At 39.1% G+C, this 72,089-nt stretch overlaps 4 protein-coding genes across 4 annotated transcripts; all 4 read left to right on the top strand.

Annotated features, from left to right (window-relative positions):
- Window positions 1-2,976: 2,976 nt before the first annotated feature.
- LOC122014078 lies at window positions 2,977-25,938 on the top strand. The gene is made up of 8 exons (XM_042570266.1): window positions 2,977-3,140; window positions 4,002-4,006; window positions 4,098-4,211; window positions 4,300-4,443; window positions 4,495-4,761; window positions 4,846-4,909; window positions 5,336-5,396; window positions 25,735-25,938. Exons 1-8 carry the CDS (start codon window positions 2,977-2,979, stop codon window positions 25,936-25,938), a joined length of 1,023 nt encoding a protein of 340 aa, XP_042426200.1.
- A 3,265-nt stretch (window positions 25,939-29,203) lies between these two features.
- Window positions 29,204-30,018, top strand: LOC122014080. Its single transcript, XM_042570267.1, has 2 exons — window positions 29,204-29,503; window positions 29,677-30,018. Exons 1-2 carry the CDS (start codon window positions 29,204-29,206, stop codon window positions 30,016-30,018), a joined length of 642 nt encoding a protein of 213 aa, XP_042426201.1.
- Window positions 30,019-36,048: 6,030 nt separating this feature from the next.
- LOC122014081 (transcription factor MYB41-like) lies at window positions 36,049-37,511 on the top strand. Its single transcript, XM_042570268.1, has 2 exons — window positions 36,049-36,396; window positions 36,495-37,511. Exons 1-2 carry the CDS (start codon window positions 36,049-36,051, stop codon window positions 37,509-37,511), a joined length of 1,365 nt encoding a protein of 454 aa, XP_042426202.1.
- An 8,118-nt stretch (window positions 37,512-45,629) lies between these two features.
- On the top strand, window positions 45,630-46,356 carry LOC122014082. Its single transcript, XM_042570270.1, has 2 exons — window positions 45,630-45,768; window positions 46,124-46,356. The coding sequence occupies exons 1-2, from the start codon at window positions 45,630-45,632 to the stop codon at window positions 46,354-46,356; spliced, it is 372 nt and encodes a 123-aa protein (XP_042426204.1).
- Window positions 46,357-72,089: the final 25,733 nt, after the last annotated feature.

Genomic DNA, 72,089 nt, shown 5'->3' on the forward strand with positions numbered 1-72,089 from the left:
TAAATTTATATATGAGCAGTGCATAATTTAACCGAAAATCAATCACACAGAACCAGAAAACTCGCTCTGATACCACTTGAAGGCGTTGGAATTCCGTTCTGTTTCAATTTCCCTGTACAAAAATTGTACAAGTACAGAACTTTTCCTAGTGACCCACATGTTCGATCAGACATGTGTTTGATCAATCAAGCAAGTTCTTGACGGATCAAAGCACACCTTGAACGAAGAACAAGATCGCTGGCCTCTTGTGTTGGTATTCAAAATCAATACAAAGAAAACTAAACTAATTACACAGCGGAATTAAAGAACTAGTTGTACCTTTCCTTTGTAGCTAAAGACCTCTTGATCTTCTGCTGTATTCCTCGCCTCTTCTTGGATGTCGTGTGGGCGATGATCTACCAAGACTACAAATACCCTTCCCTTCATTTCTTTCCAAAACCGTCGGCCACCAAGGAGTAGAGGAGAAGGTGCCGGCTACCAAGGAAAGAGGCGTCGTCCACCAAGGAGGAGGAGGTGTGTTGCAGGCCCTAGGAGGAGGAGGTGTGTCGCCGGCCCAAGGAGGAGGAGGCCGTTAGCCCTAGGAGGAGAGAAAAGAATTGTGAAAAAAAAAGGTTTTAGAGGGCACCACCTACTCCTTTTATAACTCTTGCTGCCGACCCTAGGTACGAAAGAGAAAAACCAAACCGAACTAAGTTGTGGATGGGTGGATGCGAGACTTTATATAGAGGCTACAACAGGGACCTAGAGGAGGAATTGGTTTAGGCCTCCTGATGGGCTTGGGCTTCCTATGTTCAGCCCGAACACCCAACTCAAGTCCATCAATAATAACTCATGCCACTAAAGGGTTATTATTGAACTACCACACCACTCTCATATTACAATATGGGCTCCTTCTTATCATGAGTGTGTTAATCTCCCTGTGTTTAAGATATCGTATGCCCGTTAATTAATTGAGTTACTGACAACCTAATTAATTAACATCTGATTCCAAGAGTAGTACCACTCAACTTTATTATCATGCTGAACTAAGTCCACCTACAGGGTTTACATGATAATCCTTATGAGCTCCTCAAGGGGACATCATCATCCTAAATAATTAGGACATAGATTCCTTCTATAATCAATAACACACCATATAAACAGTACTATTTCCAAACTCATCGGGCCTATTGATTTAACGAATAAATCTCACCCATTGATAAGTTAAAGAAATAAATACTAAGTATATATGTTTGTTATTATATAGGGATTAAGAGGGTGCACATCTATAATAACAGAGGTTCTATTCTTTTATGTAGTCAGTATACATCAAACAACCTCAAACGGCCATGCTCAATACACACATAGTGTACTAGTGTAATTTTATAGTCAAGACAGACTAATACCAAATTACACTACAACCGTTCCAATCACTACAACAAAAATTACAAACGACAACACCCCTACGACAACGGTTTTAAGAGAAAGCGTTGCGTATTTGCTCAAAGACAACGGTTTTTGCCAAAACCGTTGTCTTTGAACTCCCCATTAAATATAAAAGACAACGGTTTTAGCAAAACTGTTGTCATTAAGCGAGTTTTTTTTAAAATGACAACACTTTTTACAACGGTTTTATAAACCATTGTCTTTATCCGCGTTTTTAGCGGCTACGACAACAGTTTTGAAAAAAACCGTTGTAATTGAATTTGGTCATTTCCCCCCTTCGTTGTTTTTCTTTCCCTCGCTGTTTTCTTTTCGGCGTCGTGTTTTCGCGTTCCCAAACCTAAGCCATTTATCTTTCCCTCTCCTCATGCGACGTTGTACTCCTTCTCGTTTCTTGGTGAGCGACGGCGTTCTCCAATGGGCTGCCGAAGATCCAGACGCACGGGAGGGAGAAACCGGATAACGGGATATGCCACGATGACAGCGCGCCGCAGGTGAAGGCGAAGAACATCGACGAACTGCACTCCCTGCAGAAGAAGAGGTCGGCGCCGACCACCCCCATCAAGGACGACACGTAGTAGGGCAACACTGCCTTCGCCACCATCTCAGAGGAGGAGCGCCAGAAGCTCCAGCTCCAATCCATCAGGTCAATATTTAATCTCCAAATAAACATCTCTTTCTCAATAATAAAAAAAGGGGGAAACATCCAGATTCCTTGCCGAATACTGGTGGCACACAACGACGCAGATTTGCTTGTTTTATGTGCGATTCAATGGCCACCACATCCTCCGCCTTCACCTCTGTTGCCATCAATAGCCGATGTTGCTGTTGTACCACTTGCACACCCATCGGTTTCCTTTGTGTTTCCACTCTGCCGCTTCCGCCGACCCCTCATCAATTTCTGCTGTAGAGTCTCCTAGACCCGCATACTTGATCCAACAAAAGTGCCGCATCGCTGGATTCAAAGGTCGGTTCCCTAATCCCCTCTATTGTAAGCGGGTGATCGATGGATTATTCTTGTTGCAAAGATCAAAACTTTCTGTCTGTTTTTAATGAGATTTAAGACGCTTTTGGGGTTTTCGTCTTTCGTATTTCCTCTTTTTGGTGGCTAATAATTTCTTTTCCCCCCTTTTTGTGTGTGTGTTTATGTAGTTTTGCCTCTGTGTTGTTGTTGTAACCAGTCATGGGATTTGTCTTATTTACTAGCTTTACAATCTGTTTCCTAACTAAAGCTATTTGGGAATGCATCTCTATAGCACTGTGGGCTTTTGGTATTGAAATATAACAAATTTGCTTCGCAACTGTGGAATTTTGTTTTGAGATGAGTGAGCTTTCTAATTATGCAGCCTCAGACTTCTACCACAATCATGCTGCCTAAAAGTTCATGATCTCTTTCTTTAACTTTTACCAATGGACAAGAACTATTAGTGCTGTTAAATTTTTTAAACATAAAGCATTCTACCATCTAACTTTAATTTTAACTGAAATTTCTATATTAACATACTGGTGAAGCATACCAATCATAGTTTGGGTGATTATCAAATAAACTATAGAATGGAAAGTGGAACGAGTAAAAGTAAGGTGAAGCGTCATGTGGGTAAATATGAGCTTGGACGCACAATTGGGGAAGGGACATTTGCAAAAGTTAGGTTTGCAAAGAACATTGAAACCGGGGAACCTGTTGCTATCAATATCCTTGACAAAGAGAAGGTGCTGAAGTACAAGCTAGTAGAATAGGTATCTTCTAAATCATATTCACAATTTGAGATTCAAAATGTTGCATCTATATATATATATATATATATATATATATATAAAGTTAATACAGCTGAACTGTGCTCGGAGGTGAAATACCAAACAACCAAAATACTAGTAATAAAATCTGCTAATGTAAAGTGCTAAGTTTTTTACTTTAAGTGCTAAGGAAAATATTGGACAAGTGGTCGTGCTTGATTTTTTTTACTTTAAGATTTAGAGTGAAGATGTGTCTTTTTTTTCCACTCTCCGTCCATTTATCAGAATTTAAGGCAGCAGCAAAGCCTTAAATTCTGTTCTTATATTTACGTCTATGCATTTCTTCCTCAGTGCTACTTCTTTTATTAGAAAAAAGAAATCATAGCAGGAGAGACTCCTACCTTATACTGTTATTTTGTTCATCTTCTCCCCCTTCGTCATAGTATCTCTACGTTTTTAGCCAACGCACCCAAAGACCAACCTTTTTGTAAGCTACAAGCCACGTGATTAAGGAGGTAATTATATTGTGTTTACTTTCAACTCTACAATGGAGGCTACGTAGATGTAAAATGGAAGAACTCATGTGGATTTCTCTTTTTAATGTTTTCCTTCTTTTAGTAGTGTTACAAAGATGATTGATGCGGAAGAGATATCCCAATTGTGGAGTCCATTTCTCAATTATCTCATCAAATTAGAGAAGGAGCTGAAATGCTTCATATGGTAGTGTTATTAAGTCATTCTAAGGCTTCAATTCTCTAGCTTCAGTGATAAGAATAATTTTCTTTTCATTTGAGAGTTTATTTAGAATGAAATAATATGTCTTATTATCGTTTATTTTCTTGCAGCAATGGTTTGCTTAGAAAACCAAAATTATTACCTTGTAATCATATAGTTTGTAGGTATTTGTGTTCATTTATGTGTTATTCCAAATCTGATGATAGATAATACTAAATACAAAGTCATTGCTCTGAGCGTATTCAGCGACTGTATTATCACTCCTTTAACCAATGAACGTTCTGTTTGCCTTTCTTGTCAAAACCCTTTTCGATACGAAGGTATAAATTTGTTACAATTAACAACTTTTACACAGCTCTGAAATTATAAATCATTTCATGTGTTAGCCTTTCTTCTAAATATTTGCAGACACTAGGCATGCTTTTCACGTAGAAAGGATGGTGAGCCTTTTTCAAGAGATGGATGTTGCTATTGGCAGCATTATTCAACATAGACCATCACCTAAAAATGTGCTTATTATGCAAAATTCTCAACTTAGGATGAAACGTCTTAGTTTGTGATGTCTGTAGCTGCAACACACTCCAATAAATATTTCACTTGCAGGTGATAAACCACAAGGAGTACATAATGTACAAGATAAATCATGCCATTCACCCCTCTCCAAAAAAGTTTCACTTGTAGGAGATGAACCATCAGAAGTACATAATGGACAAGATAAACCAAGCCATTCGTGCCTCTCTAAAAAAGTTTCACTTGCAAGAGATGAACTGGCAGGAGTACATAATGCACAAGATAAACCAAGCCATTCACTCCTCTCTAAACTTGCAGGAGATAAACCAAGCCATTCACTCCTCTCTGAAACTGTGCCTGGTATGCAAAATTCTCAACTTAGAATGAAGCGTCCTAGCTTGTGATGTCTGTAGTTGCAACACACTAATAAATTTTCACTTGCAGGTGATAAACCAAGTCATTCATGCCTCACTATGCAAGCACATCTTCATCCATTTATCACTTGCAGGCAAAAGTTTCTAGGAATTGATATGTTCCATTCCTAGTTGTATCACCTAGAAGAATCATCAAGGAAGGAGTAGGAAGAAAGTTAATTTAGATACTAACCTCACTATGCAAGTTATCGGGACTGCAACAAATGGTGAATGCCTCTTCTTACTGTACACAATGCATTAGTAGCTGATTTTGTTTACATGCCTTGCAGTACCATTCGTGCTCTATTCGGCATGAAGATCTACGCATTCTATTGCTTGAAATAGCGGGTGAGCATCGATAACTCAGATTGCAGATTCAATAATTCAGTGATACTAATATGATTAAACTGTCTTTTGGTTAAGACCTTCATAAAGATGCATAGAAACTGTTCTCATAGAATATTTTAAGGGTTTTTTTTGATATATTGTTCTTGATGATGCTTGTTTTTCTTTCTTTGTAGGTTGTTGTATCGACATCCAGAGCATAGGAAATCAATACTTCCATTTGCTTCCATTTGCTCAGTTAGTTGTCTCTCTTCCATTTGCTTTGTTTCTTAATTGAAGAGATAATTGTTATAACAATACTTCTAACATATAACATTACTTGTTTCCTTATGTAATTCTAATAGTCGGGTTCTCTAATTGTTTGTTTCCTTGAACCTTCCATAGATTGCTATTTTTTCTCTACAACACAGAGAATTTGTATTAAAGTTCGCATATATATATATATTGAATGTTGATAGTGAACTTAATTGATTTTAATTTCCTTGTCTGTTTTCAACATTTGCCTAGACAAGTTCTTATCATTTTCTGCATCCTAAATCAATGTTTAGATGCATTTTCTGCAGGTTTAGTTAATTTCTTATTGCCACGAGTATCTTTTAAGAATATTTTTGACTGATTATTTAGAAACTCAATGGCAAGGTCAATGGCATTCATTGATCTAATAGACAGGCACATGCAGAGTAAACTTATTCTGCGAATTTAAATATATGTGCATAAGTTTTCCAATAGAAGTTACCAAGACAACTCTAAGTTGGTTAAATTGCTTGTATTTTATTAGTTTGCATTGCATTAGTTTGTATTGCATAAGTTACATTCTGAGACTATAAGTTGGTTACATTGCTTGTATTTTATGTAGATTTATATGAATAAATCTAATTCTGGAATTCTGGAAATGAGTGTTGTCCTGGAATTGTTTTAATTAGACCTATGCGAAATCATGGAATTGCTTGTATTGCATAAGTTTGTATTTCATAAGTTAAATTCTGAGACTATAAGTTGGTTATATTGCTTGTATTTTATGTAGATTTATATGAATAAATCTAAATCAGAATTCTAGAATTTTGGTATTGACCGTTGTCATTGAATTGCTTTATATTAGAGCTATGTGAAATCCTGGAATTGCTTGTATTGCATAAGTTTGTATTGCATAAGTTAAATTCTGAGACTATAAGTTGGTTATATTGCTTGTATTTTATGTAGATTTATATGAATAAATCTAAATAAGAATTCTGGAATTCTGGTATTACTCGTTGTCATGGAATTGTTTTATATTAGAGCTATGCGAAATCCTGGAATTGCTCGTATTGCATAAGTTTGTATTGCATAAGTTTTATTTCTTAGACCATAAGTTGGTTATATTGTTTATTTTTTATGTAGATTTATATGAATAAATCTAAATCTAGAATTGATAAGTTTTGTTTAATTTTTCTGTTGCAGGTACGTAACTCAGTCAATTCGTGTAGCTTGAGACTTTTGATGCAAGGAGTGAGCTTTGTTAGGTTGTAAATTGCCTTGCTAATGTGTAAAAGTCATATGGAGAACAGTACTAGAAAACATGTGATTTATGCATGGTTTGATACTACTCATCTTGTATATGTGTGGCTACAAGATAATTATATATGGATGTTTATTTTGGATTTAATTTAGTAAATATTTAGTTTTGTATTGGTAGTTTTCTTATAGTAAAATAAGATTGGTTGTTTGGTATTAATGAACATTAAAGACAATAGTTAAAAATGTTGTAAAAACTAGGTAAACCACAACGAATTGTTTTTGTAAAAAGTGATAAAAGACAACAGTTTTATCCGTTGTAAAATATATTAAAACTATTGTAAAAAAAAACAAAAAGTGTCAAATATTATCTACCACAACAGTTTATATCTGTTGTAAAAAATGTCTACCACAACGGTTTATTTCTATTATTGAAATTATCTACCACAACAGTTTTAAAACGTTGTCGTATCCTTCATAGCCAAATTTTGGGCATATAAACAACAACGGATAAAAACCGTTGTCAAATATCTACAAAGACAATGGATTCAAAACCGTTGTCGTAGGGCAATACATTCTACAACACCCTCAGTTACAACGATTTTTTGACTCTACGACAACGGATAATATCCGTTGTTGTTTGCAGTTTTTGTTGTAGTGAATGGTTTGTCCCAATCCATCTTGGTTGTGAGATACTATTTATAATTTATAAGGAACTAATAACATGATCTTCTGTGTGACACCACATACCATGTTATCTACAATATAAATTAAATGGACAACTGCATTGATATATATATATAAATATAAAATGCAAACATTTGACCAAAGTGATTCTCATTTCAAAATATTTCAAAACAAATGTTCATACAAAAGCTAGGCTTATAGTATACATCCCAACAGACTATGCCCGAGTTAGGAGAGTTTGAGCCCTGAAATGGACATTATCGATGGAGATACGATATGTACTTGACCCTTATACATAGGGGAGGTTGATATCATTAAGTTTTTTTTATCTCAACTCCGATTATATCCAAATCAGGGGAGTTTAGGAGAGAACAAAAATTTAACCAAAATTCTTTTTCATTGATAAAAGGGAAGATATAAATTTTAATATTGCGTAAAAGATAAAGGATACATGAACTGCTTAGGAATGATGTGACTTCAAGTGATTATCACTCCATGGTTGTCCAAGTTTCTTGTCATTCGTATCTTTCAAGTAATATGCCCTCAAGCTTAGCCTATGAATCACTGGAAAAGGGCCTCCCCATTACAAATCTAGTTTGTTGACGTCTCCGACGGGTTTGACCTTCTTCCAGACCAAATCTTTGACTTTAAAAGCATGAGAAATAACCCATTTGTTGTAGTTCCAGCATATTCTTTGTTGGTACATGACGAGTTGGTTAGCTACTTTTTCCTAGTCTCGATGATCAAGTCGAGGTCAAGGAGTTGCTGATCAGAGTTGTCTTGGCCATAGGTGTTTCTCTGAGTAGATTCTTCACCGATTTCTATCGGGACAAATATTTCTCTACCATAAATGAGGTGGAAGGGAGTAATCCCTTTCTTTCCCAAAAAGTGGTTCAGTATGACCAGAGAATTCTTGGCAACTCGTCTAGTTAGCTGCCTTTAACATGGTCCAATTTAATTTTGAGTCCCCTAACTATCTCCCGGTTAACTACCTCTATCTGCCCATTGCTCTACGAATAGGGCACCAGGTGAAAGCTTCTTAGATACTGAATTCTTCACACCATTTCTAGAGTTGTTGGCCCTTAAATTATTGATTGTTATCAGAGACGAGCTTGTGAGGTAGACCGTATTGACAGACAGTATTAATGTCATAGGAGTTTCTTGATGTTGTCTTCTTTTATCCAGGCAAGGCTTCCTCTTCCATCCATTTGGAGAAGTAGTATATGGCCACAAGAAAAAAATTCTTCTATTAGGACCCAATCGAGAAGGGACCTTCAATATCCATACACCACTAATTGAAGGAGTAGGAGAAGGTAGATGTCTTCAAAAACTCAATTGGGCAATGAGAGAGGTTCTAGTATTTTTGGCAATGAACACAGGAGGCAACAAATCAAGTTGTGTCCGCTTATATAGTTGGCCAAAAATATCCAGCCAATAGTACCTTTATGAATTTCTCACATGACGTAGTCTGCATCATCGATACTAAGACACTTGAAGAGGGAACGTGAGAAGACTCGTCGATATAATTGATCTCCCATGAGAGTGAATCATGGAGCTCATCTTTTGAGTATTCAGGCTTGCTCCAGATGGATGGGTAAAGTCCCTTGTTAGAGGAAAGCGGTGAAAAGTGTCCTCCAATCAACAAGCTTATCCAGGCTATGTACTTGATCGATTTGAGCATCCAATAGAATTTGAGACACCGAGTCTTCCAAATTCCAAGTCTCAAATGCGCTCGCTAGTTTGGCCAACTCGTTTACCTTTGGATTATCCACTCAAGGAAAGTTTTGTAGAGTGACCACTTGGAAGTTAGCTTCAACTTCTCAAAATTTTTACGTAGTTCCACAAATAATCATTCTTAATCTCAAAACTTCCTTCTAACTGTTGAGCCACCAATTGAGAGTCTGAATGGATAATTACTTGAGAAGTCCCAACCCACTTGGTTGCTTGAAGTCCTGCGAGCAAGGTTCCATACTCGACTTCATTATTGGATGCTTGAAAGTTGACCCGGACAGAGAGTTGGAGTTCATCTTCCTGAGAAGATATTAATAATATCCTGACACTGCTACTCAGCTGAGTGGATGAGCTGTCCACATAAATTTTCCATGTTCCTTAAGCTTCTTGGTCGAGAACTTCAATTAGGAAATTCGTCAATGCTTGAACTTTGATGGTGGTTCTTGGCTAATACTAAATATCTTCCCAAGAAGATATTAATAATATCCCAGCACTGCTGCTCAGATGAGAGGATGAGTCATCCACACAATTTTCCATGTTCCTTAAGCTTCCTAGTTGGGAACTTCAGTTAGGAAATCCGTTAATACTTGAGCTTCGATGGTAGTTCTCGGCTGATACTGAATATCATATTTGCTTAGTTCGGTGGTCCATTTGATTAGCTTCCCAGAGACTTCTAGATTTATTAACACTTAACTGAGAGTGTTGTCAGTGAGGACTATGATCAAGTGATATAGAAAATATGCCTTAGTTAACGAGCGACGAGGGACAATTTGAGAGCTAATTTCTCTATATTGGTGTACCTACTCTCGACATCCTTCAAGAGGTGGCTTAGAAAATAGATTGGTGTACCTTCTCTTGACGTCCTTCAAGAGGTGACTCAGCAAGACCGTGATGACTGCTCCCTTGGATGCTGACAGGTAGACCGATATCACCTTACCCTCCATCGGCTTTGAGAGGATAGGTAAATGGGGCATATATTCCTTCAATTCAGTGAAGTCCTTGTCACATTTTCATCCCACTCAAACCCAGAATCCTTCTTCAGCATCTTAAATTAAGAAGGATAGACTTCGGTCGGTGGAGTGGGAGATGAATCGAAAAAGCATCGTGATGCGGCCAACCAGTTGATGTGCTTCTCTAATATTACAGGGAGGAGACATATTATGGAGTGTCTAGATCTTGTCGGGATTCGCTTCAATTTCTCACTCAGCTATGATGTATTCGGGAAATTTCCACTCTTAACTCCAAATAGACACTTACTGGAATTGAACTTGAGCCCGTATTACCTTAAAATATGACACATTTCTTCAACATTTGAGATTGGATTCTCAGACTGAGCAGTTTTGATTAAGATATCATCAAACATAGACCTCAATGTTCCTTCGAATTTTATTCTTGGAAACTCAATCCATAAGCCATTGATAAGTTGCCCTTGCATTTTTTAAGCCAAATGATATGATAGTATAACAAAAGGTCCCATTAGAGGTGATGAAACTGACCTTTTCTTGATCTTCAGAAGTCAAGGAAATTTGATAATAGCCTTGATAGGCATCCAATATATATATAAATTCACAGTCAAAAGTGGAATCTACCAACTGATCAATGTAGGGGAGAGAATAACAATCCTTTGGGTAGGTCTTATTGAGGTCGGAAAAGTTGATACAGACACTCCATTTGCTACCTAGCTTAGCCACTAGTACCACATTGGCAATCTAAGTTGGGAATTGGACTTTGTAGATGTCCCCAACCTCCATTAGCTTGTTTATTTATACTTGGATCACTTGGTCTTGCTTAGGGAAAAAAAATTTATTTCTTTTGTCAGACCGACCGAACATCTGGTAGTGTATTCAGCTGATGGGCCATCACAATTGGGGATACGTTTGTGACTTCTTTAGATGACCTGGCAAAGATATCATGGTTGCACGAGAGACATGTGACCAAGTTTTGTTTAAGTTCTAATGGGAGATCTATAGCTACTCGAGTGGTTCCTTCTTGCAGGTCAAGATTGATTTGTATGTTTTCATGTTGGCCCTCTATCAATGGAGACATTGACATCTCTTGAGCAACTTGTATTGAGGTATCTTAAGCTCGATGGCCCTTATGTGAGTAGGTCCTGATTATATCAACATAGCATTTTCTAGCCACCAACTGGTCCTTTTTCACCTCTCCGACCCAGTCTCCCATAGGAAAATTGATTTTTTGGTGGAAAGTAGAGACTGCTAGTTAGAAAGTACTCAGTGTCGGTTTCCTTAGTATGACATTGTAGGTTAAAGTCGTATTTACAATAATGAAGGGTGTAGATCAAGTCTTTATTAGTAGTTCTTCCCTCAATGAAAGGGAGACATCAATCTAGCTAAGCGACTGCACTTCATATTGTAACGCCCGAAAATTCTCAAGACTATATTAGAAATATTGTATGATTTTTCTGGAATTTTTAGATATTTTTCCGGAATTTTTAGAATAGCGGAAGTAGCAAAAATAATTAGAACCGCAAAATAGCTTAGGCGGGAATCGAACCCGGGACCTCTCGGATCCGATAACTTTTAGTTAGCCTTAGTAACCAGATGAACCCAGCAGGGCCGTGCTGAAAGGAAAGGGAAACGATTTAATTTATATTAGAGTTGGGCCAAAGTACCCACTTAATATAAATAGGAAGTTTAAGTGGGGTTTGGTTTATTTTTGTTTGGTTCGGCAACTCCTCCTCCTCTCCAACCCTCACCGCCGACTCCCCTTCTCCTCTCCTTCTCTCGGCGCCAACCACAAGAACAACCTAGGGTTCCTTCCCTAAGGGCTCTAGGAGCACCTTCCGACGATGACTCCGACACGAGGACGTTCCCCTCTGCGAGAAGAACACGTAGACGCGAGAGGATCGTCGAGAAGATCGTCCCCACCGGAAAACTAGCGACTAGATTCGTAAGAAAACTAGCGCACGAGGTAAGAAACCCCTCACCTGCAGTATAAGTAGCTTTCGTTTGATTGCATGCCTTTAGTTTAGCTATATGCAGATTTTTCGGCACTCAGGGTGTGTTTAAACCCTCCTCGCATATTAGGGATCTAGTTGAGCACCTCTAGATGGGCCAGACACGTTGTTCTCCTTCAGTTGGAGGCTTTACACGTTGTCGGGTGCCTAGAGGTGGTCTCCCTATTAGAGGGGAGAGTTGGAGCACACCAAGTGTTCGACAAAATGATTAGTGTAGCTAAATACTACCTCAGATATTCTTAACAGCTCAGTTAAATGCATTAGTAGCATTTAAATCAGTATATCAGTCTAGTTTCAGCTAACATGGGACTACGGTCCAATGGGTGGGCTCTCACAGTCGCCTCTAGGTTTAGATAACCTAGCTCTAGGTTCAGATAACCTAGAAACAGCAAAATAAACAATTAGTAGTTATATTCAGTATTTTATTTTTAGTGGCACTGTACAGGATTAGATATCCATTGGGCTGGGCTCCCATAGTCGGTCCCTAGGTTTAGATAACCTAGTAAACCCTACTAAATGCGGGACTTGCAAACCCGGGTCTAGCTAGGGATGCGCGCACAGCAAGTACAGTTATCGGGCCCAAACAGCAGCATGATTACTATTTTCACTTATTATGATAATAGCTTTCAAACTTGTAATCTAGTTATGTGAATATAGTTTTAGCTCAGTTTTAGTTTTAGTTTCAGTTTCAGTTTAGTTCTCCTAGTTGATACCATGAGATAGCTCCATGCTTAGATCTTATTATGCATGTCATGTTTCAGTATTTATGCCATGTAACTTCAGTATGCCATGCTTTAACAAATTCAGTGCATGTTTTTAAATTGCATTCTTTAAAAACATGTTTGCATCGTTGCATGTTTTAGTGAGGTAGTTGGTTTCTTACTAAGCTTAAAGCTTACAGATACTATTTTCCCTTATACTGCAGATAAAGGTAAAGGGAAGATGGACTAGCAGAAGAAGCTGGAGGTCAATGCAGAGATGGTGTGTGTGGCAGGAACCTGGAATGAAGATCCTTAGGAAGTTTAGCAAATTAAGAGCTTAGTTTCTTCTCTTAAGACACTTTTATGCATTTCTAGTGGTTTAAATGCTATGAATTAATAAACCTTGCACTATGTCATGTTAGAATGCTAGTTAGTGGATATTAGAATGTTTTCCATGCATTGTATAATTGTTGTGTGAGGTTTTGGCACGAACTAGTGCTGAAATCAGAGTTTCAGTGTGAAATCAGAAACCCAGATCGATCTACGGATCGATCAGAAATGGGGTAGTGCCACTGGATCGGTCAACTGACCGATCCAGTCGCCAACAAAGAGTTAGCGCTTGTTATGGATCGGTCAGCCGACCGATCCAGATGCGAACAGAGAAGTACAAAGCTCACTGATCGGTCAGCCGACCGATCAGTGAGCCACTGGATCGGTCTACCGACCAATCAGTGTACTCCTGGATCGGTCGGTAGACCGATCTAGCCACATACAGAAGCGAGAAAGCTGTGGATCGGTCAGCCGACTGATCCAGAACTTTTCTCTGTGTCGGTATCAAGCTGGATCGATCACTGGATCGATCCGACAACCCAATCGATTCATGGATCGATTGAAATGCCTGATTACAGCTAGCAGGACATCCGAGAGTCATAGATTATCTTCCCTAGCATGTGTATAACTCCTAGGTACACCTAGAATATTAAGTTCAGATTTTACAGTAATTAGTTTAGTAAAATTTTAATCAATCCAGATTTCCGTAATACTAATTTAGCACAGCATAATGTAGCGATCAGCCTTACAGCCTAGTCAGTAGAAGGCGGGTCGTTACAGAGTGGTATCAGAGCAGTTTCCATACTTCCTACACACACATCAGCATTGTACCTGCAGCTTCCAAGTAAGAATACCTCTCACTTTGTATGTTTATTGCTTTTCTGTTATGGATAACTAAAGCATGCTTGTTATGATAGTAGTTAACATGATAACAATAGTTTCTCTATTATGCTTGTGTTAGTCATGTATGTCCTGCATGTCTTTAGAAATGGCACGAGGACGCCCAGCTAGAAGGGCATCAGCCACTGAGCCCCAGCATGAGGCAGGCAGTTCAGTGCCTCCCCCAGACCTTACAGCACTAGTGGCTCAGTTACAGCAGCAGCTAGCTGAACAGCAACAGGAAATAGCCACCTTAAAGGCTAGTCAGCATAACACTCCCACTGTCACCCCGGAGCCTAACTTCGCGACATCAGTGGTCTTAGAGGTTCAACCAGTCCAGCCTACGGCACCAGTAGCCCCAGCAGCAGGAACGCAGAGAGAAGCCTATCTGATCCAGTGGCAGAGAGTCAAGCCAGAGAATTTCTCAGGCAGCAATGAACCATGGGATGCTCAGGCATGGTTCAAAACACTGGAAAGTACGATGGAGCTTCTGGACTGGCCAGAACATGAGAAGGTGAAGTGCGCCTCCTTCTGTCTGATAGGAGATGCACGTATATGGTGGTAGAGAATCAGAGCGAAGCGCCCAGTGAATCAGATGACATGGGCTGACTTCGAGAAGGAATTTTTGAGGAGTTCTTTCACGTGCGGGTCACCAACCGTCACTATGACGAGTTCACTGAGTTTCGTCAGGGCAACCTATCAGTTGAGGAAGTCGTGAAGAAATTCAACAGGTTGACTCGTCTATGCCCTGAATTAGTCAGCACAGAAAGGGAACGAATCCGGTTGATGCTCAAGATGCTGAGGCCGGAAATAGCAATGAACGTGGCTGGTGGCGTTCATAGGCCACAAACCACAGAAGAGTTAGTGAGCAGTGCTCTAATCACTGAGCATTACCAGAATAGCATCAAGCAGCAGAAGCAAGTCCTCTCAGAAGCTAAAGGTCAAGGAGGCTCAGGCACTCAGAAGCAGCAGGGTCACATCTCCCACGACTCTAACTGGAAAGGGAACTCCAGCAACAAGCGCAAACCAGGGAGTTACCCAAAAGGAGGACCAGCCAGCAAGCATCCCAGTTATCCAAAGTGTGCTACTTGTGGGAAATTCCATCCTGGAGTTTGTCGTAAGGGCACACGAGGATGCTTTAAATGCGAACAGGAAGGGCATATGGCCAAGCAGCATCCAAACAAGACCAGTTTTCCTCAGCCACAGCCGATTCAGTATGGAGGCCAGCCAGCTCAGTTACATCAGATGCAGGTCGCTTTAGATGGTCCACATATCAGCCAGGGCAGATTAGAAGCCCCTCCAGCTACGACCAATGCGAGGATCTATTCACTGACCAGAGAGGACGTAGCAAATGCCTCGACAGTTGTTACAGGTCAGATTAGTATTTTACAGCAAAGTACAACTGTCTTATTCGATACTTGGGCAACTCATTCATACATATCCCGGGCATTTGCTGAGAAGTTAGCAGTACCTCCAGAGGTACTCAGTAACCAGTTCCTTACGACGTTACCCTCAGGAGAAATCATGGCGTCTACGCACTGGCTCAGAGTGGTGCCAGTCATTATAGCAAACAGAGAGCTCTTTTGTGATCTGATAGTGCTAAATATGACTGACTACGATGTCATCCTTGGAATGGACTTCTTGATCAGATACGGTGCCTCCATCGAGTGCCGTAAGCAGAAAGTTATATTCCAACCTGAAGCAGAAGCACAGTTTGAGTTCATCGGAGAACCAAAGAGAAAGCCCAAGAAATTTCTCTCAGCTATGAAGGCATAGAGATTAATAGATTCAGGATGTACGGGATTTTTAGCACATGTAGTCAATACCAGTCAGGACAGGGACCAACAGCTAGCAGAGGTCCGAGTCGTATGTGACTGCCCAGCAGTCTTCCCTAAAGAGTTACCAGGCTTAGCACCAGGCAGGGAGATGGAATTCGAGATAGAACTCGTTCCCGGTACAAATCCTATCTCCAAAGCGCCTTACCGCATGGCTCCAGCAGAACTGAAGGAACTTCATGAACAACTACAGGAGCTGCTTGACAAAGGCTTCATATGTCCTAGTCACTCACCATGGGGAGCGCCTGTATTGTTCGTGAAGAAGAAAGACGGGAGCATGCGCCTGTGTATAGACTACCGGGCACTGAACCAAGTTACAATCAAGAACAGGTATCCTCTTCCCATAATAGATGACCTGTTTGATCAGCTAAAGGGAGCAGCAGTGTTCTCTAAAATAGACCTCAGATCAGGTTATCATCAGGTGAAGGTTAAAGAAGGGGACATACCCAAGACAACATTCAGGACTAGATACGGACATTACGAGTTCGTAGTCATGCCCTTTGGCGTGACAAATGCTCCAGCTACTTTCATGGACCTCATAAACATGGTATTCAGAGAATACTTAGATAAGTTCGTTATCGTGTTCATCGATAACATTCTTATCTATTCAAGAACTCAGGAAGAACACGTAGAGCACCTGAAAACAGTATTGCAGACCCTTCAGCAGAATCAGCTGTACGCCAAGTTCACCAAATGTGAATTTTGGCTAGATCAGGTGTCCTTCCTGGGTCACATCATCTCAAAGGATGGTATCATGGTAGACCCCAGTAAGATAGAAGCTGTGAGCAACTGGAAAAGACCCAAGAACGCCAGTGAGATCAGAAGCTTTCTAGGATTAGCAGGCTATTACAGAAAATTCGTAGAGGGTTTCTCCAGGATAGCCTCCCCACTGACAGCTCTTACCAGAAAGAACAGAAAATTTTAGTGGATAGAGGATTGTGAGAACAGTTTCAGCGAGCTGAAAAGGAGATTGACCAGTGCACCTATTCTGACTCTACCAGAAAACGCAGATAGCTTTGACATATATAGTGATGCCTCGAAGTTGGGACTAGGAGCAGTGCTGATGCAAGATGGCAAGGTGATCGCCTATGCCTCCAGACAACTTAAGGATTATGAGAAGAACTATCCTACTCATGACCTTGAGCTTGCAGCAGTGGTGTTCGCTCTCAAGATTTGGAGACATTACTTGTATGGAGCTCAGTGCAGAGTGTATACAGATCATCAGAGTCTGAAGTACTTCTTCACTCAGAAGGATCTGAATATGCGGCAGCACAGATGGCTAGAGCTGGTCAAGGACTACGATATAGACATCCTCTACCACCCAGGAAAAGCAAATAGGGTAGCAGACGCCCTTAACAGAAAGTCCAGTGCTGCCCTATTATCTCTAGCAGCCATGTCACCGCCCCTACAGAAAGAGATCACAGATTTCGGTCTCGAACTCATAGTCGAACAGCTCTCTACTATGACATTAGAGTCTACCTTGCTTGGTGACATCCAGACAGCTCAGGAACAATTCAGAAAATCAAACAAGGATTAGCAGAATCAGAAAGTGGAGAGTTGAGTGTCCGCTAGCGGGTGTTGTATTTTGGCGACAGATTGTTCGCAGGAGGAACTCGAAGGAAGATTTTAGATGAGGCTCACAAGACTCCTATGCGATGCATCCTGGCTCCACCAAATGTACCAGGACATGAAGAAACATTTTGGTGGCACAGGATGAAGAGAGACATCGCTCGATATGTCAAGACCGCCTAACCTATCGAGGGTTAAGGCGAACATCGAGACCAGAGGAGTTTTGCCCATTCAGATCCCAGAATGGAAGTGGGAAGACATTTCTATGGATTTCATAGTGGGACTACCCCGAACTACGAACGGTTTTGACACCATCTGGGTAGTAGTTGACAGGTTAACTAAATCAGCCCACTTCTTAGCTATCAGGATATCCTACTCCATGGAACAGCTAGCTCAGTTATATCTCAAGGAGATCGTTAGACTACATGGAATCCCACGAACCATTATTTCAGACAGAGATAGTAGAATCACATCACACTTCTGGGAGTGTGTACAGTCAGCTTTGGGCACAAAGTTAAAGTTCAGCACAGCTTTCCATCCTCAGACAGATGGTCAAACGGAGCGAGTAAATCAGGTACTCGAAGATATGCTCCGAGCATGTGCCTTAGATTTCAAGGGAAGTTGGTGCAAATATCTGAGCCTAGCAGAATTTGCATACAACAACAGCTATCAGGCCACTATCGGCATGACACCTTACGAGGCTCTCTATGGGCGGAGGTGTAGATCTCCAGTCTGCTGGTATGAGAGTGGTGAGCAGAAAGAACTAGAACTTCAGACATATCTAGTGGCAGATACCACCGCAGCTATACAGCAGATCTGCCAGAGGATAGAGATAGCTCAGAGCCGCCAGAAAAGCGAACCACATGCACCCTTAGAGTTTTCTGGATTCAGTGTTCCTCGAGTAGCTCCCATGAAGGAGTAATGCGTTTTGGAAAGAAGGGAAGCTAAGTCCCGATATGTGGGACCATACCTTATTAGCAAAAGAGGGCAAGGTAGCATATGAGCTAGAGCTACCTGAGAAATGTCACCGTCCACAATGTATTTCATGTCTCTATGAAAAAGCATACCCCGGATGTCACCCGTGATTGAGCCCTAGTCAGCAGATCCGCAAGACCTCACTATGACAATGGCCTATTCGGATAATAGACCGAGTTAAGAAATTGCGGAACAAGGAAGTACCATTAGTCAAAGTTATTTGGCATACACCACAGAAGAGGCAACATGGGAGACAAAAGACAAGTACCCAGAATTATTCTAAGTTTGAGGACGAACTTTTTATAAGGTATGGGGGATTGTAACGCCCGAAAATTCTCAAGACTATATTAGAAATATTGTATGATTTTTCTGGAATTTTTAGATATTTTTTCGGAATTTTTAGAATAGCGGAAGTAGCAAAAATAATTAGAACCGCAAAATAGCTTAGGCGGGAATCGAACCCGGGACCTTTCGGATCCGATAACTTTTAGTTAGCCTTAGTAACCAGATGAACCCAGCAGGGCCGTGCTGAAAGGAAAGGGAAACGATTTAATTTATATTAGAGTTGGGCCAAAGTACCCACTTAATATAAATAGGAAGTTTAAGTAGGGTTTGGTTTATTTTTGTTTGGTTCGGCAACTCCTCCTCCTCTCCAACCCTCACCGCCGACTCCCCTTCTCCTCTCCTTCTCTCGGCGCCAACCACAAGAACAACCTAGGGTTCCTTCCCTAAGGGCTCTAGGAGCACCTTCCGACGACGACTCCGACACGAGGACGTTCCCCTCTGCGAGAAGAACACGTAGACGCGAGAGGATCGTCGAGAAGATCATCCCCACCGGAAAACTAGCGACTAGATTCATAAGAAAACTAGCGCATAAGGTAAGAAACCCCTCACCTGCAGTATAAGTAGCTTTCGTTTGATTGCATGCCTTTAGTTTAGCTATATGCAGATTTTTCGGCACTCAGGGTGTGTTTAAACCCTCCTCGCAGATTAGGGATCTAGTTGAGCACCTCTAGATGGGCCAGATACGTTGTTCTCCTTCAGTTGAAGGCTCTAGACGTTGTCGGGTGCCTAGAGGTGGTCTCCCTATTAGAGGGGAGAGTTGGAGCACACCAAGTGTTCGACAAAATGATTAGTGTAGCTAAATACTACCTCAGATATTCTTAACAGCTCAGTTAAATGCATTAGTAGCATTTAAATCAGTATATCAGTCTAGTTTCAGCTAACATGGGACTACGGTCCAATGGGTGGGCTCCCACAGTCGCCTCGTAACCTAGCTCTAGGTTCAGATAACCTAGAAACAGCAAAATAAACAATTAGTAGCTATATTCAGTATTTTATTTTTAGTGGCACTGTACAGGATTAGATATCCATTGGGCTGGGCTCCCATAGTCGGTCCCTAGGTTTAGATAACCTAGTAAACCCTACTAAATGCGGGACTTGCAAACCCGGGTCTAGCTAGGGATGCGCGCACAGCAAGTACAGTTGTCGGGCCCAAACAGCAGCATGATTACTATTTTCACTTATTATGATAATATCTTTCAAACTTGTAATCTAGTTATGTGTATATAGTTTTAGCTCAGTTTTAGTTTCAGTTTCAGTTTAGTTCTCCTAGTTGATACCATGAGATAGCTCCATGCTTAGATCTTATTATGCATGTCATGTTTCAGTATTTATGCCATGTAACTTCAGTATGTCATGCTTTAACAAATTCAGTGCATGTTTTTAAATTGCATTCTTTAAAAACATGTTTGCATCGTTGCATGTTTTAGTGAGGTAGTTGGTTTCTTACTAAGCTTAAAGCTTACAGATACTATTTTCCCTTATACTACAGATAAAGGTAAAGGGAAGATGGACTAGCAGAGGAAGCTGGAGGTCAATGCAGAGATGGTGTGTGTGGCAGGAACCTGGAATGAAGATCCTTAGGAAGTTTAGCAAATTAAGAACTTAGTTTCTTCTCTTAAGACACTTTTATGCATTTCTAGTGGTTTAAATGCTATGAATTAATAAACCTTGCACTATGTCATGTTAGAATGCTAGTTAGTGGATATTAGAATGTTTTCCATGCATTGTATAATTGTTGCGTGAGGTTTTGGCACGAACTAGTGCTGAAATCAGAGTTTCGGTGTGAAATCAGAAACCCAGATTGATCTACGGATCGATCAGAAATGGGGTAGTGCCACTGGATCGGTCAGCTGATCGATCCAGTCGCCAACAGAGAGTTAGCGCTTGTTATGGATCGGTCAGCCGACCAATCCAGATGCGAACAGAGAAGTACAAAGCTCACTGATCGGTCAGCCGACCGATCAGTGAGCCACTGGATCGGTCTACCGACCGATCAGTGTACTCCTGGATCGATCGGTAAACCGATCCAGCCACATACAGAAGCGAGAAAGCTGTGGATAGGTCAGCCGATCGATCCAGAACTTTTCTCTGTGCCGGTATCAAGCTGGATCGATCACTGGATAGATTCGACAGCCCAATCGATTCATGGATCGATTGAAATGCCTGATTACAGCTAGCAGGACATCCGAGAGTCATAGATTATCTTCCCTAGCATGTGTACAACTCCTAGGTACACCTAGAATATTAAGTTCAGATTTTACAGTAATTAGTTTAGTAAAATTTTAATCAATCCAGATTTCCGCAATAGTAATTTAGCACAGCATAATGTAGCGATCAGCCTTACAGCCTAGTCAGTAGAAGGCGGGTCGTTACACATATCCTGTGAATTCATACAAGGAGGTGTGTATGGGGTGAAGCCCTTCCTTATCAAGTTGCATTTGGTCAAAGGCTTTTTTTTTTTTTTTATAGATGATGTTAACTGAACTGTCCGTATCTATGAACACACTTTTTACAGTGTAATTGGCGATGAGAGCTTCGATCATCAGGACATCATTATGAGAAGCCTCTACTCCCTCAAATTTCTGGGCACAAAGCTTATTGAGGAGCCCCTTCCTTTTGTCCAACTAATATTGCTTCCATAACTCTCCAATCTTAGGCCATGGACCTTTCTAGTCTTAGTGGAATTTCTATCCGTTGGACCTCCTAAAATCATAAGGACAATTCCTCGAGGAGCAATCTTTCCTTTGCTTTTTTTCCTCTTTATACTTTTCTCGACCTGTCTCTCTATGATATCAGGATGAGCCTCGAGGATTCCTAGAGGGTGAGTGAGATTGTCGATCCAAATGGTGATTAGTAGCGGCATCACGATTGTGGTGGTGAGGGCATCAATAAGGCTCAGGAGACCTTTTACTCAGTTAATTCCGATTAGCTTTCCTTTGTTCATCCATTCATCGTAACTCCCTTGCATATTGTTGATACTCTCATGCAGAATGGATCTCCTAATAATGATAGGCATAATAACAATCCACTTTGGGAGACTCTCAACTTGACTCAAATGCAGAGGCCGGGGCAATTTCCACCATCTGCACTAATTTTTCCCCTCTTTGATTCGCAAGTTCATGATTCTATTAGAAAGAGGGGGAGCTTTGCAGTCTAGTTGAGTAGGGGCGGAAATCAGAGTCAGCGTTTCCTTTCTCTTTGTAGATTAGGTTTCCTCCACCTGAACATATTTATTGTCTGAACTTGCAAACTATCAAAATCGATTGGGGGCTTCATTAAGATATAAACAAATCTGCATATATCAGGCCTTGTGAAAAGGCACTGATTTGCATCTCCGAGGTAACCATGGGAGCATTCATGACCACCCAATTGAATCGCTGTAAATATTCTTCCAAGGGGGCTTCTCTTTTTCTAGAGGACAAATAGGTCGTGTGGAGTTTTATAATACCTCTGGCTGGAGAAAAAGTGTTACATGAACACGATCTTGAATTCTTTGAATGTCCGGATGGAGGAAGTGCGAAGATGACTAAACTATCTTTATGTTGAACTCGACAGAGTCGTCAGGAAGACTTAACATTTGATGTCATATGTATATTGATGTAACATAGAGACAATTTTAAATTTACATATGTGGTCTTCGTGGTTAGTTGTGACATGTATTCTCCAATCTGTAGCGCCCAGAAGTGTCATGATAATTCATCTTGAAGGATGTTTTTTGAAAATGGAGGACCTTGACTGACCTTCATGCCACTAGGAGCAAGAACCTTTCCCCTTAAAGGACCTCGATGTGGGGTCTCTCTAGAGGATGGCAAGGATGATGCCCTCATGGCTGATGTCCTGACTAGAGTGGGGATTGTGCCTTGGGGCATTTCGGTTGGTTGAGTCAAATTTTGACAAGGTACTTGTGGAGCTTCAGTCAATCAAGGCGACATCTCAAATGGTGGAGAGTTGGGTACTAGTGGTGCTGACTAGGTCTGTCCTTGTAACATCACCTACACCATGGTAGTAACTACCTTATTGAAATCATCTGTTGCCATGGCAACGATATTGGATCTTCTGGTGCCATTCATCTCAACGTCTCATTTCAAGTCTTAACTTAGTGTTCCCACATACGATGCCAATTTGATCCTGCATGAGACCGTTGATGAACGAGTCACCAGTCAACTGGCGTTGATTTTAACTTTGTCATTGATCACTAAGGAACAACAGGGACTAATGAAGGGATTGGCCAAAGTCTGAATGGAAGAAAATAAGGAAGAGAGGGTTAGAATGGCGACTGGGGGATTCCTCAGTACAGCTACTCCGATGCTCAAGTAACTCTCCGGTAGGGGCGATTGAAGAAGGAGAACTGTAATTTAGGGTTTTTGGAATTCTAAGTGTAGCATTCGAAAATTTCACTACTAAATCGCATGCTCTAGTATTATTGTTAGTAGTAGTATTACGAATTTTACTCCATTATCATATTATCTGAACTATTTAAATTGTTTAATCATGAATTATTTTAGAAGTTTAGTTTAGATGATACGAGGCCAAAAAGGAGAAGACGGGAAACACTGTGGTAAAGAGGACTTTTTATAAATTATTTCTTGAGCTTGCTTTCAAGGCATTAGGAAATTTTAGAGCATTTAAGGAAGTTTTATTTTAGCTTTATTTTTTTTAACCTTGTTTTTTTTTTTTAAGAAGAGGATAGATAGCAAGTTTTTTTTAATAGCCTTTTGATAATTACGTGATTGACCAGTTTTACATAAATTTAAATAATTATTTTTTTTCCATTAATGGGATATATATATATATATATAGAAAATCACACATATCAAAGGGGGACCTTAGGTTTTAGGTGGGGCGCCGCCTCTTCTCCTCCTCCTCGAGGCCTCAGATTTCTAGGGATTTCCAGGAGTGTTTGGTGTTCCGCCATCTCCTTTGCAGCCCAATCGGCTTGGTAGTAAGTTTTCGATCAAGGCAAGTACATGATCCCTTTTATGCACCTCCTGGTCACAATATTGCTTGGTTATAAGATTTGGTGTGCTTTTTCATGTTTTCGATTAACTATGATGGTAGATGTGAAGATTATGATGGAGAACCATGTCAAGAATGCCTAGGAATCGAGAGGGTGCAAGGTTCAATGGGAGGGAGGGGGTTGTAGCCGTGGGAGGTTAGAGCCAAGGCTAAAGGTTTTGAGCGAGGGCTAGTGCTGGGATCTAAAGCCATGGCTCAGGGGGGGGGGGGGGTCTAGAGTTGGAGAGCCTGATGCAAGTATGGTGAGTTAATTGAAGAGGCCTCACAATGCACAGGGAAAAAAAACGAGGATGCACATGTAAAAAAAAAAACCCCTTTTCTCTTTGGAACTGCTTATGCCTATCTAAAGAAATACATAACCTTAATTGTTTCCATTCCACTAGAGACTACTTACATCTCTGTTTGAGTTTGTCTTCCTTTAGAAGTCACAATAATGCATAGGGTGTTGGTGAACGTGTAATGCAACTTTATCATGCTCTAGCCTATAAATTAAATTGATCTTGGAGCAAGTTTTCTTATGGCAACCTAGCTATTGGACTTTTCGCACATTCACACTGTAGTTGACAGTTTATATGTGGAGGTATATACCCAATGCAACTTCTACTGATGCTATGTTCAAAATAGTTTAAGTCTTATCTACTACGTAGTTTTCACTTTATTTCCATTAATGGGTCATGGCTTTGGTTAAAAGTGGCTCCCCCATCTGGACATTAGCCTATTAATACCTTAGGTCATATAATCCCTATTTACCAGCCTTCGAATGAATAATATTGTGATGATTATAAGCTTGCTTTGCGATGATTTGCAGTTTATGTCAAACTTCTATTTATTATGTGAAAGAAATGATGCAGAAATTAATATTTGATTTGAAGCGAGGAATATTGGTATGAATAATGTGACTTGATTGTGGTTGTTCTATGATGGATATGGGGTCGAGAGACGTCTCGTTTGGCCATATCAAATTGACAGGTAGTGGACTTCGGATAAGTACCGAGGTGCCCTGCACTTGACGGGTATGGATTCCAGAAAAGTACTGGGATGCCATACCAACCTAGTACTATGGTTTGATAGAGTTTGATCAAGCGACTTTGAGATTTAGGAGCCACAGTCAGGAAACTGAATTCATAGGAAAATACCCGAGTAAATCTTATATTATGCTTTTAAATTAAAATGAATAACTATCTTAACATGAGTAATCTTAATTGCATGTGACCTAAAAGTTCGTATTTGCTATTTCCTTAGATTCTGTATTTGCTGAGTCTTTAGACTCACTACGTTTGAATTGGTGCAAATGACGTTGAGTTAGAGATCAGGGGGCATGCCCCTTGAGTGGATGGCAGCACATCTTCGCACATAATCCCAGCGATCTTCACGTTTTCCCCAAAGTTGGTTTTTTTTTATTTTAGTCATGTTGGAAAGTTTGGATGAAAATAAACTCAGATTGAGTCGAGATAGAAAATATTATAAGGAGCTAATGTTTTCTTTTAGATTGTTGGTTATCTTATTTGTCGAATTCAAATAATAGAGAGTTACTGGTTGTTCTATGACATTCCCTTTTCCTTGACGTTAGAGTTGTGGTGCGAAAAAGTTAGCCAGCACATTTCTGTCTGGCCAATATTCACATTAATAGTGGTGTGAACAGTAATATATATATATATATATATATATATATATATATATATATATATATATATATATATATATATTTATATAATTGTGAGTTGGGTTGTTACAATCTTGGAAATAAAAAGTTGGGTGTTTTACAGTTGGTATTAGAGCAAAGGTCTTGGTTTAGGTTGTGCCTATAACTGGTTGCAGGAAGCTCAAGGAGTCATTCCCCAAAGTCTGTGAGTTTTAGCATTTTATACTTTTGTCTGATGGTTGAGTTATACTAAATGATTTCCTGAGGTTGAGCATTTTATGACGTTGATTATGTCGACTGCTTTATTATTTGATACTTGTTAATGATACGAGGATATTTACACATTCATTTTATCTGAGTATGCTATGACTAAGTAGTGGTTGTGGTGTATCCCCAGATGTCTCCTAGACGCCAGATTACCCCGCCCCCATCGCCGCCGTTGAATGCCAACGAGCAAGTGTTAGCTGGCCTAGCTCATTTACTACGTCAGAATGTCAGCACCTCTCAGGTGGCGAGGACTGAGATGTCGTACGAGAAATTTCGTAAGATGGGACCCTCGAAGTTCACGGGTTCCACTGATCCATTCATTGCTGATGGATGAGTTTGATCCTTGGAGACGATTTTCAGTTACATAGGATTGGAGGATGTAGTCAGAGTTAGTTGTGCCATCTTCCAGCTGAAGGATGATGCTACCCTTTAGTGGGAAGGGGCTGAAAAGACTGTGAATATGGAGACTCTGACTTGGGAAGAGTTTAAAAGATTTTCTACGACAAATACTTTTCACCTGATGTCCAAGCGCGCTGAAGAGGGAGTTTGGGAACCTCAGATAAGGGGATATGTCTGTGGTAGAGTACATCAAGAAGTTTGATAGGGGTTGCCACTTTACGACCCTCATTGCTGATAACCCCGCGGAGAAACTGCAACATTTCTTGGATGGCTTGAGTCCTTGTATTCACAGAGATGTGGTGATGTCGGATCCTACAGATTATGCCATAACACAAAGGAAGGCTTTCAGGTCGGAGCAGACCCAGAGGGATTTACAAGTAGAGGCACAGAGGAAGAGGTCATTTTATTCACAGCCTCATCAGCAGTCGCAGGTGAAGAGACAGTTTACTGGACCTCAGAGGTCGCAAGGGACAGCAATGCCGGCAGTGAAACCTTCCGGTTCAGGGAAGCCACAGGGTCAACAGGCTTCGAAGCCTGCAATGTAGCTGGAGAAACCTACTTGTCAGACTTGTGGACGCCAGCATGCGGGGAGGTGTTTGCTAGGAGCCGGAGTCTGCTACAAGTGTAAGCAGTCGGGCCACCTATCCTTTGATTTCCCGCAGCTGAGGAGGCCTGCAACAAGGAGAGTTTATGTGATGCAGACCGAGGAGGCTGACCCAGACACTACCTTGATTACAGTTAACTTTACGGGCTTTATTTTAGGCTTTCGAATATTCAAGATAGTAATCTATGCTACTTTATCACTCGAACCTTAGCTCTTTTTACACTTTATGCAAATATCGACCTATGTGTATGTGTAATACTTGAGTGCAAGCAGAATATTGGTTGTAGGAGTAGCCACAAAAGCTCTATTCAATTCAAGGGCTACTCATTCTTTTATTTCGCATGCGTTTGTGCATCGTAAGGGGATTACTCCGGAGGGGCAGACAGAAAGTCTACTAGTGATGATTCCTTCTGGAGAGGAGCTGAGTACAACTAGCATCGTCCGGAATCTTAAGATGGTGCTACAAGGCCATACTATGTATGTTGATTTGATAGTACTTCCGATACCAGAGTTTGACATCATTTTAGGGATGGATTGGTTGTCGGAGAATCAGGCAGTAATCGACTTTCAGTGTAGGGCAGTCCAACTACGTCCTTCGGGAGGAGAACCTTTCACTTTCGTGGCAGCGAAGAATTTGAGGAAGCCTCGGTTTATATCATTCTTACAGGCAAGGAAGCTCATTGACGGTGGCTACCTGTCATTCCTAGCCAGCATTATAGTGACTACGACACAGGATGGTCCTTCTATTCCTGATGTGGAAGTTGTTAGGGATTATGCAGGCATCTTTCCTGATGACGTTACAGGGATTCCACCAGATCGAAAGGTGGAGTTTTCTATTGAGTTGCTGCCAGACATAGTGCCAATCTCTAAGGCACCATATCGTCTTGCTCCTACTGAGATGAAAGAGCTGAAGGAGCAGATTCAGGAGTTGCTAGACAAGGGGTTTATTCGCCCTAGTGTTTCTCCCTAGGGCGCACCTGTCTTATTTGTGAAGAAGAAGGCTAGTAGCATGAGGTTGTGCATCGACTACAGGGGGCTGAATTCGGTGACCATCAAGAACAAGTATCCATTGCTCAGAGTGGAGGATCTCTTTGATCAGTTGTAAGGAGCTTCGATATTCTCAAAGATAGATCTTCATTCTAGTTACCATCAATTGAAGGTGAGGGAATCAGATGTGCATAAGATGGCAGGACTCGATATAGCCACTATAAGTTCTTAGTGATGCCATTCGGGCTAACCAATGCTTCAACGGTCTTCATGGATCTCATGAACCGTGTATTTTAGTCGTATCTTGATCAGTTTGTCATCATCTTTATTGATGACATACTCATTTATTCTCGAAGAAGAGAAGAGCATGGTCAGCACTTAAGGACGATACTGGGGGTTCTGAGAGAGCGTAGGCTCTACGCGAAGTTCAGCAAGTGTGAGTTCTGGCTAGAAAGGGTTACTTTACTTGGGTACATCATTTCTAGTAAGGGAGTGGAGGTTGATCCATCCAAGGTGGAGGCAGTCAGAGAGTGGGCAGTGCCAAAGAATGCATCAGAGATTTGCAGTTTTCTGGGATTAGCGGGTTACTATCGGAAGTTCATCAAGGGTTTTTCCTCTGTTGCAGTGCCCTTGACTGCGCTGACAAAGAAGAATGCCAAGTATGTATGGAGCCAAGAGTGCCAACACAGTTTTGATACTTTGAAGCAAGCCCTCATATCAGCGCTCGTCTTAGCTATGCCATCAAGGCAAGGTGACTATGAGGTCTACACGGATGCGTCTAAGCTAGGCCTAGGCGCAGTATTGATGCAAGGTGACAAGGTTATCGCTTATGTCTCTAGATATTTGAAGGTTTATGAGAAGAACTACTCTACTCATGATCTCGAGCTAGCAGCGGTTGTGTTTGCACTCAAGATTTGGAGGCACTATTTGTATGGGGAAAAGTGCAAGATCTTCACCGACCACAAGAGCCTAAAATACTTTTTCACACAGAAAGAGCTGAACATGAGACAACGTAGATGGCTGGAACTGGTGAAGGATTATGACTGCGAGATTAGCTACCGTCCGGGGAAAGCTAATGTAGTGGCCGATGCCCTGAGTAGGAAGACTGCAGTGATCGCACATCTATCGATTTCAGGGCCTTTGCAGCAGGAGATTCAGAGTCTTGGGTTAGAGGTCTATACAGCTGGTCGAGCCCCGAGACTGAATTCCCTGGCTATGTAGTCTACACTATTGGACCGCATCTGCATAAGTCAGATGAGTGATGAGCAATTACAGAAGTGGAGACTGAGAGATGAGGAAAAGGGAAGTGGGTTATACATCGTGAGTGATGGGATTGTGAAGTATAAAGGCCGATTTTGGGTCCCTACAGGAGATGCACTGAGAGAGTTGATCATGACAGAGGGTCATACATCACCATATTCCATTCACCCAGGACGCACAAAGATGTACAAGGATCTTCAGCAATTGTATTGGTGGTCGGGCATGAAGCACGATATCCATCGTTGTGTCTGAATGTTTGACATGCCAGCAAGTCAAGGCCGAGCATCAGCGATCAGCTGGGTTTCTAAGACCACTCCCTATTCCCGAGTGGAAGTGGGAGAATATTTCGATGGATTTCATCATAGGATTGCCGAGGACAATTAGAGGCTCGAATTCTATTTGGGTAATTGTGGATCATCTCACCAAATCAGCACACTTCTTGCCAGTTAAGACTGCACTTCCCATGACACAGTATGCAGAGTTATATATTTGGGAGATTGTCAGGTTGCATGGGATTCCATTGTCAATCGTATCTGATCGAGATACTCGCTTTACATCCACCTTCTGCAGGAGTCTTCACGCTTCATTGGGGACGAAGCTACAGTTCAGCACCGCGTTTCATCCCCAGACTGATGGTCAGACAAAGAGAGTGAACCAAATACTAGAAGATCTACTGTGAGCTTGTGCTATCGATTCTAGGGCAGTTGGGAAGCCAAACTACCCCTAGTAGAGTTCACCTATAATAATAGTTTCCAAGCCTCCATCGGGATGACACCATATGAAGCGCTCTATGGGAGGAAGTGTAGGTCACCTATTCACTAGGATGAGGTAGGTGAGAGGGCGGAGTTGGGTCTAGAAATTGTTCAGCAGACGGAGGATATAGTGAGGAGGATCAAAGATAGAATGAGGACTGCTCAGAGTCGACAAAAGAGTTATGCAGATTTGAGGAGGGACTTAGAGTTTGCTGTCGGGGACCATGTTTTTGTGAAAGTAGCTCCTATGAAGGGCGTGATGAGATTTGGAAAAAAGGGGAAGCTAGCGCCTAGATACATAGGATCTTTCGAGATCCTTAACCAAGTTGGGACTTTGGCTTATCTTATAGCTCTACCTCCAAGCCTAGCAGTAGTACACAATGTCTTCCACATCTCAATGCTCTGGAAATAAGTGTCGAACCCCTCCCACGTGTTGCACTATGAACCTCTACAGCTCTCATCGCATTTGACTTTTGAGGAGAGGGCTACACAGATTTTGGGTAGACAGGATCAGAAGCTACAGAACCGAACAATCCCAATGATAAAAGTCAAGTGGCTAAATCATTCAGAAGAGGAAGCCACTTGGGAAGTGGAGGCAGATATCAGAGAGCGCTACCCCGAGATTTTCAGTAAGTCTACGAATTTCGAGGATGAAATTTTTTTTTTAGGGGGAGAGTATTGTAGCATTCAAAAATTTCGCTACTAAATCACATGCTCTAGTATTATTGTTAGTAGTAGTATTACGAATTTTACTCCATTATCATATTATTTGAACTATTTAAATTGTTTAATGATGAATTCTTTTAGAAGTTTAGTTTAGATGATATGAGGCCAAAAAGGAGAAGATGGGAAACACTGTGGTAAAGAGGACTTTTTATAAATTATTTCTTAAGCTTGCTTTCAAGGCATTAAGAAATTTTAGAGCATTTAAGGAAGTTTTATTTTAGTTTTATTTTTTTTAACCTTGTTTTTTTTTAAAGAAGATGATAGATAGCTAGTTTTTTTTAATAGCATTTTGATAATTACGTGATTGGCCACTTTTACATAAATTTAATAATTATTTTTTTCCCATATATATATATATATAGGAAATAGGTGGACCATAGGTTTAAGGTGGGGTGCCATGTATAATTACGTGATTGACCACTTTTATATAGGAAATCACACATATCAAAGGAGGACCATAGGTTTAAGGTGGGGTGCCCCTCTTCTCCTCCTCCTCAAGGCCTCAGATTTCTAGGGATTTCTAGGAGTGTTTGGTGGTTTGCCATCTCCTTTGCAACCCACATCGGCTTGGTAGTAAGTTTCCGATCAAGGCAAGTACATGATCCCTTTTATGCACCTCTTGTTCACAGTATTGCATGGTTGTAAGATTTGGTGTGCTTTTTCATGTTTTCGATTAACTATGATGGTAGATGTGAAGATTATGATGGAGAATCATGTCAAGAATACCTAGGAATCGAGAGGGTGCAAGGTTCGATGGGAGGAAGGGGGTTGTAGCCGTGGGAGGTTAAAGCCAAGGCTAGAGGTTTTGAGCGAGGGCTAGTGCTGGGATCTAAAGCCATGGCTCAGGGGGGGTCTAGAGTTGGAGAGCCTGATGCAAGTATGGTGAGTTAATTGAAGAGGCCTCACAACGCACAGGGAAAAAAAAACAAGGATGCACATGTAAAAAAAAAAATCTTTTTCTCTTTGGAACTGCTTATGCCTATCTTAAGAAATACATTACCTTAATTGTTGCCATTCCACTAGAGACTACTTACATCTTTGTTTGAGTTTGTCTTCCTTTAGAAGTCAATAATGCATAGGGTGTTGGTGAATGTGTAATGCAACTTTATCATGCTCTAGCCTATAAATTAAATTGATCTTGGAGCAAGTTTTCTTATGGTAGCCTAGCTATTGGACTTTTCACACATCCACACTGTAGTGGGCAGTTTATATGTCGAGGTATATACCAAATACAACTTCTACTGATGCCATGTTCAAAATAGTTTAAGTCTTATCTACTACAAAGTTTTCAATTTATTTCCATTAACGGGTCATGACTTTGGTTAAAAGTGCCCCCTCCTCCCCCTAATCTGAACATTAGCCTCTTAATACCTTAGGTCATTTAATCCCTATTTATCAGCCTTCGAATGAATAATATTGTGATGATTATAAGCTTGCTTTGCGATGATTTACAGTTTATGCCAAACTTCTATTTATTATGTGAAAGGAATGATGCAAAAATTAATATTAGATTTGAAGAAAGGAATATTGGTATGAATAATGCTTGACGGGTATGGATTCCAGAAAAGTACTGGGATGCCATACAAACCTAGTACTATGGTTTGATAGAGCTTGATCAAGCGACTTTGAGATTTAGGAGCCACAGTCAGGAAACTGAATTCATAAGAAAATACCCAAGTAAATCTTATATTATGCTTTTAAATTAAAATAAATAATTATCTTAGCATGAGTATTCTTAATTGCATGTGACCTAAAAGTTCGTATTTTCTATTTCCTTAGATTCTGTATTTCTTGAGTCTTTAGACTCACTACGTTTGAATTGGTGCAGATGACGCTGAGTTAGAGGTCAGGGGGCAGGACCCTTGAGTGGATGGCAGCACAGCTTGGCACATAATCCCAGCGATCTTCACGTTTTCTACAAAGTTGATTTTTTTTTACTCATGTTGGAAAGTTGGGATGAAAATATCCTCGGATTAAGTCGAGATAGAAAATATTATAAGGAGCAGATGTTTTCTTTTAGATTGTTGGTTATCTTATTTGTTGAATTCAAATAATAGAGAGTTATTGGTTGTTCTATGACATTCCCTTTTCCTTGACGTTAGAGTTGTGGTGCGAAAAAGTTAGTCTACACATTCCTGTTTGGTCAATATTCACATTAATAGTGATGTGAACAGTAATATATATATATATATATAATTGTGAGTTGTGTTGTTACAATCTTAGGAAAAAAAATTGGGTGTTTTACAGTTGGTATCAGAGCAAAGGTCTTGGTTTAGATTGTGCCTACAGTTGGTTACCTGAGGTTGTCAAGGAGGCATGCCCCAAAGTCTATGAGTTTTAGCATTTTATACTTTTGTCTGATGGTTGAGTTATACTAAATGATTTCCTGAGGTTGAGCATTTTATGACGTTGATTATGTCGACTGCTTTATTATTTGATACTTGTTAATGATATGAGGATATGTATACATTCATTTTATCTGAGTATGCTATGACTAAGTAGTGGGTGTGGTGTATCCCCAGATGCCTCCTAGACGCCAGATTACCCCGCCCCCATCGCCGCCGTTGAACGCCAGCGAGCAAGTGTTAGCTGGCCTAGCTCATTTACTACATCAGAATGTCAGCACCTCTTAGGTGGCGAGGACTGAGATGTCGTACAAGAAATTTCGTAAGATGGGACCCCCGGAGTTCACGGGTTCCACTGATCCATTCGTTGCTAAGGGATGGGTTAGATCCTTGGAGACGATTTTTCGTTACATGGGGTTGGAAGATGCATCCAGAGTTAGTTGCACCATCTTCCAGCTGATGGATGATGCTGCCCTTTGGCGGGAAGGGGCTGAAAAGACTGTGAATATGGAGACTCTGACTTGAGAGGAGTTTAAAAAGATTTTCTACGACAAATACTTTACACCCGATGTCCAAGCACGGCTGAAGAGGGAGTTTAGGAACCTCCGATAAGGGGATATGTCTGTGGCAAAGTACATCAAGAAGTTTGATAGGGGCTGCCACTTTACACCCCTCATTGCCGATAACCCTGCGGAGAAACTACAACATTTCCTGGATGGCTTGAGTCCCGCTATTCGCAGAGATGTGGTGATGTCGGATCCTGCAGATTATGCCATAGCACTAAGGAAGGCTTTCAGGTCAGAGCAGACCCAGAGGGATTTACAGGCAGAGGCGCAGAGGAAGAGGTCATTTTATTCACAATCTCAATGGCAGACGCAGGTGAAGAGACAGTTTACTGGACCTCAGAGGTCGCAAGGGACAGCAAAGCCAACAGTGAAACCTTCCGGTTCAGGGAAGCCACAGGGTCAGCAAGCTTCGAAGCCTGCGATGCAGCTGGAGAAACCTACTTGTCAGACTTGTGGACGCCAGCATGCGGGGAAGTGTTTGCTAGGAGCCGGAGTCTGCTACAAGTGTAAGCAGTCGGGCCACCTATCCTTTGATTGCCCACAGTTGAGGAGGCCTGCGACAGGGAGAGTTTATGTGATGCAGATCGAGGAGGCTGACCTAGACACTATCGCTGAAAAGGCTTGTGAAAAGGCACTGACTTGCATCTTCGAGGTAACCAAGGGAGCATTCATGACCACCCAATTGAACCGCTATAAATATTCTTCCAAGGGGGCTTCTCTTTTTCTTGAGGACAAACAGGTCGTGTGGAGTTTTACGATACCTCTGGCTGGAGAAAAAGTGTTACATGAACACGGTCTTGAATTCTTTGAATGTCGGATGGAGGAAGTGGGAAGACGAATGAACTATCTTTACGTTGAACCCGACATAGTCGTCAGGAAGACTTAACATTTGATATCATCTGTATCTTGATGTAACATTGAGACATTTTTAAATTTACATATGTGGTCTTCGGGGTTAGTTGTGACATGTATTCTCCAATCTATAACGCCCATAAGTGTCATGATAATTCATCTTGAAGGATGTTTTTTTGAAAATGGATGGCCTTGAATGACCTTCATGCCACTAGAAGCAAGAACCTTTCCCCTTAAAGAGCCTCGATGTGGGGTCTCTCTAGAGGATGCCAAGGATGATGCCCTCATGGCTGATGTCCTGACTAGAGTGGGGATTGTAGCTTGGGGCATTTCAGTTGGTTGAGTCGAATTTTGACAAGGTACTTGTGGCGCTTCAGTCGATCAAGGTGACATCTCAAATGGTGGAGAGTTGGGTACTAGTGGTGCCGATTGGGTCTGTCCTTGCAACATCGCCTACACTGTGGTAGTAACTAGCTTATTGAAATCATCTGTTGCCATGGCAACGATGTTGGATCTTCTGATGTCATTCATCTCAACGTCTCATTTCAAGTCTTAACTCAGTGTTCCCACATACGATCCCAATTTGATCCTGCATGAGACCGTCGATGAACGAGCAACCGGTCAATTGGCGTTGATTTTAACTTTGTCATTGATCACTAAGGAACAACAGGGACTAGCGAAGGGATTGGCCAAAGTCTGAACGGAAGAAAATAAGGATGAGAGGGTTAGAATGACGATCGGGGGATTCCTCAGTACAACTACTCCGATGCTCAAGTAACTCTCCGGTAGGGGAGAACGAAGAAGGAGAACTGTAATTTAGGGTTTCTAGAAGTCTAAGTGTGCATATGTGTACCTGCGCCTGTGGGAGCAGACAAACTTTTATAGGATTGTAGTTGTGCCCTTATATTCTCCACATGTTCTGATATTTCCTCTTACGTTACCCATGTTTCTTGGAATAAATGGTTGTGTTTTCACACATTCTCTAAAGGAAATGAATATGTTGTCCATATCTTCCGCGGGTAATGATTCCACGCCTCGCTTGTAGAGTCAGGAACGGTACACAAATGAAGATTGCATGAAGCCAGGGATGATCCGAAGTCGGGAATGTCATTGAGTTTGGGACGATCCAAGGTCAGGAATGGAATAGAGTCGAGGAACCATTTTTTGTTGACTTAGAGTCGATGACGGCGTGAGACTAGGAGTGACGTCGAGTTGGGAGCGACACAAAGCTAATTGTGATGTCGAGTGAGGGATGACACGGAGCTGATTGTGGTGCCGAGTCAAGGATGGCCTAGAGCTGGGCGCTTCATGGAATCAGGAGCAACTCTATGTTGATTTTGACTATCATCTCAGACATCCTCTAATTACCTTCCGTATCATCCGTTAATGAGCAATTTTTTTTTAAAAAATAAAGGTAAATCAATAAACAGTGAGACTAAAAAAAACTAAGCGTTAATATTAAAATGAATATGAATACGTATTAATAAATGAGAGATATTAATATAATAAATATATGACACGTGGATCTATACTTTTAAAAAGATAAAATATATTAAGGATCAAAGTAATTAATACAATAGCTAACATTCATAAATTGAACTCAACCTCTAAAACATTCATCTACCTAGTATAAAAATACATAATTTGATTGTCCCGTTTTGAAATAATTCTATCCTAATTTATTTAGTCATCCGAGCCGTTCAATGTTTATTTATAAACAAATTAAACCTAGCCATATAATTTTATGTTTTATTTTCTCCCCTGGACAATTCCAGTAACAATGCATACACATGAACACGCAAGATATTATATTATTTATCCGAAATATTTTGTCGAATATTTCTCAACAACTTTTTCTGTTAGTCTTCTATAAATACAAACTCTGTGCACTCTTTTACCTACTCTTCTGCCTTCCTATACGAATTCCGTATTAAGTGTAATATTCCGCCCTCGATGGATCCCGAGGGAAGAGTACACAGTGCGCAAGGACTGCGCACGTCACCGGCAGAAGGAGGCACGGAAGGAGCGCGGCCGCAGAAAACTAGGAAGAGAAGATCGTGGACGGCGGAGGAAGACGCTGTGCTGGCGGCGCACGTCCAGGCTCACGGCGTGGGGAAATGGGATGCGGTGCCGCAGAGCACCGGGCTGGCACGCACCGGCCAGAGCTGCCGGTTTCGGTGGCTTAACAGACTCCGCCCCGGCCTCAAGGACGACGGCATCGCCTTCTCACGCGACGAGGAGATCCACCTCTGCCGCCTCCATGCGGCGCTCGGCAACAAGTGGTCTCGCATCGCCGCCGAAGTATGTCGATCGAACGATCCTCAATAGTTATCTCCGATCGGCACTATCTGTTTTTTCTTTTCCCTCTTTTAGTTATTGATTTTGTTGTTATGGCGCAGATGGAGGGCAGATCGGAGAACGAAGTCATGCACTACTGGTTTTGCTACGTCAGTCGACGCCAACGGGCCGGCCTCAACGTGTACCCTCCGGAGGTGCAACAAGCCGCCGACGGACAACCTTCCCTCCACCAACCACAACCCAAAAGGCACAAGAATCAGACTTCTTCGTTGCCGCCGCCATATCTGCATCCCGTCGGCTATCCCAATTATCCCGTCGTCCCCACTCATCTGCCGCAACCACTCGGTGCCGTTTATCCTGTGACGATGGCCATCGCTCCTCCTCCTACTACTCCTCTTCCTCCTCTCCCGGTCATGGCTGAGGCATCGCCCACCACCCAATTCTGGGAGCAGGTCCTGTCATTGTCGAATCAGAATGTTGTACAGGGGATGCAGCCACATCCGCTGGCGCTACCATTGGGAAACACAACGGAATTTAACGACAACGACCAGGGCTTAGCGTCGCTCCTGCCACATTCCAATCAGAATGTTGAACAGGAGATGCAACCACAGCCGCCGGCGCTACCATCGGAAAACGCGACTGAAATTAACGAGGAAGACCAACTCTTGCCGTCGCTCCTACCGCAGTCAAATCAGAATGTCGAACAGGGGAGTCAGCCCCAGCCGCCGGCGCTACCAATAGAAACCGCAACTGAATTTAAAAAGGAAGGCCAACCCCTGACGTCGCTCCCGCCAATGTCCAATCAGAATGTTGAACTGGGGAGGCAGTCACAGCCGCCGGCGCTACCAACTGAAAACACAACTGAATTTAACGAGGAAGGCCAACCCTCGACGTCGCTCCCGCCATTTCCCGATCAGAATGTTGAACAGGAGAGGCAGCCACAGTCGCTGGCGCTTCCGTTAGAAAACGCGACGGAATTAAACGAGGAAGGCCAGCCCTTGTCGTCGCTCTCACCACTGTGGGATCAGAATGTCGAACAGGGAATGCAGCCACAGTTGCCGGCACTATCGTTTGGATACGCACCCAAATTTTTCGACGAATTTTGGGGCTTTTACTGAAGAATTGAAGCCACCTGGCCGCCGCCAATGTTTTAAATAGATTTTTTCCATGTTGATACAATTGATAGATTCTTTTCAAATCTGACTGTGTTTCAAATCTGAATAATCGAGAACATGAGTTGCTGCTATTCAAGTCAACTTTTTATCTTCCTATTTTCATTTAATATATATATTTATCTTAATTTCATATCTTTTATTAATCACTTATTTGATATACTTAAATAAATTCTGTTTATAATATGAGACGAAATATTTAATTTCTTCATTAAATTTGTTAACAGTGCTATCATAATTTAACTAAACTAAGTAAAATATTATCGATAATTAAAAACAGAATAATTAAATATTTTAATTAGGAATATAAATAAATCAAGTTGTTCATGATCTATTCGAAACTCAATTTAATAAAAATTCATTTGAGCTCGGTAGCTCGTGAATATGTTTATTAGTAAATTCATGAATTAATTTTTAAATAAAAAATAATAATTTTGATATTAAATTTATAAATTTTATATTTATTAATGAAAAATATAGATAAATATATTAAATTTATTTATTAAAATAAAATTATAAATTTTAATACGAATATTATAATTTTTTTTAAATATATAATTTAATTTTTAATGAATATTTAAATTTATATTTATTAAACCGTTTAGACTCAATAAAAATTCGAATAAACTCATGACATATGAATATATTCCTTAAATAAAACTTGATCTCGACTGATTATAAAAAAATTAAAATTAAATATTTAAGAATTTGATTAGCTCACTCAATTACACCCATAATCTTAATTAATTTAAGAGAAATATTAAATATTGATAGCTAATATTTTGCCGAAATATCTTATATTTCTGAAATATTTTGCCGAATATTTCTCAACAACCTTTTCTGTTAGTCTTCAATAAATAAATAGAAACTCTGTGCGCTCTTTTACCTACTTTTCTGCCTTCCTATACGAAATATTCCGCTCTCGATGGAGGCGGCGGGAGGAGCATACGGTGCACAAGAACCGGGCACCTCGCCGGCGGAAGGAGGCGGGGAAGGAGTGCGGCCGCAGAAAACTAGGAAGAGAAGGTCGTGGACGGCGGAGGAAGACGCTGTGCTGGCGGCGCACGTCCGGGCTCACGGCGTGGGGAAATGGGATGAGGTGCCGCAGAGCACCGGGCTGGCGCGCACCGGCCAGAGCTGCCGGTTTCGGTGGCTTAACAGCCTCCGCCCCGGCCTCAAGGACGACGGCATCGCCTTCTCACGCGACGAGGAGATCCACCTCTGCCGCCTCCATGCGGCTCTCGGCAACAAGTGGAATCGCATCGCCGCCGAAGTACGTCGATCGAACGATCCTCATTATTAATCTCTGATCGGCACTATCCGTTTTTTGCTTTCATCTTTTAATTATTGATTTTGTTGTTGTGGCGCAGATGGAGGGCAGATCGGAGAACCAAGTCATGCACTACTGGTTTTATTACGTCGGTCGATGCCAACGGACCGGCGTCAACGTCTACCCTCCGGAGGTGCAACAAGCCGCCAACGGACAATCTGACCTCCACCAACCACAACCCAAAAGGCACAGGAGTCAGACTTCTTCGTTACCGCAACAGTTTCCGCTGCCGGCGACGTATCTGGTTCCTGTAGGCTATCCCAATTATCCCGTCGTCCCCACTCATCTTCCGCAACCACTAGGTGCCGTTTATCCAGTGACGATGACAATCCCTCCTCCTCTGCCGGTCATGGATGAGTCATCGTCCACTGTCAATTATGAAAATAATTTTTAATTAATTTTAATCAATCAATATTTATTAAATTTGGCACATCGAATAATATTTCTAAATTTATTATATTACTATATTTATAATTATTATGATTGTATGTCTTATTTAATTTTTTTATTATTGTGTTAAACAATTTGTATAAATAATCCTATTGACTTTAATAATAAGATTATCAAAAAATTTTATATTATTTCTCTCCTCTACCTATTAATTTCTTTTTTCTATTTCCTTTTTTACTCTCTTCCACGGCTTTCTCTATTAATTCACTCCTTGTTTCTTCTTCCTCCTATCGCTCCTAAAAGGAGTCCACCTTGTTACCACTCCACAGCCAGTCCTCTTTATTGTCACCAAAAAGAGTTTCTACATATTAATTTGATATCATCATCAGACAACTTCGGAAATTTTTAATAAGTATTTGTCTGTTTTATTATTTTTTTTTCACCTCCTTTTCTGAAACCCGCAGTGAAAAAACAGAAAAAAACGTGAGAGAAAAAAAACGAAAAAAAGGCAAAAACAAAAAAACAAAATAGAAAAAAACGAAAAAAACGAAAAATAAAACATAAAAAAGGGAAAAAAAGAAAAAAACGAAAAAAAGGGCAAAAACAAAAACAAAAAAAGGCAAAAAAAAAAAAAACAGAAGAAAAAAGCGAAAAAAAAGGAGAAAAAACCAATAGAGAGAGAGAGCATAGAGAAAAAAAACAAGAGTGAAAAAAAATAAAATATTTTTTTTTCTTGCGCTGTCGTCGTCGTCGCCTCCGAGCTTTGTAGACTTCCTTTACTGTCGATTTCAGCGCCGATAATCTGGGATTCCATCACCGCTACTTTTCATCCTTTTCGTCAAAGTCAATTATTTATTTTTCGATGTCTGATACTCAACGATATCAAGATTTAGATTGATATCAAATTTGTCACATCGTTGGTCATACTGGCCTTCATTGCTCTAGAAGATTTGATTGGTCTTATAGTCGGAGAAGATGTCAAATTTATCTCAGAGTTGGGCATATTGGAATTCAATGTCCTAAAAGATTTGACTCAAATTTTGCTGGTGGTCCTACAGCATTGGGGCAACCAACTATATCACAAGGAGAGTATGCATGTTCAAATCGATCACCACCTTCTTGGCATTCATGTTCAAATCGATCACCACCTTCTTGTCATTCTACAGCTCAGTCATCTCATTCTGGAGCATTCTCACATTCTATCTCTCCTAATATAGTTTCATCGACTCTTTAGAACCCAGGATGGCATCCGGATTCTAGAGCAACTCATCATGTTACACCGGTATATAATATTATCACAAAAGCTTCACCTTATGATGGACTCGACATGGTACAGATAGGTAATGACTCAGGTTTGCAAATTACTTACATTGGAAACACATCTTTTCACTCATGCGGTCGTACTTTTCGCATGCGCAACACTCTTCATGTTCCTTCTATTACTAAAAATTTACTTTTTGTCTGTCAGTTTGCTCTTGATAATAATGTATTCTTCGAATTTCATCCTCATCATTGTCTTGTGAAAGATCCCACAACAGGAAATATTCTACTTCGACGAAATATTAAAGACGGTCTTTATCATCTTCAACCCACCTATACTAATGCGTTTGTTGGAGAACGCATTGATAAATTCTCTTGGCACGCACGTCTTGGTCATTCGTGTCTACGTGTTGTTCAGAATATCATTAACCTGTATGCTTTACCAATTTCTTTAGCCTCCTCGTCTCATTTATGTGAAGCTTGCATGAAAGCAAAATCTCATAAATTACCTTTTGTGTCTTCTTCTCGCACTTCTAGTTTTCCTTTAGAAATTATTCACTCTGATGTGTGGGTCCTGCTCCTATTCTATCTAATTAAGGTTTTCTTTATTATGTTATTTTTATTGACAATTTCAGCAAGTTTACTTGGATTTTTCCTATGAAAAGAAAGTCCGATCTTTTTGATATTTTTTGTCGCTTTCAAAAATAGGTTGAGCGCTATTTTGATCGTAAAATCCTCTCCCTTCATTCTGATTGGGGTGGAGAGTATCAAGCGTTTCATCGTCATCTTACTTCCTCTAGCATCATCCATTGAGTCACTTGTCCCCACACTCCTGAACAAAATGGATCCGCCGAGAGAAAACATCGTCATGTGGTTGAAACTGCCTTAGCTCTTCTTAATCATGCCTCGGTTCCTCTTAAATTTTGGGATGATGTTGTTCAAACCGTGGTCTACCTTATCAATCGTTTATCCACTCCACTACTTCAAAATAAGTGTCCCTTGGAAAGACTTTATAATTGTCTTCCAGATTACTCCTTCTTTCATATCTTTGGTTGCACATGTTATCCTTAGTTACGACCTTACTCTAAGCACAAGTTAAACCCTCGCTCTTTACAATGTGTTTTCTTTGGTTATAGTAATTTGCATCATGGGTACCATTGCCTCCATATTTTACAAATGACATGAGAAATTTTCAATATTTGTTCTGATTTATGTGGATGATATATTAATAACTAGTAGTGATCAAAACGACACTACTACTTTACTACATCTTCTTTGTCAAGAGTTTCCTATTCGGGATCTTGGCAATGCTCGTTTTTTCCTTGGCATAGAGTTTCTCTCACATTCTGAAGGTTGTCTTCTCTTTCAGAGCAAATACATTACTGGGCTCCTACAATGAGCTAAAATGGATGGTGCACGTCCTATATCCACACCAATCATTGAGGGTGGTTTCACTGCATCTTCATCCTCCTCTTCGATGTATGACCCCTAGATCTACCGTAGTATTATTGGTGCCCTACAATATATCACAATTACACGACCTGATATTGCTTTCGCTGTGAATCGTGTCTGTCAATTTATGCATGCTCCTACTGAACATCATTGGGAAGGTGTTAAGCGAATTCTTCGATATCTCAAAGGCACTATTTTACATGGTCTTCTTTTATATCGTCAATCTTCACGAGAGTTGATTGCCTATAGTAATGCAGATTGAGTTGGATCTCCCAAAGATAGACGTTCTAGTAGTGGATATGCTATATTTCCTGAGCGAAATCTTGTTTCTTGGCTTTCAAAGAAGCAACCTACAGTCTCTTGCTCGAGTACTGAAGCTAAATATAAAGCTATCGCTAACGCAACGTCAGAAATTATTTGGCTACAACCTCTTCTTTCAGAATTACACTTTTTCCCAACTGCTACACCTAAAATGTGGTGTGACAATATTAGAGCAACTTATCTTATGGCAAATTCAATTTTTCATGCTCGTACCAAGCATGTAGAGATTAATTTTCATTTTGTTCGTGAGCGTGTAGCGACTCGACAACTTTTGGTTTCTTATATCTTTATGGAAGATCAAATTGCTGATATATTTACTAAGTCATTATCTAGACAACGTTTCACCAAGTTAGCACTCAAACTCAACGTTTAGGCACTCCCGTTGAGTTTGTCGGGGGGGGGGGGGATCAAGATCGACATGAATTAAATAGGAAAAATAATATTTCCAAGTCTATTACATTACTCTAGTTATAATTATTATAATTGTATACCTTATTTAATTTTTCCATTATTGTGTTGGACAATTTGTATAAATAAGCCTATTGGCTTTAGTAATAAAATTATCAAAAAACTTTATGTTATTTCTCTCCTCTACCTATTAATTTCTACAAATTTTGGGCGTCGACTCTTTCATTGTCGAACACAACGGAATTTAACGAGAATGACCACCAAAGCTTGGCGTCAGAGGCGAATCCACTAGGGGGGAGGCGTCCCCTACCAGCGGAACGAGAAAAAAAAATTGGAGGTCATAAGAAACTCTTCGCACTTCATAACCATCGAAGAAAAAAAAACCAGCAGTTGCTGGAGAAAACAAAATGAAGAAAGTTTTGTTTACTTAACTTTGAACCTAAGTTTACATATATAAATTAGGTTTATTTTTTTAATTTTTTTTTCTCGCACCTCCTTTTACATTCCGCCACTCACGAAGAAAACGTAATTGCCTTTTTTTTCTTTCTGTCGACTAAAGGTGAAGCCATAAGCCCGTGAAATCACCTTTCTGCCATTGTACCGTGGCCCACCTCCTGCTGAGTGCCGACCAGCGGCTCTTGCCGGCAAGTAAGATCTCCAGCTAAACCCCGTCGCCCGATGCAAGGGAGTCGGCAGATAGAAATTGCTTGCCACCGCCTAGCAGCCTATTGCGACGTCGCCGGCCCGCTGCCTCCTAGCTGCTGCTGGTCTCGAACCCGGAGCTCTCCTGTCGGCCACATGCGCTGCCTAGCTTCGTAAGTGGGCTTTATTTTATTTTATTTTATTTTATTGTTTCCTAATTATAATGTATGATTTATTAATAATTATTGCCTTATATAATTAGCAATTGAAAATTTTGATTGTTTAAATGTTTAGTTCATTAGTATATTTGATTGTTGGGTAATTTAAAATTTAGATTTTGTATATTTGATTGTTGGATAATTTGTAATTTAGTTTTTGTATAAACTCATAATATGTAATTAGTTTTTGTTATTAGTTGTTTGTTAATTGTGATTTGTGAATGTTGATAATTTATGCTAAATTAATTTTGTTTTTTTAAAGAATTGTGTCGATGAATGATGCTAAATAATTTAATCATGTTATTGTTAAATTGTTCACATTATGTTTAGTAAAATAATACTTTATGTTGATAATTTGTTCCCATATATTATAATTTGTAGAAAATATTAAAATATTTTGCAAAGAGGTCTAGGAGTTCAATTAAATCATCTAATATTCCCGATGAAGAGTCTACTCATGCACCACAACCACCACCACCTCCTCCTCCTCCGCAAATTTTATTTGAAAATATTAGAAATTTGAGTAGTGAAGTAGAAATTGTTGTTGATCCTGGTTTACGAAAACTAATTGAAGAGTATGATGTTGGTGTTAGAGATCGTATTCGAAAAGAATATGTTGCTATGGACCCTTGTCAACCTCGAGGCCATAATTTTCCAAGAAAAAAATGGATAAAGACAATAGATGTTTTAGAGACATTTGGTTTAAAGACCGTGATTGGTTGGAGTATAGTGTTTCAAAGGATGCAACCTTTTATTTCTGGTGTTATCATTTTAGACCTAGTAATATAGGGTTTGCAGGAGATGATGTGTTTACGAGATCTGGTTTCGTAAATTGGAAAAAAAACAATTGAAAAATTCAACGAGCATGTAGGTGGAGTTGGTAATGCGCACAATGAGACAAGAATACAGTTTGAGGGTGTCAAGAATCAAAGGCAAAGTGTGGAGTATTTACTTTTATCAAGGAAACATGAGATTGAAGTTGCTTATCGCAAACGTCTGACTGTCATTTTAAAAGTAATTCAATTTTTGTTGTTACAAGGATTGACTTTTCGGGGATATGATGAGTCTTCAACATCATCCAATAGAGGCAATTTTTTAGAATTGCTCAGATGGTATAGCTCAAAGTGTCCAGAAGTTGCGGTAGTTGTTGGAATGAATGCACCTGGAAATAATCAAATGATTGCCCCAAAAATTCAAACACAATTGGTGAATGCTTATGCAGTTGAGACCATAAAGGCTATTCTTGTTGATCTTGGAGATAGGTGGTTCACTTTACTACTTGATAAGACTCGTGATTATTCAGTGAAAGAGCAAATGACAGTTGTTATTAGACAAGTGAACAAACATGGAGAGCTGATTGAACGATTTATGACTATAGTTCATGTTGCAACAACTACAACTGCATGTTTGAAGGAGGCAATTGACTCTTTATTTGCTAAGTATGGTTTGTCAGTGGCGAGATTGTGGGGTCAAGAATACGATGGTACTTCAAATATGTCTGGAGAATTTAATGGCTTAAAGTCACTGATAATGAAAGAAAATCCGTATGCAAGGTATGTTCATTGTTTTGCTCATCAACTCCAGCTAGTGTTTGTAGCTGTTGCTCAAGCAAATCAATATGTTTGTGATTTCATATGGATTGTTGGTTCGATTGTGAACACATCTGCATCATCTTGCAAAAGGGATGACAAACTTCGACAACTTGAACATGACAGAAAAGTTAAACTTCTTGAAAGATGAGAGATTAGTTCTGGTAAAGGAATAAACCAAGAAACTAGTCTAACTAGACCTGAAGATACACGATGGGGGTCTCATCATTCAACTTTACGTCGTATTGAACAAATGTGGTCATCTGTTATAGAGGTTCTTCAAAATTTGATTGATGATGGTGATCATTCTTCTAAGGGTTTAAGTAGAACTTTGGTTGAAAGAATGGAGAGGAATGAATTTATGTTTATTCTACTATTGATGAAACGTATATTGACAATCACAAATCATTTGACAACAGTTCTACAAGTGAAAGATTAAAATATTGTGAATGCGATGCGTTTGATCAATAATGTGAAAGGCAAATTGCAAAAGTTGAGAGATTCTGGATGGGAGGTTTTACTCGAGGATGTGAAGAAATTTTGTAACACTCATTCCATTGAAATAATTGATATGGCAAATACCATCAACAGCCGTAATCATTTGAAGAGAGATGGAAAAAATGTTAATTTTTATCACTACTATCATGTTGAAATCTTTTGTGAGGTATCTTCATAATTTTTTATTTACAATCAATTAAATTCTTTTAAACAATAGCATATTTATTAATTTTTACTTTTATTGTTTGGTTTTTAAATTACATGTTATCAATATTATTCTATAGGAGACGGATAGTCGTTTCTTTGAAACAACTACATATTTACTGATTTATATGTTATGTCTTGACCCTAGGAACTCATTCTCTAGATTTGATGTACAGAAGTTAGTGCGTCTGACTCATTTTTATGAGAATGATTTTTCTTGGAATGAGCGTATGTTGGTTGAACAAGAGCTTGAAACATATACTGATGACGTCAGATCAGATGAACGGTTTGAAGGCATTTTAGATTTGGGAGATCTTGCAAAGAAAATGATTGAAACAATGAAGAACCATGTGTTTCCTTTGGTTTATCGGATGATTGAGCTAGCCTTACTTCTTCCAGTCGCTACTGCAATTGTTGAAAGGGTGTTTTCAGTATTGAATATTGTCAAAACAGATTTGCGAAAAAAAGATTGGATATGAATGGATGAATGACAGTTTGGTAGTATATATCGAAAAAGATGTTTTTAATACTGTCGACAATGAGCCAATTTTGTACCATTTTTAGAACATTGAGTCTCGAAGAATGCAATTGTCATGTATTAGTTAGTAGACTGCTTTAATATTATTGTACGGATTTTTTTATAATATTGTACCTTTTTCTCCTATATGCCAAGTCATTTAAAAAATATTTTTTAATTAAATGTAATTTATTAACTGTTTTAAAAAAATTGGCCACACTCAGATCACGATCGCCCCTCTATACTTAAATTCCTGGATCCGCCACTGCTTGGCGTCGTTCCTGGCACTGTTGGATCAACATAATGTTGAACAGGGGTCTGTTGGAAATTAAACTTTATTTTTAGAGATAAAAGTTGTTGATAAAAATTTGTGAAGATAGAATGATAAGGTGGTAATTCTTAATGAAAGTTTGTGATAGGATATAATTTGATGAGGTGACAATCATGATAAGAATAAGAGTTTTGTGTCGATAAAATAAAAAAAAAGTCTAGTGCTTAACCACAATCATGATAAGAATAAGAGTTTTGTGTCGATAAAATAAAAAAAAGTCTAGTGCTTAACCAATAAGCCTATAAATATGTATCTTTTTTTCAATGAATGAAATAAGTTGAGTTTTTATTTTATTCTCCTTCTCTTCCACGTAGAGATTCTCCTCCTTTTTCACATTATTCTCTCCCATAATTTCTTTTATTTCTTTTCTAATAATTCTTTTTCCAACAAAGTGGTATCAGAGCCATGTCTAATGGAGGTATGGTTCCCTTCCAAGTTCCAGTACTCAAGGCGAGTAATTATGATAATTGGAGTATCAAAATGAAGACACTTCTTGGAGCTCATAATGTTTGGGAGATTATAGAAAAAGACTACGTTGAACCGCATGATGACTCAACACTATCTTCGACTGAAAAAAGCAGTCTAAGAGATTTAAGAAAGAGAGACAAGAAGTCTCTCTTCCTCATTTATTAAGCTTTAGATGAGGATGGTTTTGAGAAAATCTCAAGTGCTACTTCGGCCAAACAAGCATGGGAAAAGCTCCAAGTCTCATATCATGGAGAAGAAAAGGTACGACTTCAAACATTAAGAAGTTAATTTGATGCTCTTCGTATGAAGGAAGGAGATTTGGTACCCGATTACTTTTCTAGAGTCTCTATCATTTCTAATCAACTAAAGAGAAATGGTAAGAAACTAGAAGAAGTAATGGGTTTTCAACAACAATAATGAAAGAGGAGAGCATTCAACAAGAGTACGTAGAAGAGGGTACACAAACTCGAGGTATGATGAATCTCAAGTTAAGTGGTACAATTGTGATAAATTTGGGCATTATGCTAAAGAATGTAGATCGCCCAAGAACAAAGTATATAAAAGAGCAAACTATATGGAAGAAAGAAAAAATGAAGATGACACCCTACTGTTAGCATATAATGATAATGAAAGAGGTGTAGATACAATCTGGTATCTCGACACTGATGCAAGCAACCATATGTGTGGGAAAAGGAACATGTTCATAGAGCTTGATGAATCAGTTGGTGGTAATGTATCTTTCAGAGATGAATCAAAGATTGAAGTGATAGGCAAAGGTAGCATTCTCATCCGTTTGAAGAATGGAAAGCATAAATTTATCTCAAATGTTTTCTTTGTGCCAAATATGAAGAGTAACATTTTAAGCTTAGGACAACTCTTGGAAAAATGATATGATATTCATCTAAAAGATAATATGCTTATTTTGAAAGATGATATTGGTTGCTTAATTGCTAAAGTGTCTATGTCAAGAAATAGAATATTCTTGATTAATATTCAAAATGATATTGTCAATTATCTCAAAGCTTGTTATAAAGACATCACGTGGCAATGACATCTTCAATTTGGGCATCTCAATTTTGAAGGACTAGATTTTCTTTCAAAGAGGAGATGGTAAGAGAACTACACTGCTTCAAACATTCTGATCAATTATGTGAAGCATGTCTACGTGGGAAGCAATTTAGAAGAGGTTTTCCAAAGAAGTCAAATTCAAGAGCTCAAAGCCACTTGAACTTATACATACGGATGTTTGCGGTCCGATAAAACCATGTTCACTTGGTAAGAGTAATTATTGTTGATGTGGTTAACACTAATGGTCTAACTCAAGTTTTGATGAATGACAAAATAGGTTAAGTTAGTTTCGTTGTTATTTAACACTCTAATCGAGTGTGCAGGAGAAGCCCAGACAGGTCGACGGGCTGACCTGATGTCTGGCACGAAGCCCAGCTAGGTCAACGGGCCGACCAGATAGCTGGCACGAACTTCAAACGGGTCGATGGGATGACCGGACGTTTGGCACGAAGTCCAGCTAGGTCGACGGGCTGACCTGATAGATGGCACGAAATCCAAACGGGTCAACAGGCTGACCGGACATCTGGCAGATAAGTGAAGGTAAGTCACTGGAGGGGAGTGACTGTGAGGATGTGTTCCCAGGAAGGGAACATTAGGCGTCGATCCACCTTAGATCCATTTCGGAAATCTAAGTTGAGATCGTGACTAGATTTCGGTCTCGAGGAGACGGAATCTAATTACTATTCAGCTTATCTATAAATTATGCTAACATTCTGTTTTGCAGGATATAACTTCTACTTGCCTCAAACTAACGTTTTCTTGCAAGAAGGAGTTTTGCTGGAAAACATGGGTCCGGGTGCCGGGACCTCCGGGCGCCCGGAAGTAAGTTTTATCCCCAAACGAGCCTCGCCACGTGGAGCACCTTGGTTGGCTTGGCTACGCCACATTCAGGGCGCCCTGAAGGGATCCGGACACCCCGAACCTCCTATATAAGGAGGATGAAGGTTGAAGCAAAGACACAACTCACGATCTACGCTTTTGTGTTCCTGCGACGCTTTTCCGACAAAGTGCTACTGTTTCCTCTTTTTCTAATTATTATTGATATTATTTCCTTAATAGCATTTGTACTCAAATTTGTAATATTTTATGAATTGCTAGTGGATTGCTCAACGAAAGCACTCAATGAGTGTGGGCCTTGGAGTAGGAGTCGACATAGGCTTCGAACCAAGTAAAAGATTGCTTGTGTTAGCGTTGTTGTGTTTTCACTGTTTTCGCTGCGTACTTTACGATAATTTTTAAATCGCTATTCACCCCCCCTTTAGCGAATTCTCGATCAAACAATTATTTCATTCTTTTCATAGATGACTTTTCTCGAAAAACTTAGATATACCTCTTGAAGCAAAAATCGGAGGTCTTCAGTATATTCAATAAATTTAAAGCTATCGTAGAAAAGAAGAGCGGTTTCGAGATCAAAGATATGCATTCTGATTAAGGAGGAGAATTTACCGCAAAGGAGTTTCAAGAATTTTGTGGAGCCAACAGAATACGACGACCCTTGACGGTTCCAAGATCCCCTCAACAAAATGGAGTGGCGGAAAGAAAGAATTGAACCATCCTTGGCATGGCAATGAGCATTCTCAAAAGCAAGAGACTACCAAAGGAATTGTAGGCAGAAGCGGTTGCATGTGCAGTATACTTATCCAACCGATCACCAACAAGGAGTGTATGGGGCAAGATACCACAAGAAGCATGGAGCAGAAGGAAACCTGGGATTCTTCATCTAAGAGTTTTTGGGAGTATAGCTCACGTTCATGTGCTTGATGAAGCAAGAAACAAACTGGATGATAAAAGTAAAAAGTTTATTTTTATTGGTTATGATACTAACTCAAAAGGGTATAAGTTATACAATCCAAATACTAGGAAGGCAATCATCAGCCGAGATGTTGTATTTAATGAAGAAGAAGAATGGAATTGAGAATCTCAAAGTGAAGATTACAACTTTTTCCCATATTTTGAAGAAGACGATGTGAAGCAAACAAGAGAGGAGCCTACTACTCTATTGGTAACACCAACATCAAGTACTTAAGAAAATTTATCTACATCAACTTCAAGTGAAAGAGTACCACGCTTTAGAAGTTTACGGGAAATTTATGAGGTAACTAAAAATCAAGATAATATTACTCTATTTTGTCTCTTTGAGGATTGTGAACCTGTAGATTTCCAAGAAATTATAAAGAGAAAAAAGTGCCCCCGGGCATAGCATAGACGGTGGCACGTGGCATCTCTGGCATAATGGCCAGGGGTCGATTCTCAAGAACTGATGACCTGAGATTTACCCCACCATGCGCCTGACGTCTGTGTACCTGCATGTACGTCCCTCCACATCCATGGGGCTGACACTAGGGGGGTTGTTAATGTAGCAGATCTACATTTTTTATAAAGAGAAAAAAAGTAGAAAGATGCGATGGATGAAGAAATCGATGCAATCAATAAGAATGGTACATGGGAATTAACTCCACTTCCTGATGGGCATAAGGTGATTGGTGTGACATGGGTGTACAAAATAAAGAAGAATGCCAAAGGAGAAGTTGAAAGATACAAAGTAAGATTGGTTGGAAAAGGCTACAGTCAAAGATTTAGCATTGACTATGATGAGGTATTTGCTCCTGTTGCTCGATTAGAAACTGTTAGACTAATCATTACTTTAGTAGCCCAAAATGAGTGGAGAATACATCAAATGGATATAAAATCTACTTTTTTTAAATGGAATTCTCAAAGAAGAAGTTTATATTCGGAAGCCATCAGGTTATGAAGTCAAAGGACAAGAAGACAAAGTTATAAAATTAAAGAAGGCTCTCTACGGGCTAAAGCAGGCACCAAGGGCATGGAATTGTCAGATAGACAAGTACTTGCAAGAGAATGGCTTCATCAAATGCCCCTATGAACATGCACTATACATTCAGAGTAAGGATAAAGATATTTTGATTGTATGCCTATATGTTGATGGCTTGATCTTCACAGGAAGTAATTCAAGTATGTTTAGAGAATTCAAAGAAGCAATGACTAAGGAGTTTGAGATGACTGATATTGGGCTCATGTCATACTATTTGGGCATCGAAGTGAACCAAAGGGAAAATGGAATATTCATCTCACAAGTAGGTTATGCAAGAGAGATATTAAAGAAGTTCAAGATGGATAACAATAAGTCTATAAATACCCCAGTAGAATGTGGAGTCAGGCTATTCACTACAACAAAAGTGACTTTCCGCGACTCATCATCAATGGCGCGCAGTTAAAGCACACCGTTAATAATAGTTTTTACAGTGCACCTAATTATGTGCGCTGCCAATAATATAATATTTATACAAATGACGGCGTGCAGAAATAGTACGCTGTCAATAAATTTTTCTACGACGTGCAAAATGCGCTGTTAAAACTAAATATTAACGGCGCGCATAGCGCGCTGTTAATAATTATTATACATATATAAATCACGGCGTGTAAAACTACATGCTGCTAATAAATATTATAAAATTTTAACAGCATATAATATACATCGTTAATAATCTTCAAACTTTTCTAACACTTTCCGTTGAAATTAACAACTCCCCTTCCTAATTTTTTGCAAACTTTTTATGCAAAAATAATACTTCCACAATTATTTTTCCGCCAAAGCAGTTCACTCCCGAACCAAAACTCCTCACCTATATGAAACCCCTCGCGCGAACCTCTGTCACGCAAAACCTAAATCGCTCCCTCTCCTCACGACAACTCCCTCCGCCGAAACTTCTTTGCCGCCAACCCTAAGCTTCTCCACCGAACATCTCTGCCCATCCTCTCTTAGCCGGAGCCCTCTTCAATGAAGCCCTCTCCGCCGAAGCCCTCCACTAAATCACTCGAACCTCTCTCACGCAAACCTATTCGCTCAGCCAAACGCTCGTCCAGTCGAAGCCCTCTTCAGCGAACACCTACTTCCTCCCCGTCGTTGACGAGCCTCCGCTTCCTTCCAGGTACGCAACTCACAGAACCTTCATCTATCAAATTTGAGCTCATCTTCCACTATTCGATCTATCACTGCCAATTCCTACCAGGTACTGCTTTCTCCCCTCAGTCCATGAAGATACCAACTTTTCCTTAGTCAACGACAGTCGCATTGTTTCTGATCAAGTTGTATTACAAAGATGTGTTTTTTTTGAGCCACCATGTTTGAAATTGATCTATTTCTGATTTTTTGTTTCTGTTTCTTATTCATTTTGGAAATCTCCTACAGAGGAGGATAAAGGAATGCAGAGAAGCGATATGTTGTTAGGGTTTTTAATATTCACCATCATTTTTTGATTTAGGGATCTTAGTCTAATCCTTTGACCTCTATTTGCAGTTAAAGCCTATTGCTTTTGGAATTGTTTCTTCACAATTCAATATGCATATTCTCTTGTGAGCATGTTCCAAGCAGCGAAGATCATGCCTGCAGCCTTGCAAAGTAGGTAAGCAATGAATCTCTTTGATCCAAACAAAATTCTAGTCCCTCCTTGGTTTTCCATATGTGGTCTGAAAGCATGTTTTTTCTCGTGCATGCTATCCTTTTAGTTCTTTGTGTGTGATTGTATAATAAATTTGGGAACCTGGTGATTATTTACTTTAGATAAGCATGTAATATTTCCAAGCTATCTTAGGAAATTAATTTCTTTTTGAGTTGGTACTAAATTTCAATACGCCTCTGGAAACTCTGCGTTTGAGGTTTCTTTGCTTCTAGACATGTTTTGATTTTGGTTATTTGATGGTTTGTGTTAGGGAGTCATGGAAACTATAATTTTTTTACCTCACTTCTATTTACTGGCTACCTCTAATTCAACAAAAAATTCTACTTGTTGCATATTACTTACTATTCATGAATTGATATTGTAATACCCTCATGTTTTATGTGTTTATTCATCCCCAAGTAATTTCAATACCGGATCAACTCTATTGTGCTCGGTGGTGTTAATTCTCTTGGATTTATCTATTAATTACTTTACCCTTTACCCATGAATTTATTGTGTCAGGAAAATAATATGACATTGTTAGTTTGAAATCCTAAGGACCAGAACCTATAGTTTTCTTATCTTCAACAGCAAAGGCAAAATTTGGTATGCATTTATATTTTTTTCGTCATTGTAGTTGGTTTTATTTGTACTGCCTAGTAGTTAATATTCATAAGACTTGGTTGTGATTATTAAACATGAATTGTCAATTCTAGTTCGCCTTACTTCATACATATAGAACGAAGACATCAGTAGAATTTACTAGGTTGCTGATACTTTTATCTATGTTTTTGAGTTGAGCAAAATATGTGAGTTGATAATACTCAGATATAATTTTTTTGTTCGGTTGTATATCATTGTTTTTTATAAGTCCATCTTTTCCTAAAATTTGATGGATTAAATATTGTAACACTAAAATTATTTATAAAAATAGGATAATTTTTTATTTATTTTTTTCAGATTATTTTATTAGTATCAAGGACCATTTTTTACAAAATGGATAAGGAATGGATCCATCTTCCTTCAAGGCTTGTACCCGAGTATGAAGAAGGGGTTCAAAAATTTCTTACACAAGCTAGGAACTATGCCAAAACACGTGAAGTAATCTTATATCCTTGCAAACATTGCAAAAATAAGAAGTATATGAAATTTGACCAAGTGTACGATCACTTAATTATTAACGGGTTCAATCCTTCTTACACAATTTGGGTCTTCCATGGTGAAACTTATACTCCAAATTTTCAAGGTCAAAGTAGTTCAAGAGGAGTTCAGGAAGAGGAGGATGAAACTAGAGAGGCAAATAACTTATATAAAGATGTCTTTGCCTTTGATGAAAGGGTTGGCCACACTATGTCTGAGGCAAGAGATTATGAATTTACTGATTTATTAGTAGATGCAGAAACTCCTCTCTTCCCTAGTTGTACAACTTACACGAAGTTGTCAGCAATCGTTACATTATACAATTATAAGTCTACAAATGGTCACACTGACAATAGTTTCAATGAGCTTTTTAAGATTTTAGGTGACATGCTTCCAAAAAAAAAACACACTTCCAAAGGATGTTTACTCAATGAGAAAGTTGTTAAAACCATTTGATTTAGGATATGAGAAGATTCGTGGATGCTCAAATGACTGTTGTCTATTTAGAAAGGAGCTTAAAGATTTGGACTCATGTCCAAAGTGTGGTTCTTCAAGATGGAAGGTAGACAAAGTCACCACCAAAGTTTGTAAAGGAGTTCCTGAAAAGGTGCTACGGTATTTTCCTGTGATACCAAGATTGAAAAGGATGTTTAAATCAGAACAAAAGGTTGAAGACTTGATTTGGCATTCCAACCATAAAAGTCATGATCATATGATGCGTCATCCAGTTGATTCAATAGCTTGGGATACGATAAATCATAAGTGGCCAACTTTTGCATCAGATCCTAGAAATCTCCAGCTTGGTCTTGCAACAGATGGATTCAACCCTTTTGGTGATCTTAGTTCTAGATATAGTTGTTGGCCAGTTATTTTGGTCAATTACAACCTTCCTCCATTGATGTGCATGGCGAAGGAAAATCTTATGTTGACATTATTGATTCCAGGCCCGAAGCAACTAGGAAATGATATAGATGAATGTATACTTGGAACCCCTAGTGGAGGATTTGAAGGAGTTATGGGACATTGGTGTGGAGACGTATGATGCCTTTAGCAAGTCAGTGTTCAATATGAAGGCTATTTTGATGTGGACAATCAATGATTTTTCAGCTTATGGAAACTTAGCTGGATGTGCCATAAAAGGGAAATTTGGTTGCCCAATATGTGGTAAAGGCATATCTTTTATGTGGCTTAAGTATAGTAGAAAGTTTGCATATTTAGGGCATAGGAGATTTCTTGCTCCTAATCATCCATTCCGTCAGAAGAAGAAGTGGTTTGATGGGAATAAAGAGACAAAAGGAAAACCTAGGCCTCTGAATGGATTAGAAATTCATAATGTAGTGAAAGACATTGAAAATGACTGGGGTAAAAAGAAAATGGGTAAGGATATCAATAATACAAAGAAAAAGAGGAAGGAGCGTGATGGTTCAAAAAAAGTTCAAAAACCAGTTCAAATGTGGAAGAAGAAGTCAATATTTTTCAATTTGCCATACTGGAGTGTAAGTTATTTTGCACTCTATTAATTATCTTTTATAAATTTTTTATATTTTATGCACAATTTATTTTGAATCTTGAACTAATATATGAAATGTGTTGATGGTTAAACTTGTAGGGGCTCCTGCTACGTCATAACTTAGATGTTATGCATGTTGAAAAGAATGTTTGCGAGAATATCATAGGTACAATGTTAAACTTAAAAAAAAAAAAAATCAAAAGATGGTGTTAACGCTCGCAAAGATTTGAGGCACTTAAATATTAGAAAAGAATTACATCCTCAAGAAAAAGGAGAAAACATGTATCACTTGCCGGCTGCACCTTACACATTGTCTAAAAAAGAAATGGACGTATTTTGTTCTAGGTTGAAGAAAATAAAGTTACCTGATGGTTATAGCTCAAATATTGGTAACTGTGTTTCTTTAGAAGAACGAAAGCTTATTGGGTTGAAATCTCATGATTGTCATGTTCTTATGCAACAATTGCTTTCAGTAGCATTGAGAAGTCTTTTACCAAAACGTCCACGTAATGCTATATTTTTGCTTTGTGCATTTTACAATGAGTTATGTCAAAGAGTGTTAGATAGGAACCGTCTAGAACAACTCGAAGAGAATATTGCTGAAACTTTATGCCTGTTGGAGAGGTACTTTCCACCTGCTTTCTTTACCATCTCTATTCATTTGACAATTCATTTAGCAAGAGAGGCTTGCCTGTGTGGGCCAGTTCAATTCCGCTGGATGTATCCATTTGAAAGGTAATAAATAATAATCTATCTTTTTACTACTTTAATATCATACAACAACTTAGATTTTTCTATCAACATTTATTTCATGTGATTTTTTATTATTTAGATTTATGAAAATGCTTAAAGGCTATGTGAAGAACCGAGCAAGGCCAGAGGGTTGCATAGCTGAGTGTTACCTTGCAGAAGAACGAATGCGATTTTGTAGTGCTTATATAAAAAAAAGCTGCTTGTATTGGTCTCCGATCTAATCGGAATGACGATTTGGAAAAAAGAGTAGTGGAAGGTCGCCCCATTTCTCAAGGAAAATAAATTATTTTAGAAGAACATTTGTTACAAGCAGCACATCGATATGTGTTGTTCAATACTGCAGAAATTGATCCTTACATACAGTGAGTATTAAATTGCAACCCTAATATTATTGGTGTATTTCATGATTCATATATTTTAACAATCACTTTTCAATGATTTTAAATAGGATGCACATTGAGGAGCTTAAACAAATAGATCGTCGTTTCTCAAGTAATGAAACACTGTTACAAAAATGACATATGGAAACATTTGCTCAATGGTTATCAAAACATGTTCTTGATAACTCTTCAGATCGGATTCAATGGCTAGCACATGGTCCAAGAAAGCATGTTATATCGTATACAGGTTATATTATAAATGGACATCGGTTCCACACAATTGATGTTGGAAGGTCAACACAAAATAGTGGTGTTTCAGTTGAAGCTATTTTGCAATCTAGTTCTACTGATTCACATACAGTAGGAAGACTATCGTACTATGGGGTTATACGAGATATTGTGTTACTAGACTATTATTTTTTCAAAGTACCTGTTTTTAGGTGTGATTGGGCTAATCCTGGAACTGGTATCAAAATGGATGATGGTTTTACACTTGTCAACTTACACCAAGGACTAAGGACTTTTGAAAATGATCCTTTCATTTTAGCATCACAAGCAAAGCAAGTTTTCTATTCTAGGGAAAATGATGAATCAAATTGGTATGTGTTGCTAAAAGCGCCACCTCAAGGTATTCATAACATGGATTTGCTTGAAGAGGATGCATATACATCATCAAAACCTCTTGATGTGTCCAGACTTGAGATTAACATTATTGAGAAAGAACCATATTCCAGAAATGAGTGTGAGGGAATTGATGTTATTGATATCCCATGACTGAACTTTTCAGATGTAGATTTATAGTTATTTATTTCAACAAATAAATGTTCTTTTCAAACTCCACTACTCTTTATTTACTTTTGCAATATATTTTTGTTCTAGTTTACAATCTTTCAGTGGTGCATCATGTCATATTACATATTTTATCAGGTCATTATTTAACATTCAAATGATGAAAAAAATGGGCAAAAAATGCAGTAGAGAATCTATAGTTGAAGTTCAGGTGATATATTGTAATCCTTTTTTAATTCTTGGTTTATTTTAATAAGTACACTTATGCATTTCAACATCTCTTTATGCTATTTTGTAGGAAAAAATTGTTAGTCAACTATCGAGAATGGACTCTAACACTGCCCCTGATTCTTCACAACCTTTGCATAGTAAAGAGTCGGTTGATGATAGTAAAATTGATGGGAAAAAGGGACGAGGTCCATCAAAGTTGATGTTGGTTAGTGGCCAACAAAATCCCAAAGTGCTAGAGCGTAATGAGTTCGGACAACCAATTGGAGATAATTCGGTGAAGTATGCATCTTTTCTAGGTTGTATGGTAAAAGAATTTGTTCCATATACATTGGATGGATGGAATGACATAGATGAAGATTTGAAAAGTAAAATGTGGAGTTGTCTTCAGGTAATGTCATCTGTCACTAAATTATTATTTTCCAATTCTATAGCAAAATTTAGTCATATATTCATGCTTTATATTTTACAGCTACATAATGTTGAGGACTGGGAAAAGAAAACAATCTTTCAAAAGTTAGGTAAGTTGTGGCATGATAGAAAGTCCAGGCTGCAGATACTTATACGAGAAGTTAATACTGGTCAAGCAGCTTCACGAGATCTTAGTCTTTTGAAGCCTGAATTTATGGACCAAAATCAGTGGGACATTTTTGTAAAGAAGACACTGTCACTTTCCTTTCAAGTAAGCATTAATTCACTGTTATGGATCAAAATCAATAAGTAGTATCATATGCTCACTCACTTTAATCATTTGTAGTAATTCTGGTTAACTATATATTCTAAACTCTCTTCCATTTGTAGTAATTCTGTTACGAATTTGATTTTGTCCCATTTAGAAGCTATCTCATACTTGACTACTGCATTATAATCCAAATGGGTCTTCTATGGGCTGGTATCACTTGACATGGGATGCATGTGAAGTTTTTGTAGCATTAAACAATATCTTCCTTTTGTCTAAGGTGGTCAAAAAGGATTTTTAAAGCATTGAAAAATAATATAGTGGTCATAATAATTGTATGTTTGAGTATTCATAGTTTCATATTGTCAGAATTTTTATGTCAGAATTTTTCCTTTTATGTCAGATTTTTTCTTGTTATTTCCAAGAGTGTATGGGAATTGTTAGAGATGTTCCTACATTTAAAAAGATATGAATTGTGAGGTGACATATTCAGCCTCTCCACATGAACTGAACTTAGGAATGATCAGCCAATCAATTGAAATTAAAAATTCGGCACTTAGTTATGATTGTTTAAATTAAGGCTGGATTATGTAATTGAGACCAAATGGATTTCCTGTGTCATGATGTAACTCTATAATCAGAATAATAAGAAATACAAAAAACAACAAATTTGATGTCTTGACTCCAACTCATTCATTTTCTAGAATGTTAAGGCTCCTTGATGTATCTCGGCATGACTGCTACTTACATGAAAATCTCAAACAAAGAGGATATATAATCTGAGATGCTAAGCTTTTGAAGAATTTCAAAACTACAGTCTAGTAACAATAACGCTAAAAAAACATAACCTTAATAATGTTAATAGGACAAGGCAAGTTCTGGTGTATGTGCATAGAGAAACAACATTATAAAGTCTTGCAATGTTTAATTGTTTCTGCTCAACAATAAAATGTGAAGGAATGGTGGTGAACAATTGCATGCACCCTGATACTGTGCAAAATAAAAAAAATATTATATCTTAACTTATAAAGAAATTGTGCAATTAGTTAAATCTTGAATCATGTATTATAATGCTAGAATTTTTTCTTAGATTTTTGAATATCTTAGAATCTATATCCTTACTATGAATTTTTTCTTAGATTGTTACTGCTCATGGTTGTATTTTTCCTTGTTGGTTATATTTTAATTCTCAGGAGAAGAGCGCCAAATTTAGAGAAATGAGGGTAAAACAAGACCATAATCATACAATGAGCCGGAGAGGTTATGCCCGTTTGGCCAACATGATGGTAAATATTATTATTTATACAACTTTATGGATAGTTTGTTTTAAAGTTTTCTTATTTAAGCAATGATACATCTTTTAAATTTCTCTTCTAATGATTTTTTATATATTCTATATGTTCCATACTTAAGGAAAAAAAAGTCCTGCAAATACACCAATTACAAGATCAAAAGTTTGGATTGAGGCTCACAAGAAAAAAAATGGGCAACCTAGTAGTGAAGTTGTTGGAGAGAAAATGGTAATAAAACAATCTCTTTGAATTTTGTAAAAGGTTAAAAAAAAAATTTATTTGCTAAAAAATTATCTGTTTGTTCTATTTGATAGAGAAAAATATAAGAATGTCCACCTGAATCTTTAAATACAACTAGCATTGCCGATGACGCAATTAGCATTGTATTTGGCAAGGAAGCTCGAGGTAGAGTGCATGGGTTGGGCTTTGGAATTACACCATCAAAAACTGGAGCTTGCATTCAACAAAATGAAACTATTAAGCAACTTCAAAGTATGATGAATAACTTTCAACAAAAAATGCAAGAAATGAGGTCCATGTTTCTCCAAAGTATGAGGCAACGAAATGATGAAGAACAAGTTAGTAAATTAACCATCATTAGATAAAATAAGTTAGGTATGTATAGTTAAATTATTGGATTTAATTACATGATGACATTACTTGACATAATTTGTGTGTCAAATTAGGTTACTAGTGGTGACATTAGTAGCGATATTGGGAATGATATTGATATCAATGGTGCAAAACAATTTCAGGTAATTATATTCAAATTGTATGCCTTATAAACCAAAAGTTCATTGTTTAAGCATCATGTCATATTAATAATTTTATATTGTTTAACTATATGCAGGCAAAGTTGAAGAATGTGAATAGCGAAGTTGTCCATGATAATCATAAATGAAAGTTACTTCATTGGTGTGGTGAGGGAGTTGTTGCAAAAGGTCGAGTTGCATCCACAGATCCAAAAGCAAAAGTGCATCACATTCCTCTTGGAGGATCTTGTTGGAAGGTTTGGGTTGATAAAGTTCTGGTGGAGAAGGTAGACTTGTTACGACCAAATGATGAAATGTTTTATCTCGATGATGCACTAGGAAGCACAGTAGCATGGCTGTCTAAACTTGTAGTTTTGTGTGAGTGAGATAGATTCTACTTATTTGAAAGTCATACATTTTTGTTGGATCCAAATCATGTTACTAAGTGAACTCTTGCTATGTTATGTTAAGTGTGGTGCATTTTATGTTTCTGCAAGTTGTGTTTGTTTCTGCATTTTGTGTGTCGACATTTTATGTTTTTTGCACATTATGTTTCTGTGTTTTGTGTATATTATTGCACGTTGTTGATAACTCTAACGGCAGCATGCATTGCATGCCGTGAATACTATCTATTGCGGCGTGCATTGCATGTCGTTGATAATCCTAACAACAGCTTGCATTGCATGTCGCGAATACTTCAATTGCAACGTTTATTGAACGTCATTGATAACTCTAACTAAAGCATGCATTGCACGCCGCGAATACTTCAATTGCATATTGATAACACTAATGACAGCATGCATTGCACGCCGCGAATACTTGAATTGCAGCGTTTATTTCACGCCATTGATTACCCTAACAACAACATGCATTGTCCGCCGCGAATTCTTCAATTGCAGCGTTTATTGTACGCCATTGATAACACTAACAGCAGCATGCATTGCACGCCACGAATACGTCAATTGCAACATTTATTGCATGCCGTGGATATCTTCAGACTTTCAACAGCTTATCATTGTATAGGACGCAATGCACGCCACGGATAGCATATTTGCGCGCCGCGAAAAGCTATATTTGTTGTAGTGATTAAAGTATGATGGAGAAAAGTTGATCCAATATTTTTTCAAAAGCTTGGTTGGAAGGTTATGATACTTGACGTGCACAAGGCCTAATATCCTTTATATTGTTGGACTTGTTAGCCGCTACATGGAAGATCCAACTACCACCCACCTTAAGATTGCTAAGAGAATTTTGCGTTATATCAAAGGTTCGATAGATTTTGGATTGCTTTATTCAACATCTAACCAGTTCAAACTTGAAGGATATAGCGACCGTGATTGGGGTGGAGATATGGATGATACAAAGAGCACTACGAGATTTGTGTTATTTATGGGAGATACAGCTTTCACTTGGATGTTAAAGAAACAACCTATTGTTACACTTTCTACTTGTGAAGCGGAGTACGTGGTTGCGACCTCGTGTGTTTGTCATGTTATTTAGCTTAGAAATTTATTGAATGAGCTATGTTTACCACAAGGAGAGACAACCAAGATTCGAGTTGATAACAAGTCTACAATAACACTAACAAAGAATCCAATTTTCCATGATAGAAGCAAGCACATCGATGCGCGTTATCACTATATCAGAGAGTGCATTACAAGAAAAGAGGTGCAAGTGGAATACATAAAGTCTCAAGATCAAGTTGTTGATATTTTTACTAAGCCTATCAAATTTGAAGACTTCATCAAGATGCGATATTTTCTTGGAGTCACAAAATCAAGTTCAAGAGGGGGTGTTGGAAATTAAACTTTATTTTTAGAGATAAACATTGTTGATAAAAATTTGTGAAGATAGAATGATGAGGTGGCAATTCTTGATGAAAGTTTGTGATAGGATAGAATTTGATGAGGTGGTAATCATGATAAGAATAAGAGTTTCATGGAGATAGAATAAAAAAAATCTAGTGCTTATCCAATAAACATATAAATATATACCTTTTTCCAATGAATGAAGTAAGTTGAGTTTTTATTTTATTCTCCTTCTCTTCCACGTAGAGATTCTCCTCCTCTTCTACATTATTTTCTCTCATAATTTCTTTTATTTCTTCTCCAATAATTCTTTTTCCAACAGGGTCGCAAACACAACTGCCTATTGGCCTTGCCCTACTGTTGGGAGATGCAAATAAGAATGTTGTACAGGAGATGCAACCACAGCCGCTGGCGCTACTGTCAGAAAACACAACAGAATTTAACAAGGAAGACAAACCCTTGACGTTCCTATCGCCATTGTCCAATCAGAATGTTGAACAAGAGAGGCGGCCACAGTCGTCGGCGCTACCGTTAGAAAATGTGATGGAATTAAACGAGGAAGGCCAGCCCTTGACGTCGCTCCCACCACTATCGGATCAGAATGTCGAACGGGGAATGCAGACACAGTCGCCGCACTATTATTTGGATACACAATCCAATTTTTTGACGACGAATTTTGGGGCGTTTGCTGAAGAATTGATGCCACCTGGCCGCCGCCAATGTTTTAGATAGATTATTTTCAAATCTGACTGTGTTTCAAATCTAAATAATCGAGAACATAAGTTATTCATTTTTTCCCCTCCAAAACACGGTCAGATAATTTATTATTAAGATATCTTCAAACCAAGAGAAGATTAATATGTATGATTATACTTTTGTAATTTGCAAATGGTGCATGTTAATAGAGTATTTTTTGTTGAAACATAAAGACAAAGTGCATACTCTCCTAGGGTGGTGTGATGGTTGAAGCATGAGATGTTATTTATTAAGTCATTGGGGTCGAAATTTGGCACGTCCGAGCATGTCTTTCCCATGCCTTGACCACTTTATTAATGGCTAGTAGTGTCTCGTGATTTACCTCCTTCGTGTTGATATAGGGTCGGGTTGGAGAGAGAGCCGGGGGCGAGCAAATCGATTTTTCCACATAAAGACAAAGTGCATGGAGAAAAGTAAAGAGAAAATAAATACATACTTTTGATCTTGTTCGAAATCGATGAAGGTGGCTGGCTGAGAACATGACTCTGATATTGACCAAACAAAGACTTCAAGCTATCCTGCGCGTCACAAAGAGCATTAGCTACCCTACCAGGAAAGGGGCCCCGACATTGGCCCTCCGATACTCAAGTTAGTGATCGAGTAGATGAGTAGTGGAATAAACAGTAGCTACAAGCATGTCTAAAGAATATAGCATCATATACCTAGGTCTGCAGATGAAGACCCCTTTTATAGTACCCTGTGATGTCTATACACGAATCTCAAAGCATTTCCTAAAAAGGTTAGACCATAAAGAGATTTTGACATCTTTCCCAAAATGGACCCGTAATCTCTACGATTAACAGGGTGGAAGCTTCGAATGTGCATATTATATGCAGAATATTCTCTATCCTCTATAGTACAAAATGCCAAAAAGTAATACGAGGCCGATGGGCTACAAGGCCCACAACAATCTACTTTGGCCAACTAACTGAGTCACTGGAATAATCTGATTGACCATCCCTCTCGAGGGGTACCTGGTCAGCTTTTATGAATCTGGTCGGCGACTCGGCCTTCACTTGGCTTCTTCAGTTGAGTTAGAAAGCTTAAATAGACTGAGTGCCCAGTTTATCCGATCAAACGTAAGGTTTGATCGGCTAGACCACTCTATCGAGCTGACTCATTATGCTATTTCTGAATCAGAGATAAGGTTGGCTTAGTAGAGTGTCGACTTAATTATCTCAAAGCTCCATAAATGTTGCGTGGATGAGCGTCCGACCAGACCCTCAATTCAGTCAGCTTGATAGCCCAGTCGTCTATCTCCCTGCCTAAGTCATCATCTATGCTGACTTCAAAGGTTAACCCTTCATTGACTTTGGCCACCTTGTCATCTGATCCTCTTGACTTTAATCCAACTCAAAGGCCTCCACTTAATAGTCGTATCACAAGCCTCTCATTCAAGTCTAGTCGAAGGAGGTTGCAAGTCCGACCGACATTGACTCTAGTATTGTTATGCTTCTCGACCTCCAATCGAGTGTTTACGCACCCCGTACAGGTGTTATATCTTCATGGCCAATGTTTAAGATTCTCTTATTTCTCGACAGAACTGTCGTTCAGCTTAAGTTGATGAAAAACTTGGTAGTCACCTATTTTTGCATTCTTTGTTTACCGACCGAATGCTCCTTGTAATGTCACTTGACCTAAGATGATCTCACCCTAGTATCCTGGAAATCGAGTGAATCGCTTACCAATAATGCACGACATGCTGATCATGATTTTTCATCATAAGCCTGCGGTTTGCCTCCCATCTCTCATAAATGCACCATATTATTTGTTACCATGTGTCGCACATTTGTGCCACAGAATATTTGATGTGACAGGAGACTGTTGAGATTTGATGTGACAGCTACCTATTCAAATTCAACGACCCAAATTAAGTCTCGCTTTCCCAGGCTCTTGATCAAACGGCTCTCCGGCATTCCCACTAGGGTTTTTAAGGTTTGCCGCAAATGACACTATTTTGTCATTCTCATGCTTCTTCTCTATCTTCTTCTTCTTCGCTCCCTTGCTTTCTATTTGCTTATCACCGATGATCTTTCCAGCTCCTACTCCTCATGTAAGTCTATTTTTCTTTATCCCTTCTTTATCTTTCCTCCTCTCCCATGGCTTCCGATCCACCCATTACCAACGGGCTCTGGTACATCTCTGTCACCTCCAATTTTGATGGTGACGAGATAGATGAGATGCACCTCTCCAATCATATTCCTCCCTCCTATCACCTTGTAATCCCCTCGGGCCACGAACACCTCAACCTTCCTCCAGTTGACTTCGTCACTTTCTTTAAGGACCAATTCATGGTTGGCCTCCGTTTCCCTCTACATCCCTTCTTTTCTGAAATTTGCTCTTACTTCCACATCCCTTTGCAGCAACTAGCACCTAACTCCATGAGGTTACTGTGTGGACTTATAGTCTTTTTCCGACTATACCTGTAACGCCCGAAAATTCTCAAAACTATTTTAGGAATATTCTATGATTTTTCTGGAATTATTAGATATTTTTCCGGAATTTTCCGAGTAGCGGAAGTAGCAAAAATTATTAGAAAAGTAAAATGGCTTAAGCGGGAATCGAACCCGGGACTTCTCGGGTCCGCTAAACCTTTAGTTAGCCTTAGTAACCGGTGAACCCAGCAGGGCCGTGCTGAAAGGAAAGGGAATCAATTATATTTATAATTGGTTTGGCCGAATTAATTACTTAGTATAAATAGGAAATTTAAGTTGGGGTTTGGTTTATTTTTAAAAACTTGGTTCGGCAACCCCTCTCCAAAACCTCACGCCGATGCCAACCCCTCTCCCCTCTCCTTCTCTCGGCGCCACAACAAGGGAGGAACTAGGGTTCTCTCCCTAGGGTCACAAGGTCACTTTTCGACGACGATTTCAGTACAAGGACGTTCCCCTCCGCGAGTAGAGCACGTGGACGTGAGCGAATCGTAGAGAAGTCATCTCCACCGGAATTTCTAGCGATTAGATTTGTAAGAAATCTAGCACACAAGGTAAGAAACCCCTCACCTGCAGTATAAGTAGTTCCGTTTGGTTTTATACGCACTAATTTTGCTATATGCAGTTTTTATCGACGCATAGGGTGAATTTGACCCTCCTCGCAGATTTAGGGATTTAGTGAGTACTTCTAGATGGGCCGGACACGTATTCCCTCTTCAGTGGGGGTTCCTAGACGTTGTCGGGTGCCTAGAAGTGGTCTCCCTAATAGAGAGGAGAGTTAGAGAGCGCCAAATGCTCGACAAAATGCCTAGCACAGCCTTATGATACAGTGGGCATTTAGTAAATGCCATAGAACATGTTAATTAGCATGATCAGTTTTTATTTCAGTTTTTACGAGACTAGATGTCCAAGTGGGTGGGCTCCCACAGTCGCCTCTAGGTTCAGACAACCTAGTTCTAGGTTTAGATAACCTAGATTCAGCAAAATTAGTAGTAGCTATTTCAGTATTTTACTTTTCAGTGGCACTGTACTGGATTAGATATCCATTGGGTTGGGCTCCCATAGTCGTCCCTAGGTTTAGCTAACCTAGTAAACCCTACTAGATTCGGAACTTGCAATCCCGGGTCTAGTTAGGGATGAGTACAGTTGCTAGGGCCCATCAGCAGCATGTTTAGTATTTTCACTTACTATATGTATATGGTTTTCAACCTCTCACAAATTAGTTCGTGAATTCAGTACAGTCCTAGCAGTAGCTCAGTTTTTAGTATCAGTTTAGTTCTTCATTGATACCATGTGATTGATATCATGTTCAGCTTTAGATATGCCATGATTGTATGCTTATATGTCATGCCATGTTTAGTTTATTCAGTATACTTAGCGTATCCTTTCAAACAACATGATTTAAAATCATATTTGCATCGTATGCATGTTTTAGTGAGGTAGATGGTTTCTTACTAAGCTTTTTAGCTTACAGATACTATTTTCCTTATACTGCAGATACAGGTAAAAGGAAAATGGACTAGCAGAGGAAGCTGGAGGCCAATGCAGAGATGGTGTGTGTGGCAGGAACTGGAATAAAAGATTCTTAGGGGACTTAGCAAGTTTAAACCGTAAAACTCTTTAGTGTTTTACTCTCATGCACGTTTAGTTGTGTAATGCTATGAACCAGTGAACTATGTGTCATGTTAAGTTTAGAATACTAGTTTTATGTTATTAGAATGTTTCTCATGTAGTGTATAACTCATATGTGAGATTTTGGCACGCCCAAGTGCTGAAATCAGAGTTTCAGGCCGAAATCAGAGTTTCAGGCCGAAATCAGAACTCTGATCGGTCTACAGACCGATCAGGGAGTGGGTTGTGCCGCTGGATCGGTCAGCTGACCGATCCATGCGCGAACAGAGAGTTGGCCTCTGTTATGGATCGGTTAGCTGACCGATCCATTGTGCGAACAGAGAGCACCGACGCTCACTGATCGGTCAGCCGACCGATCAATGAGCTACTGATCGGTCAAGCCGACCGATCAGGGTACTCCTGGATCGGTCGGTAGACCGATCCAGCCGCATACAGAGGTGAGGGAGCATATGGATCGGTCTGCCGACCGATCCAGAGAGTTGTTCCGTGCCAGTAACAAGCTGGATCGATCACGGGATCGATCCGACAGCCCAATCGATCTATGGATCGATTGAAGTGCCTGATTACAGCTAGCAGGTCATCCGAGAGGCATAGGACACCTCCCCTAACATGTGTACAACTCCTAGGTACACCCAGAACACTAAGTTAAACCTTACAGCATTTAGTTCAGTAAAATTTTAAATTAGCCAGTTTTCATTCCGCATTAATAGTCCAGCACAGCATAACTGTAGCGACCGGCCTCGCAGCCTAGCTAGTAGGAGGCGAGTCGTTACAGTACCAAGTCCCTTTACACCTATGCATCTTCCATTATTTTTATTATCCGAAAAAATCTAAGCCATGCATCTTCCTTGTCCAAGCCCGAGTGGGCGCAATATTTTTGATAAAATGCCTAGTCTAATAAAGGCTGGAAGTTCTACTATTTTTTCCTCCGACTGGACCAATCTTTTACTTTCCCGATCAGATGAAAAATGGAGTTGCCCAACCCTTTGGAGTTAAGCAAATATAGGTGGGAACCAGTCATCCTAGAAGCCTCTACTCAGCTAACTGGCTTGAAATATCACATCCACAAGTTGTTGTTCGAGGGGGTGCTATACATGTTTGAATTGAGCCCCATCTAAACTCAATTGCCCAACAGCTTCAGTGATATTTTCCTTTGTTTAATTTTGTTGGATTGATAACTCATTTATTTAATACATCCTTTTGGTTGATATTTGATGATTTTGAGCTAATTGCATTTGTTAATTGATACATTTTAGATTTTTTACAAATTGAGAATTGATTTGAGCTAAATTAGATTTCTTTTCTTAATTCATGATATTATTTTTCATGATTTGCATTTGGTCTTGTAGGACATTTAAGTGGATCCAAATTTGAACATGACCAAGGCAAAAACAAGTTTGGTTTAACCAACTTAAAGAAGAAGCTCATCCAAATTGATTTAACCCATCACAAGAAGTTTATCTCTCAAGCTTAATCCAAGTCAAGCCCCCCTCAACAAATCCCTAAAACCTCACTTGAACCAAACCCAATCCTATAATTGAACCTGGTTCAAAAGAAGGTTTAAAATCCAAACTTCTCGGGGATGAACAGTGGCTGGGGTCACTGTTCATTGCACGTTTCTTCACCCGCAACTCCCGATTTCATCTACGAACAACTTCTCAAGCGATGACGTCAGTGAGGGAGCTTCAAGGTAGCTACTGGACCATCTTCTGACTAGCTGGAAGCTCGTCGATGGGAGGTTTCGACAGTGAGTGTGTGCTATCCGAGATTTCTGTTTCCACCCTATTCGACAGCATTCCTTCATTCCAACGGCTCCTCCTCACAGCAGTGATCATTGGAGGCATTCCTCTGGTGTCACTAGTCCCTTCCGACGTCCTTTCACTTATCATCAGATCCCCCTTTAGAGGAGAAATTTAGATGTGCATATTCCAGTCTTGCGACTTCAATTTCGATTTGTTCTTTTATTCATCATTGGAGAGGTCTCTGTGGTAAAAATTGCAAGCTTCAGATTGATTCCAGAGTTTAGAAGTTACTTGTTCTTCTTCTCCGACGACCGGGGTTGGGTGTTCTCATCTCCGGCCTCTTGTGTTACGACAAGAGTATGACGTTTGTGTAATTGGTTGCGAGTTTAGATTGGTTCATTTTATTTACTAATTTTGTAGCTTAGAACAGATTTAGTTTGATGTTTAGTGAATTTAATTCCATAGTTAAATTTCTTATATGTCTTGCTCTTTCTTTTCTTAGCCTATTCATTGCTTTAGATAAGATTTCATTCGTGTCTTGCTATTTCATTCTATAGCTTAATTGTGTTGATGGTGAAATCCATAGCGTAGAGTGACAATGCGTTGCAAATTAATTGTTGGCACTTAGATTTCATTCAAGCATTAGATTAGTTTTCTACTTGTTCTTTTTTTAATTTGTTAGGTTTAGAATCAAAATCCAAACCCCCATTTTCATATTAAAAATCCCCCCCAAAATATGAATAACAAACAATCCTAGATTACCATTCTACTATTAGTTTCCTCGAGAGATTAGACTCTAGGCTCTTTATCACAACATCTTTGTGTAGTCACGGGTTCATTGAATAATAGACTGTTAATTTGATAAGTCCACACGTGACATTCAATTTGGACATATCAAATTTTGGCGTCGTTGTTGGGGAGTGTTAGCAGTGTTTGGTGATCTTAGGATTATTTTACTATTTTGTTTGGTGCCTTGGTACTTATTTGTTTTATGTATCCATGTGTTTGGTATTTTAAGCTTCTTGTATATGGTGATTTTATTTGTATCATTATTTCAGGTAAGACCAAGATATGTATTTAGTATCCATCGATCCATTTGAGGCTTCGATGATGGGGGGAGCTGAACTTGACAATATTGATCACATGAAGAGGAGGCTCACTACCATTAGGTCCACTCCACTTCTGTATTGGCTCCTATTACTGAACCGTATTCGACCACCAAATATTCAAGGGAAGTGGCAGATTTACAAGGGGACTTGGGGGGGCCACGGCCCCCCCAAGTCTCCATGTAAATCCTCCCTATATATGCATGGTTATATTATATATACTAGGATATATATATAGTATACAGATATAATTAGAATGGTGAAGGAGTACAAGATGATGAAATTAATCTTCCTTTTTAATATATTTTAATATAATCGATGATATACTTATTAAATATGCTATATAATTTAAGAGAAAAATATTTCTTTTGGATGTTTTTTAATTTACCTAATAGGAATTATGTTGAAAAAAAAAATAAATTTAACAAAAGGAAACTACTGATCATTAATTATATACAAATATTATTAGTAATAATATTATTAGTTTATTAATATATAGAAATCTTTTCTAATTTATGATATAGGCATTTTCTCTCCTATGGCTAGACATCTCGATCTTTTCCAATTCACTCCAAAATCATTGTTGTTGCTTTTATTGTCAATTGTAGCATCGTTGATCGTCAGAATTCAAAATTGATTATATATTTAGAAAGTCCGCAACCTAAATTTTCTATTGGTAGTTTGATACCAAAATCTTGAAGTAATATCGCAACTTGAGAAGGGTCGTTGGCCCTTGTTTCGTGTCGGAACTACATTTGAGCTTGTTCGTTATTGTTGTCTTGTCAACCACGGTAACCTAGGACGGTGATTTCTAGGTAAATTTTGATCTCGATTTCAGTCATAAATTGAGAATTCAGAGGTTGTTCAAGGGTGTACAAATTTTTGACGATAATTATTTTTATCACTTAGCATGCGGCCCCCCAAAATTTAAAATTCTGGATCCGCCCCTGTTCAAGGGAGTTTGTTCCATTCCACTTTTTATTTATCATTGTAGATACCAAGTCGTTACTTTGATGCATGAATAATCTCTTAGTTTACTTTAGCAAACTTGTTGATTTTTTGAGTTATCTTGTTGGTTTTGTAAATAGTCATTTTCTCTTTCAGAAATAAAATGAACCCCTTGGCATTTCTTTATATCATTTTAGAGATGTTGAATGCTAGTTAAATTTGATTGTTAAGTTTTAGAACTTATTGCCATGAATGGATTCTTGAATTGCATAAGGTTATTACTTAGTGATGGATTCTAGATTGATAAATTGAGATGATTAAACTCCATGCCTAGTGAGGAATAATCCTTAATTGTGTGAAGCACTAGTGGTCATTGTTACTCTAAAACTTGCTTTGATTTTTTCAAAACTACAATGTCATAAATTGAATCATGCTTATGAAGGTTATTTCATTTTCCCCCACATGTTTCTTGCTAATCTTCTTGTTAATCATCATATCATTTTATATTCTCTCATTTCTTAATCTTTTGGATATAGATACTTTGAATGTTATATGGTGAATTATTTGGCCAAGATGGGCAAAGGTTAAGTGTGGGGGAAGCTCCTAGAGTTTTGTTGAATGGTTGCAAGAGAATCTTGATTGAAAATATTTATTGGAAAGTTCTTAGTGGTAATTGCTGAGGAGTAAGTGAACGCTATAAATGTTTATAGCTGAGTTGGAAGTGAATCTTAACTTTGGGGATTTAAATGGCACAAGGTAGATTTGATGTATTTCGGGAGTGCAATAGCTCAAGAGGTGGAAGTCAAGTAGTAAGCAATGCTTATTTTTGTGTCAAGTTACCAATTTTTGTGCCAATTATGGACATTGTTTTCTGAACAACAAGGTTATGGATTTAAGCCCTTGAGTATGCAGTGTTAAATTAAATCATTCTCTGAGTTTGGTCCCTTAATGAGTAAGCTGAAATGAGTTATAATTTTGGAAATTGGAACTGTGAACAAAAACTCTAAAAAGTGTAAAATACATTTTGTCGTTAATGAGTTAAAAGAATTTGGCTAGTCCAAGAAGTCGAAGGGGAGTAGTTAGAGCTATGATTTAAGTTCCATGTCATAAAAGAGAGGAATTAAGGACTTTGGAACAGAAATCTTAATCCTTTAATGAGCAAGCTGAGTTGTTGGAATTGGACACTGCAGATATGGAATTCTATACAGGAAAATTCAGAGTATAAGCCCACTCAAAACATTGGGAACATGTGTAGAAGGGAAGATTTGGGAATGATCATAAAGCTAAGGAAGTTTACTTGATAAACATGTGAAACATTTGAAGTTGAAGTGGGAAAGGGTAGTGAAGAGGTTGTGAAATTTGTGTATTAAATGTGTACCAAAATATTTGGAGCAGCACTAAGTCATTGAAAAACTCAAGTG

This window comes from Zingiber officinale, chromosome 8B (genome assembly GCF_018446385.1).
Source record: "Zingiber officinale cultivar Zhangliang chromosome 8B, Zo_v1.1, whole genome shotgun sequence".
Classification (NCBI taxonomy): Eukaryota; Viridiplantae; Streptophyta; class Magnoliopsida; order Zingiberales; family Zingiberaceae; genus Zingiber; species Zingiber officinale.

Excerpts from the sequence above, each read along its gene's own strand:
- LOC122014081 (XM_042570268.1), top strand. The coding sequence starts at position 36,049 with ATGGATCCCGAGGGAAGAGTACACAGTGCGCAAGGACTGCGCACGTCA. Across the intron at positions 36,397-36,494 it reads GGTCTCGCATCGCCGCCGAA|ATGGAGGGCAGATCGGAGAA; the intron begins GTATGTCGATCG and ends GTTATGGCGCAG.
- LOC122014080 (XM_042570267.1), top strand. The coding sequence starts at position 29,204 with ATGGATTTCATCATAGGATTGCCGAGGACAATTAGAGGCTCGAATTCT. Across the intron at positions 29,504-29,676 it reads CTGATGGTCAGACAAAGAGA|GATGAGGTAGGTGAGAGGGC; the intron begins GTGAACCAAATA and ends CCTATTCACTAG.
- LOC122014078 (XM_042570266.1), top strand. The coding sequence starts at position 2,977 with ATGGAAAGTGGAACGAGTAAAAGTAAGGTGAAGCGTCATGTGGGTAAA. Across the intron at positions 4,910-5,335 it reads CATCCATTTATCACTTGCAG|GTTGTTGTATCGACATCCAG; the intron begins GCAAAAGTTTCT and ends CTTTCTTTGTAG. Across the intron at positions 5,397-25,734 it reads CATTTGCTTCCATTTGCTCA|ATGTCTCCTAGACGCCAGAT; the intron begins GTTAGTTGTCTC and ends GTGTATCCCCAG.
- LOC122014082 (XM_042570270.1), top strand. The coding sequence starts at position 45,630 with ATGCGTTTGATCAATAATGTGAAAGGCAAATTGCAAAAGTTGAGAGAT. Across the intron at positions 45,769-46,123 it reads GGCAAATACCATCAACAGCC|AGCTTGAAACATATACTGAT; the intron begins GTAATCATTTGA and ends TGGTTGAACAAG.